The sequence below is a fragment of the Lactuca saligna genome, chromosome 3 (genome assembly GCF_052625555.1).
Source record: "Lactuca saligna cultivar CGN05327 chromosome 3, ASM5262555v1, whole genome shotgun sequence".
NCBI classification, from domain to species: Eukaryota; Viridiplantae; Streptophyta; class Magnoliopsida; order Asterales; family Asteraceae; genus Lactuca; species Lactuca saligna.
Genome location: NC_136419.1, coordinates 3,057,971 through 3,130,059, shown reverse-complemented (window position 1 = coordinate 3,130,059; position 72,089 = coordinate 3,057,971). Strand labels below are relative to the sequence as shown.

The window sequence follows — 72,089 nt, the reverse complement described above, 5'->3', positions numbered from 1 at the left end:
TACAATGCAACATCTATTGAAAACTATGTAAAAGGAAATTTTCTAACAACTCTATCATAACTATCTAAGCTCAAACTCCAATCTTTAAGTCCATGCGATCAAGATCCATCTCTTGTGATTAAATTCATCTTGCTCTCTTATCAAGCTTCCTTTCTTTTCACCAATCCTTCAAAACATTCAAATGCAATCTTATCACATCATGTATTAAGAATCAATGAATAGGAACTTAACGGAGTTAGATAGTGGATTTTACCTGAAGTGTAGTCATACTTTTGACTCTCCCATCTCTTAGATCTCTTAGGTAAATAGGGCAACTTCGTCTCCAACGCCCCTTCTCTTGGCAATAAAAGCAAATTGACTCTTTTGGAACAACACATGGAACTACTTCAGACATCTCCTTTCTCTTATGATCAAAATTTTCGATCATTGCATGTCTTTCATTGCCATTGTCTATATCCATAGAGGTCCTGAAGGCAGATTCACCAATCAACTTTGCTTTTCTATTGCGCCAAACCATTGTTGATTCAGCAGCAATAAGCATATAGGTGAGATCTATAAGGGTCACGTCGTGGTTTATCATACAATACTCTCTTGCGAACTCACTATATGAGTTAGGAAGTGACTGAAGAACCCAATCAACAGCCATTTCCTCACAGACAACGAATCCCAACATTCTTAACCTATCAATGTGTGACTTCATCCCTAGGACGTGTGCACACACCGACTTTCCTTCTTTATGTTCACTTGCCAAAAGGGCTTGAGTGATCTTGAACTTTTCAAGCCTTTGAACTTGTGGGTTAGGGAGAATAATTGGAGGAGGAGGAGGAAGTGAAGCATGATTTCTTGTTCCTCGATCGAATCGTGGAATATCATCTTCATGTGGAATGCTTGTTCCACGGGATTTGGGAAGACCATAGTTGTCGAACTTGACATCTACAAAACGGGAGTAAAACGAATTCAAGTTAGTTGATAGATTGAGTCCTTAGTAAATCACCCAAATGAAATACTAAGGCTAGGACCCAAAACAATATTCTACAACTCGGGAGAGGGATGCCGTAACCCTAATTGCAGAATATTTGAAGGTAAGTGAATGACGATTCACTAATTTCCACCATGAAAAACGAAAAAGAAATTTAAGTTTTAAATCTATGAAAACTCCTAGATCCTTTGAGATTCATTGAACTTTCAATGGCATGTTTAAATCTCGATATGCCCCTCTTGTTTGTGACTGGGATGCCGAGGATCACAAAGCGGGTGTGAATAACCATGCAAACTTACATGGTGCCCTCACATGTTACAATCACCCATTCGATGTGCCGGTAAACCACACACGCTCCACCGAACTATGACAAACATTGAGTCACCCTTTGCAACCTTTTCTTAGAACCATTTAGTGTGCCGGTAAACCATACACGCTCCACTAACGTCTTCGCAAGGGCACAAAGTGTAATTTCATGGAATTGCATCAATTCACTTTTGCCTAAGTAACTAAGATTGGGAATTAGAAAAACATTTAGTTACTTTGTATTTCATTATACTTATAATGGAAGGTTTCGTCCTATCCTACCCGTTCGGCTAACGACCCTCCACTAGTCAAGAGTGCGGTGGGTAAGAGTGGATACCCATTCAATCGCCATATTATAGACAATTTCCTTAAACACCCCTTATAGACCAGCTTCGTGAATGAGGCCTACTAACGGTAAGACTGACTTTTACTCATACATATATATAATGTTAGACTTTTAATGTTATATATATAGTATAGGGTGCATTTTACACTTTTAAAATACTATGTGGTCAAATTTAATAATTATACCTTTAATTCAATTAAATTGTAAACCAAAACTTTTATGGATTTATTAAATCTATTTTAATTATACACCTTAATTAATTAATAAAACCATAAGGGTGTGATTTGAACTTTTCAAAACAATACTAGGGTTTTAGAATTTAACATTATATCACAATTAAACAATTAATCAAAATTTAAATTCCAAAACTTGAGGGCAAGTTTTGAAACATTTCAAAACAATTTAGTTTTAATCTATCTTAAAATTTCGAATTTATGACATTTAAATTTAAAATTTTAAATATTAAAACTCTTGATTTAATAATTATCTTGAATTAGACTATTAATTTAATTATTAAATCATAAGGGATTATCTAAATAATGAGGATAATTACCATTTATACATTTAAGTTATCCTAATCTCTTAAATTATCTATATAGATTTCGAAAATATTGGATGGATAATGCAAGATCTTGAATTACCATATATAACAATTAGAGGATAATTACAAGATATGGGATAATCTAAATCCCTAAAAATTAGGATCTTATCTTGGGGAGGAGGCAAATTTCGAAAATCAAGGGATTATAACAAACCCTAAATTTCGAAATTTAAGGGTTTAAGGAAAGGATTTGAAGATCTTATTCAAACTCTTGCAAATTAGGGTTTGCAAACCCTAATCTCAAAAAAACCTAGCCTCCTAGGGTTTATTGGCAATAAACCCTAATATGTCAAGTTCATACAATTGAAACCAAACCAATGGCTCTGATACCACTGATGGGTTTTGGTCATAAGACATCCTATGTGCTCATACAGACCCTAATGCTTGGATTTAGGTTTCTCTATTGTACATGCTTTGAATCTAAGACTATAAACCCTAATTCTAGTATATGAAATCGATATTAACATATGAATGGGTTCAAGAACATACCTTAATTGTTATATAGCAATAACAATCCTAATTCCACCTTGAATTGACTTTGGAATGCTTAGAGTCACAAGTGTCACTCCTCTAATGGCTTACAAACACCAAGAGCAAATGGAGAAGGTGTAAAGAGAGAGGAGAGAGGTTAGAATTCGTCCTTAGGACTCCTTGGGAACAAGTACACGAATTCTAAGGCCTTAGGGTCTTTATATAGGTGTAGAGATAGGGTTGCAGTCATTATCCTTATCTAGTTGCTTATCTACAAAGCAACCATAAGATAAGCCTTGAAAACCCTTATCCTTTATCCTTTGGATGATTTCAAGGATCCTTATCTCCTTGAATTCGTTCAACCCATATTTAGGATAACCATTACCATATTTTGTAACTATCACATAATTACAATTCAGCCCATCTAGTTTAATTAATTACACTTGATCACAAAATTAATTCCTAATTAATTATTGACCAATATTAATTAAGCAAATATGATTTCTCATTTAATATATTATTCTTATAAGATATTAATAAATCATAATAACCTTTCTCTCTTTATTTATTTCTCCAATCAAGTTGCTTTGGTGAAGGCAACCCAAAAGGACCATGCACCATCGGGTCAAGTACATACCAAAATAGTTATGGACTTCGATACTAATCCAACAATAATCACATGTGATTAAATGTATTTAATCACATATGATAAAAATGGACAAAAAACAATTATTGGATCGAGAACGCGAAAATAAGTATTCTCCACATAAAAATCATATGAGATTAGATAAATAAGCACATGCGATTATATGTATCTAGTCATATATGATTTATATATATATATATATATATATATATATATATATATATATATAAAGTTCATATGTGATTAGATACGTATAATCACATGTGATTATATATGAAACTAATCACATATGATTTGTGTATGCTTAAATCATATGTGAGTAGATACATATAATCACATGTAAGTATATGTATGTAGTTACATTAGAGCAATTATTAAATCAAAAAATGCTAATATTATTATTGTCCACATAAATTATATGGGGATAATATTCATTTTTGCATTTTTGATTCAATAGTTAGTTTTTTGTATTTAATCACATGTGATGATAATCACATATGATTTATGTGTAAATTATTTGTTTTCACGTTGTTGATTTAATATATGTTCCGATGTATATAATCACATATGATTATATATATATATATATATATATATATATATATATATATATATATATATATATATATATATATATCAATCACATATGATTTATATAAACAATATTTGTTTTCATATTTTCTTTTCTATAAATTTTATCAGTATTTAATCACATATAATTATATATATCAAAACACATATGATTAATGTGGATAATGATTAATTCAATATTTGTTATCGTGTATACAATCACATGTAATTATATGTATTTAATCACATATTATTATATATTTAATCACATATGATTTATATCGATGATATTTGTTCACGTTCCGGTTCAATTGTTTTTTTTCCCGATTATATATATATATTTTTCCAAATGTATTTACATAAAACTATGTAGTAAATATTTAGAGAAAAATTAAAGCAATTAACCCATTTTGGTATATAATTATTAAATTAATTTTTTATCCCTTTTTCTCTTTTGCAAAAAATTTAAAGATCTAGTGTAACTAAATAAATAATATCAACAAATAAAGGAATAGTGAATGAGTAGTTGGTCCATTTTAAAATTTAAATAACAATAAATTCAAGAGTTATGGGTTTACTTTTCCATTATATAAATACTTTTAATGCAAATACTCAAACTATATATATATATATATATATATATATATATATATATATATCCATATTTTTATTCTCTTATATAGTTCAATGTTTCTTAACATCATTTTACATATGAATATATGGAACTATAATAGAGTTAAGCTATTAATATATTAAAATAGAAAAATTTTGCTTAAAAAAATACACAAAGGATTTGGCAGGATTTTACACTATTTTACACTTGCACCAATACTTATGATGTTTTAGCTTTTTATATAAATATAGATAGACTAGCACAGACTAATTGTGTTTTACTTTTCAATAAAGTAAACCCCTACTTTGAAATCATTCGAGTTTATTGTTATTTAATTTGAGAATGAATGTAATGTATTATTAGAGCAATTGCCAAAAAGGAATAAACTAGAAAGTAGAAGGGAGGTCACCATTTTTTGTATATCTAATCCGAAAGAGACAGAAAGTGAGGCTTCTCTTGTTTGTTCTTATTTTTGGAGATGTTGTTCATGACGGTAACCTGAGCAGAAGAGTCGACGATTGATGATTAACAGTGAATATGTTCGAAATTGTCACTGTACACTGATATTGTTTGCTCAAAAACCAGACTTGGAAGCCTTGATCGGGGTGGTGGTTGGAGATGTCCTTCGAATTGTCACCGTCCAATGTTTTTATTTTGCTCGAGAACTAGATTTGGTGGCTTATATTGTAGATCCAGACCCGGTGACACCAGTTTTGGTGGCCGAATAAAGCGAGATCGAAGATGATACAAGAAGGAGATGTTTCTGAAAAGGTGGATTCTTATGAGATGCTTGTCCGACTGATTCATTAGAGGTGGTTCCGGGAGGCGGTTCAGGAAGAGGAGAGGCCGAGGGAGTTGGTGGCCGGTGACAGCAAGATCGACTGATACGCTCGTCGACCGAGACACAAAACCCTTGTAAGATCGATTGAACAGCCCGACAATTGTTTTTAGCTCTGAAAATAGAAATGAGTCGGTCAAGTTTCCCCAATGTTACCTCCGGTGTGACAGTATCTAGTTCCGGTGGAGATTTCTCCCGATTCGTGATCTGTTTTTTTTGGAGATCAAGAACAAAATACGGTGAAACCAGATATGGTAGGTGGTTTAAAGAGAAGAGGATGGGAATCAGATTTGTAGAAAGCGGAAAAACAACATTATTGTGGTGGTTTGGCGGACCGACGATAGTATGGCATCTGACGGCCGACGGCGGTCCTGGTGGAGCTATTTGAAGTGGTGTTTGATAAATTAATGTAGTAGGTGGGGAGGGGTGGTGGGTTATTTCTTTTTTTTGTAAATAATAATATAATAAATAAAAAATAAAGTATCAAATTAAGCAGTCACGCAGTGAACACAAAGCGAACGATTCCTTTGCTTTTTTTAAAATGAGTGACTGAGAACTGTTCTCGAATGTTCTCAAAATAAGAAATGTTCTCATTTGAACATGCTTATATATATATATATATATATATATATATATATATATATATATATATATATATATATATATATATATATAGAAAAGTGAATATACCCTTAACGATATATAAGCTTAGGTATCCAAACCCACCATAATATATTATTTTGTTTGACATATTCATTAGTGAATATACCCTTAACGGTATATAAGCTTAGGTATCCAAACCCACCATAATATATTATTTTGTTTGACATATTCATTATAATGTTAAATTTCAACCCCTAACTTGATTTAATTTCAAGATTTTCGAAATTTCACTATTATATTCCTCTTACGTCACATTTTTTCCGAACACCTACTAGATTATATATTATACTTGAAAAAGAAATTTATGTAGGAGAAAGATAAATGTGAAATTTATAAAATCTTGAAAGTGATTCAAGTTAGAAGTTGAATTGTAAGAATATTGGACAATTACAATGTATATATGATACAAAACGACGTAGTATGGTGAGTTTGAGTACCGAAGCTTATATACCCTTAAAAGTATATTCACTTTTCCCATATATATATATATATATATATATATATATATGTATATATATATATATATATATATATATATGTGTGTGTGTGTGTGTGTGTGTGTGTGTGGAAAAGTTCAATAGAGAACCATAATTATTGGTTCTCCAAGAAACCAATTTTTTTTTCAAGTTTTAGAGCTTATTCTATATCGAAAAAAAACTAAAAATATCTAAATTAATAACATAACTTTATCAATCTTAAATATATTTTTCAGATTTACGTGTGAATTTAGATTCACATTGTGAATTTGACGATTTTTTTTTCCCGAATTTGATATCAATGAAAAAGGATAAAAAGTTATGAATTTCTGTATTTTTAGTTTTTATTTTTGATAAAAAATAAGTTGAAAAAAAAGATTCGTTCCTTGGTTCCTTGGTTAATTATGGTTCTCTATTGAACCTCACCCTATATATATATATATATATATATATATATATATATATATATATATATATATATATATATATATATATATATATATATATATATAAAAGAAGTCTCACATTATGAACACTAAACTTGTTTGGGTTTTAGCATAATTGGCACGCTATTTTTTTTTCTCTTTGATAAATGTCGTATGTTTTCTGTATTTTTTTCCATGGGTCCTTTTAGGCCATTTTGAAATACAAACTATTGCTACCCAATGGATTGGTGTCCCCTTCTTCCAAACCGATTCCAGTTTCCGATATCTTCCCGATTGTTTTAATTTTTTTAACCTGCTTTCTTCTGCTTCATCTCCTGTCCTTTCTCACTCTTCGCTCAATCGATCATCAGGTGTTCAGAAGTCACAGAAGGTTCCCATCGATCTCCTGCCACCGGTTCTCATCTTTGCCTTGCTTCTCTACATGCTCCGTTCATGAGTTCGTCGACGTCTACATGCCTGCCCTCAAGAGGACGCGATGGAAAACTGGTGTACAGGTAGACATCTCTACTTCTCATTGTCAATGATTCTCACGAAATCAGTCCCTTCTTCGCGTTCGATGTTCTTCCTTCTAACTGACGATGCTTCACAAATGATCTTCTTCTACTACTATCGATGGTGTCCAAGACAGGCATGAAATCGATCTACAAGTAGAATTGTAAAGGTTTGTTTATCTGAAGGATGAAGGAATCAAAATTTTAGGGAAATCGAATAAATGATTCAACATCAAAAAATAGAGAGAACTAAGAATTTGTCTTCAATTGCCTTGTACGTAACTAATCTCCATTTTTTTGGATGTACAGAGTAATTGCCGATTATTTTAAATTTAATGTTGTGTAAGTTCTTAATTTTCCTGTGTATCAATCAGATCCGTTTGATGGTGCGGAATCCCAATCAAACGGATGATGTTAGATCAAATAGAAGAGAAGGAGAAGAAGAATAATATGAATCTTTGTATGTATTGATATGAATGAAGATCCGAATACAAAAGATTCACACACACATAAAAGCTCCTGTTTCTCTCTGGCTATAAACTCTCTAGAGTTCATCAATCAATTCCTCACACCCTAATACCTATATTTATACTAGGGGAACATGGGCCGGAAACAAATGGGACGTAAATGAGTTTACGGCCGTAAGGTGTTTACGGCCGTAAACTCAGCCGTAAACATGACCATAAACTTATAAATATTACAGAAAAATACAATTACCCAGAAAAGTAAAGAATAAACCATATTTTGACCCAACAATCTCCCCCTTGGTTTATAGCTTTCTTTTCTTAATGACCCAACAAGCTCTCCCTAAAAGGTAGCTAGCTCTTCTTGTCAATCTTCAATGGGAGCTTGGTTTCAGCTTTAACCTTCGATTTCTTCACAGCATCAGGATGAACATATTAATCTTCAGTGAATGACTTCATCTTGAGCACTTGAGTTTTTTTTTTCTTCAGAATTTGGCATTGAACGCACATTGGGTGAAGAGGCTTGACGTACTGATTCTTGAACGATAGTGCTTTCAGCTTGAGAATCTTCAGAGAGAACATCAGAGAAAACAAATCTTCTAGATCACTTAAGCAGGTACAACAATAGCAGCAGACTGATTGAGAAGGCTTCAATGCAATCCGTCACATAATCTTCAATTTCTGCTTCACCTTGCTTCTGGGGTTGAAGGATTGAATGTTGAAAGAATAATCTTCATTTCTTGCTCCTTCGAATGCGAATTCTTCGATGCTCACGGACGAGGCTTTGGCTCAGAAATCTTCAACACAAACTCCATGAGTCTTATCTATACCTGAAATCACTTTTCAAGATAAAACAAAACTAAAAGAAAACTTGGCACACAAATTAAAATAGAAAAAAAAATATTTTCGATTTTTGATTTTTCTGAACAAGAAATAAAACAAAAATAACACTATTTTTGGATTTTTAATTTTTCTGATTTTTTGAATTTTTCTGATTTTTGATTTTGATTTTTTTATATTTTCATTATTTTTAATTTTTATTTAAATTCGAAGAAACTATGATAAATTTAACAAAAATAAAAATGATATCTAACTTTAAGAGTGATTTGGGATCAAAGTTTTTAGACAGCCTTTATCCATTTGTCGGTACCTTTTATCTTCACGTCTTTGTCTGGTCGATCGCCGATATTGTTGTCCACTTAAATTGAGCAGCGAGATCCATAGACAATCTGTATGTGTTCAATTTTAAGTGTACTAGATCATGACTTCCAGAGTACTCCTTACACTGGTGAGCAGACAACCATTCAGAGAGAAGATAGATGGAGAATTTAATAACTTATCACTTTAAAGGGGTTGAGAAGTAGAAAGTTGCATATGCTGTGTACCAGGTCGGATTTGAGGTCACGCAAAGGAGACAACGTATGGCTAACAGATAACAAGTATTTCACATATATAACTTGCAGAGAAATAGAGTTGCATATGTTGTGTACCAGGTCGGAATGGAAGTCACGCAAAGGAGATAACATATGACTAACAAACAGAAAGAAAGAAAATGATATTCTACAGACCTAATTTATCAGAATTTACCAGTCGCCCCACCAACCGGAATTAAGGACAGAATCCGCACATCGAGGAAAAGTTAAACCACGGTTCCAAGTACAAGTTCATTTAATGTGACGAGTAGATTCCCATATATATCTCCCTGCTCAACCTATCCGAGCGTCGTATTGTCAGACTGAACGGATCTAACTAGGTCAAAATTTGTCAAGTCTATAAATTTCCTTAGTTTAACTCTGCCTAGTCAAGTCCATTTAGAATTTTTCGTGCCTACCGACGCATCAAGTCAGAGCATAGACCCTTCAACATTGGGTACGTTACGCAGACTCAGGTCGCCTGTTATCACTTGATAATATCACTTCCCAAAACATCTCCCTCAAGCACATTTCATAACCAACATATTTTTTCTAATTTTCTGATTTTCTAATGTTTTTGGATTTTTGAAAATTTTCTAATTTTTTTTTGTTTTTATTTCTCCCGCTAAATTTGTGCATAGGAGAGAAATGAAAGTAAATGCGCAAATTTAAACTATCCATAAACAAAAATTTGTCTTTAAAGCGAATCAACTTAAGAAAAACTTAGGAGTATAGAGAAGAAAAACTCAAACCGTAAGTCACCGATTGAATTTGCATCTAGAAGGTCTGAGAATAGCACGCGTAATCTCAGAATAGATCCAAAAATTCTTGACATCGTTAAGTACTACCCCCATGAGTGATCCCTTCCTTTCTTCCCTTCCCGCAAAGGACACATACTCTCAAATAATGTTCTGAGTGTTGTACAACTGAGAGATGTCCCCAATCATATGCCAGGAGCAGCCACTACCAACAAACCGAAGTCTGATGATATGCCTCCATAGCTGCTCCGATACAAAGCGGGATCAGTTGGTCTTTGGAACCCAGTCCATTTTGAAATTGGGTCGACCTTTGTCATCAGTGAAAGGTACTCTCTCCCATGACATATCATGTTTATCACAAATAGAAGACGATGAAATATTATAGTCATTAGAAGATCTGGGAGTTTTCACCTTTGGTACCCATGTATATTCAGGTTTAACCCATTTCTTGTTCGATCCGATGGGTGTCTCGGCACTTGATTTGGAACTTGAAGCCGGCTGCCGAGATGACTTTGACCTAACTGGTCTTGGCTTCACTGGAGCATCTCTTGAACTAGACCCCTGGGCCGACATTCCCTTCTTGTTCTTGGGAGTTGGATGCTTGACCTTATGCGCATTCTAGTCATCATGGTCTGAACGTGACCTTGAGGGGTTTCTTTTGGAGTATCTCCCTCTTGGTGCGTTCTGCCAGCCTTGTGCATAGTAAGGAACGTATGCGCGAATTGGACAGTTTCTGGCAATGTGTCCAGGTGTTCCACAGTGAAAACAAGTCCTTTTCTTCACTGGGAAATTGTTTCTTCCTGCCCCTGGTGGCGTATCTTTGCCTTGTTTCTTATTGTTCCCACATGCAGACTTGCGACAGGTACTCTGTTGCGTTAGAATTGGAGGCCTGTATTTCTCAACGGCAAGTTTATCAGAAGAAGCTGAATTCGAAGCAACAGACTCAGAGCTCAAAGAGACATTTGTTTGTTCAGTAGTGCTCTCCTTGTTCTCAACTTCTGCTACTTTACCTGCACATGAAGTAGCAACATTAGTATCTTTAACATTAATAACTCCTCCTAACACAAATCCAGCTCGTTTACCATATTGAAGATGTGGCTCCCTGTCAGTTTTGTCATGTGTCATAGGGATGGATATGTAGTTATGATTATAAGGAGGAGGTACACTATCATACCCTAGACCCTTGTTTTGATTTTCTTTGAATTTTAATTGGGTTTCATATAAGGACTCGATTGTCTGACTTGACGCAGTATAATTTTTGAAACTGACATCTGTTTTTCCACACTTAATTTTTACAGCGTCAAGGTCTTCAGTTACAGCAACAAGTTGTCTCTTAACATAATCATAATTTTCACACTTGTTGCTATACTCTTCTTGAAGTTTCCTAAAGTCCTTGGTTTTTGCTTCTAATTCAGCCTTCAGGGGTTTCTGTCCTTTCCTGAGTTGACATCCTTCATATCTCAGGTCCTCAACTTCTCTTTTAAATAAATCAATTTGTTCTCGAAGAAATTTAATCGTGGCTTCACAAGCTGGAGTACATGTAACTTCAGTGACCGTAATGTTTTCAAAACTCATTGTTTCTCTACACTTCAAAGCATCAAGTTCTTGAATTATATCAGCAAGACTAAGGGCTTATTTGTTTACCTCTTAATTAGAAAATTAAGAGGCAATATCTGAAAATTTTAGATTCAGATCGTTTGTTTGCGTCTTACTTTTTACCTCTTAAAATAAAAAAGACCTCTTAATTTATCAGATAAGGAACAAAGTCTGAAAAAAAATAAATAAATAAAAGGAACGGGTGTTTTGTGTTTCGCTAATCTACACGATCGAACCGTCTCTTCCTATCGTCTTTCTTCACGTTTTCTTCCTGCTGATTCTTCCCCCCTTGGCGCCTATATCTGTTCACCTGTAACCCTTCGCCGCCGACGCCGGAGACGACGCCGACCACCGACGCCGACCACCCATCTCGTATTCTTCCTGCTGTAACGTAAAACAGGTGCATTTTTTTTAATTTATTCAATTGTAATCTATATGATTTCTATTGATCTTCTTATGGTTCTTCCTTCTTTCAACCCTAATGCTAAAATACATAATAAAAATCAAGTTTTTATGTTATAGTAATCAGGCGGTTCATGTATAAATTGTTAAATTTAAATTCGTGTTATGTATAAATTAGGCGGTTCATGTTTAGGCTGTTATCTTGCCTCAAAAATTTTCGTTTTCATGTTGACATGTGCTTGGGCTAGCTGAACATGGCCATACTAAAGTAATCGAAACTATTCTCAACTTTTGTGCACTATTTTTTCTTTGAATCATTTATTGCCACCTGTTGTAACAACATCGTTTCATCTATAGTGTTCAACACTATTCTTTTAGTTCTTGAATGAAATTATCACAGAAACCTAACCTAGCTCCTAGGACAAGAAGATGCTTTATGTATGAGCATGGATTTATTAGAGATGTGAAATCATACATATTGGAATTGTAGCCTTCTTGATATACCAATCATTTTTTTGTATCTTCTTGTCCCCTTCTTTCTCATGAAGGTACAAATTCATTCAATTTATTTATTTATTTTTGCATGCTAGGGCTTTCATTTTGAAGTTTTTAATTTTATTAAAGCGTTTGATTTATGTATTGCTTTATAAACGACAACCTACAACAATTATTTGTACTAAATAGATTAGTATTGGGTTGCTTTGTTTTTCATTTTAATTACGTTTCACAATCTCATATTTCAATTAAATTTATTTAAAATTTTTGTTTCCTTGGGTATACTAATTTTGATCAAAATGTGCATTTGTTTGCGTAAATTGTTGTTGAAAATGTGTATTTCTAATGTTTAACTTTTTGATCAAAATGTGCCTTTTTTTGTTGAATTGATCAAAGAAATGGGAGAAAAGAAGGATAGGATTAGTTGGAAGGTTGAAGGTGTAGAGAAAACGTTTCTAGAAGCTTGTTTACGTGAAGTTACAATCAATGGACGTGAAGGGAGTAGTTTGAAAGCACTATCTTGGAGGAATGTAGCTGAAACATTAAAAATTGAACATAATTTTGTTGCTGACCAAAAACAAATGAAGAATCGCTATGACTACCTAAAGTCAAAGTTTGGTGCCTTTTTGAAGTTAAAAAACAAAACCGGTAACGTGTATAATCCAACAACCAACACCTTCAATCTTTCCAAAGAAGAATGGGAACTAGAATCGAAGGTAATTTGTTTAGTTATAAAAAATATATTATCATGTTTAAATAATAAAATATTTTTTCCAAACAATCAAACAAACATGTGGATTCTTTGAGACGCACGCCATTACCGTACCCCGAACTTTGCACACAGTTGTTTGAAGGTGCGACTGCAACAGGCATTCATAGTTGGGGGCCAACTTCTACCATTCCCCGTCCTACTCAAGATTCAAGTCAGTATAGTTTGCATGACTTTGACGACATTGACTGCACTCAACAAGAAACTGTAAGTCTCAGTGAAGAGTCCTCCGCGCCATCAAAAAAACAAAAGACTACAGATTCGGCAAAGAGTCAAAATAAAAGTAAAGATAAGGGTAAAGATGCAGCGAATTCAAGATTGCTTGAAATTGGGGAAGATATTGCAACAGTTGCTAAGATATTTGTGGAAAAACAAACTTCTTCAAATTTGGGAGCGTGTATGGAAAAGTTGGAGAAGTTAGGATGGGGAATATTTGACCCGAGATACACTACTGTTGTTGCTCTTTTTGGTGAAGGTGCGGATAAGAGGCATGTGTGGTTAACCATTGATCCAACTATTTGTGAGAATTGGGTCAAGACTGTTGGAGCACATTATGGAATGTTTCGTTAAGTTTTGATTGAGTCGATGGTTTTTTGTTTTTTTTATAAGTAGATGTTTTGAATGACTACATGATTTGAATGGTTTGATGGTTTTTTTGGATAACTAGATGTTTTGACTTGATGTTTTGTATTACTTGATCTTTGGTTTGAACTAGATTTTTATATGACATGAATGACTTGATGTTTTTGGATGAATTTTTATGTTATATGTTAACATAATTGTTATGTATTTTCAAAATAACAGATTGCTTATGGATTCAGATGAAGAAATTGCATTTTTCATTTTACTATGTTGCTATTGGTTGAATCTAGCGTCCAATAGAATTGGAAGGTCAATTGATAACGATTCGGAAATGAGCGGTCATCAACATACCCAAGAATTGTTACATGGAACTTCTACACAATGTCATGACCTGATGCGTCTTTCACGTGAAGCGTATGTACTTTTATGCAATCATTTTAGACGAAATAATTGGTTGCAAAGTAGTAGACATATAAGCGTTGAAGAAAAGATGGCTATGTTCTTGACAACTATAGCACATAATAAACGATTCAGGATTATCAAACGAAGGTTTCAACACTCTACAGAAACTGTTCATAGATGCTTTCATGAGGTGCTAAATGCAATGATGATTTTTGCAAAAGAAGTTATAATGCCAACGAATTCAAATGCGACCGTCAATTCCTCAGAGAGACATCGTAGGCTAAAAGAAATATTTCCTGGAGCAATAGGTGCGTTAGATGGAACTCTTGTACATGCAGTCGTGCCTGCTGATCAACAAACTCGCTACAGGGGAAGAGGAAAAGGTGAATGCTTTCAAAATGTGTTAGGAATTTGTGATTTTGATATGATATTCACATTCGTATGGGCCGGGTGGGAGGGCATAACACATGATTCACGAGTTTTGAAAGAAGTTGCATTTAACCCGACGTCAGGCTTTCCATTCCCTCCTCCAGGTTTGTTCAATTCTTTTCAAATTTATTATAAAATAGGATTTTAAATTTCTATACATAATACTTCATTCACTCATGCTTATAGATAAATATTACCTTTGCGATGCTGCATACACCAACACTCGTGGATTTATGGCTCCTTACCGCAACACGAGATATTGGTTATCCGATTATCGACGACGACGTCCGTTAACTAAGGAAGAAAAATTCAATTATGCACATGCGCAACTCAGAAATGTTATTGAACGTGGATACGGTGTTTTGAAGGCGAGATTCCCAACCCTAAAGCGAATGGCTCCTTTTCCATTTTCAGTGCAAAGAGATATAGTCGTCGATTGTTTTGCAGTCCATAATTTCATAAGGAAATGCGATATTCATGATGAGTTATTTATGGCGTTCGAGGAGAACAATGGTCACACACAAGGGGGGGAGAATGATGGCCAAAATATACACGATATGGAATGGGGTTCACAAGACAATGAATACATGGATAGTTTGCGTGATCAGATTGCGAATCAATTGGGCTAAATTTAAATTTATAGGATCTTATTTGGATTTTAGTATGATTGGGTGGATTTAAAACTATTTATGTTTGATTTGGATTTGTGTTTAATTTTAAATTTATGTTAAATTTGGATTTTATATGGTGTTTATATTTTTTTGATACCTATTTAAGAAATTTATTAGGTTATTTTCTAAACAAACACTTGAATTCAATAAAAAATAAAACAGAATGGTAAAATGGTCATTTTAATAATTCAGCACAGCAATTCAGAGGTCCCAACCAAACAGCATGTTAAACGTTCAGCTCTTAAAATTTCAGACCCTCTTAGAAATTCAGACCTCTTAAAAATTCAGATCTTAAAAATTCAGATCCTGCCAAACAGCCCCTAAGCTGATTGAGATCTTTTGTCTTCTTGATGATAGCCACTTTCATATCCCACGATTTTGGAAGTGAATTCAGTAGCTTTTTGTTTATCTCAAACTTAGACAAAAAGATCCCAGCTATATTCATCTCAGTAGTAAGTGTAGTAAATCGTTGCAACTAAGTTTCGAGGGTTTCTCCAGGGACATAATCGAAAATGTTGAAATTTTGTCTTAACATATCCTGACGAATCTCTTTCATGTTTTCAACTCCCTCGTAGACCTTAAAATCAATTAAAAAGCACAACTAGAAGCTAAGATAAAAATTAAACATCAAATTTAAAATGCCTTTTTTTTTTTAAAATCAACCTTAAAAGTCAAACTTAAAAGTCAAACCGAAAAGTTAAATTTGAAATTTTAAAAGTTAAACGAAAAATTCAAAGTTTAAAATCAAAGGTCAAACCTGAAAGTCAAAATCAAAATTTGAAATAAAAAGTCAAAAATAAAAGAAAAAATAAAAACAATTTATTATTATTATTATTATTATTATTATTATTATTATTATTATTATTATTATTTTATTCTTATTATTTTATTTTTGGATGAAAAAAGGAATTTAAAGTTAAAAGAAATTGAGTTTTTGGGTTAAAAGTGTCAAAATTTCGAAAGTAGGTGTGAAAGTGAGTTTTTATCAATTAAAATCGTGAGTAATGAAACAAGATTCAGGTTGGTTCAACTAGTAAGGCGCTGAGAAATGAAGAATGGGAGATCCAGTTTCGAATCTTAGCACCCCCCCTTTTTCCGATTTTTTATGAAGGCGCTGATGCGAGCTGCTGTTTAGCCGAGCCGCCGCAAATTCCGAGCCGTATACTCCCACCCGAGCCGCAAACTCCGGAAACTGCCGCCGTAAGCTATTTCCGGACGAGAACTCTGATCGACCTTAAAATCCGGTGAACCCTAGCCGTAAACGCAAAAGCCGCCGCCAGCCGTAAACTCCGGCCGTGAACTGTTTCCAGCAGAAAGCTCCGGCAGAAAACCCTTCAACGATTACGTGAAAAACAACGTTTTTTCGACTTTGAAGCTCCAAAACTCGAACAAAAACCCTTTTTTTTTTTATGAAAAATATGAAGAACAAACCCCCCTTATTTTTGCGAGATCTATCCAAAAACGCAAAAATATTTCGAAAATAAGATCAAATAATGCCCCAAATCTGACAAAATTGACTGATACAACTTGGCTCTATACCAATTGTAAGTCCCTAATTTGCCTGTGTATCAATCAGATCCGTTTGATGGTGCGGAATCCCAATGAAACAGATGATGTCAGATCAAATAGAAGAGAGGGAGAAGAAGAATAATATGAATCTTTGTATGTATTGATATGAATGAAGATCCGAATACTTCACACACACATAAAAGCTCCTGTTTCTTTATGGCCGTAAACTCTCTAGAGTTTATCAATCAATTCCTCACACCCTAATACCTATATTTATACTAGGGTAACATGGGCTGGAAACAAATGGGACGTAAATGAGTTTACGGCCGTAAGGTGTTTACGGCCGTAAACTCAGCCGTAAACATGACCATAAACTTATAAATATTACAGCAAAATACAATTACCCAGAAAAGTAAAGTATAAATTATATTTTGACCCAACATGTTGATTTTTATTGGATTCGTAGGAAACTAAAAACATCTGTCAAGCCTACATGCGATGAAGAACAAGCTTAGACAATGCACATAATTTTTTTCTCACTCTTTCTTTCTTTTTTAGATTTTGCTTATTATTGAATACTAACTGTTTGATTTTTTCCCTCATAGAACAAACACAATGAAACTTTTCATCATAGTACTGGTGTTACATGATTCATGGCTTTTGATCATGTTCTCAATTCTCAAAGAAATTAAATCTTAGTTGGCCAAGGCAAAGTTTAAACAATTCCCCTTTTTTGGACAAAAATAAATTGGTTTTATTTTACAATGACGTTGAATTTATAAATTATCAAGAAATTGGTTACAAAATGTGGACCATGTCTAACTCTAAACTTATTACAAGACCAACTTGCATCAGAATCTGAAATCCTCTAAGATATTCAGGAGGTATCAAAGACTCATCAAGTAAACAAGTAGTTCTTAAATTTCATTAAAGCTTATTTTCAAAAGCATGAGCCAATGTAAATCTTCATGTTTCTCTTGATATACTTTTATTATTTTCTTTTGCTTATTTGAATACATAATATCTATGTTAGAAAAAAAATTATATTACTTTTGGTCTATAATGGTTGTTACTTTCTTATTTTATTTTGGTTGTTTAAATAGTGGTTGATAACATTATCTTCCATTCTTACTATACTTTCTTACTTTCTTTTGGTTTATAGTGACAGTGTACTTACTAGGAGTTTGGTTTACAAATGTGTGTAGGTTGATGAAGGAGATGACGACGACAAGCAAGTTAAGTGGAAGAGTTTTACGTGCAACATGGGGCAGTATTTATTTTGTACCTTAAACAGGTGGTGAATATGTAACTCCGAAACCACAAGCAAGTTAAGGTCTATACCACTATTGAAACTTGTACTTTTTTTTTTTGGCATTAATTACAAATTTATCATTCTATTTTTTAGTGACAGATTCAATGGGCTTTGACAGTTCATTTTCAGGTTGGGTTACCCCTGGAATAGAAGAGAAACTGTTCGACTGCTCAGCTTTTGAAAGCACATTGAAGTAAGATGCTTCAAGTAAAAAAAGCACATTGTTATTTCTTGCATTTAATCCAACATAACCCTGATTACTCATCTTCCCTTGAAGTTTTATCTTTTTTTTCCTTGTTTTTAGGATCAAGAGTTCTTAGATAATGATGCGTTTTTTGCATGTATATTTGTAAACAAGCGACCACTACGTCAAACACTTCTATCATTATCATGTCTTGTTTTGACTCTTGCAATCTGCTTATACTCTACTCATGTGCGGGGCTACTACTCCTTATATGTGCCTTCTTTTGGTTAAGCATATCATTCTTGATAGCTAATGAGGGTTATTTTCGTCTTTGTGTGACAAAATTTAGATGCTACCTCCTATTTGATTTTTTTGATCATATAAAAAATTCCAAAGTATTATGAAAAAAATAGAAATTCAATTTTATAAGTTCGTAAAATGTTCCAATTGCTACATAGTGCACATATTTTAGAATATGGTATTCAAATGCATGAACTATTGCATTTTAATGTTATCTATTTTGTCTCGGTTTACAATCAATGCAATAACTAAAAACACAATGAATGATATTTTTATGTAATCTAATACCCACATTGCATAATAGTTGGACCAATTTTCCCCTGTTCAAAATGAACACAAGATCCGAACAGATTGGATTTTTTTTTACAACTTCATTTATCCCTGATGTTTTGACATATAATGGAAGCGGTTCACTCTTTTAGAATTCCTAGAATGTTGTCTACTTTTAGTTGTAGTTGTCAATATTTGCATGTTGTCTTTTGGGTTTACTATCCTACCTCCCAATGTATCATCAAAGGAATAAAAGCCCAAATATTTCGGTTTTTTCCAAACCGGTTTCATGCAATCCAGTTTGATCCGATAAATAGGATTGGGTTTTGGGTATTAACTGGTAATGTTATTAAGTTTCTATGTTTAAAATGTGAAGGATGAAGTGTTATAACAATTAAGTAATTAAGAGGGTCTCGATTATTGAAATTAGTTGCGCTTATTAATTTATCAATATTATTTTGACTTTTAGGTGTATATGGTGATTTATAAGATTGGGGATATATTATGTTGACGGTTCAATTGACATGAGGAGATTTCAACTGAGATAAGCGGATCTTAAGACTTGATGTCAGGAGAAATTGTTTATATTTCTCTCTCTAAATCATTTACGATTTAAAAAAGCTATAAAAAAATTAACAATTTTTTTTTTTTTATAAATTACAACATCTTTGCAAAATATGCACCAAAAAAACCATTTTGTGAAAAGAGTGATATAACTTTTTTAATTCAAGATATAGATGGCGTTTTGTAGATGTTTTGAGTTTGCAAAAGCGGTTACCTTAATGACTGACCATTTATTGTAGAAAATAACCGTTTAGATTCCGATGGAATTGGAATTTCAGATTCCATTCCACTGTGTGTTTTGCAATTCAATTCCATAAGAATCCGTCGAGTCCGTGTTTGATAAGTTGAATATTCGCAGGGGAGGGCGAAGGGAAGTAAATTCTATTTGTTTTTTTTTATTTCGTTAGAACGCTAAAATACCTTTATTATATTGGATTTTGACTTGAGCTATGAACCCGTGTTGAACTCCTCATAAAAAGCCTAACTTCCATTATCAATTGCATTGCAGTTAAGGTTATATGTGATGACAAGAGTTAGAAATAAAAAGGGTATGAATTTGTACATTTTCATTCTTAGGAGTCTACCAACAAAACCCTAGCACAAATGGATGGTCAGGTAAAAAAACATTACAATCATGCCTAACTAAAATTAGGTTGACCATTTCAAAGACAAAAGATGAGAAATGATCATGAAAAATCGCATGTATTTTTTTTGTCTTTTTTATTAATGTATTTTAATTTTAAAAAATGTGCATCATGAAGTTGTTGAATGAATCATAGGGTACTTAGAGTTTACATAGAACTGTTGAAAATAGGAAGTGCTAATTTTGATAGTAATGACAATCCCTTTATGTAAAATGGCACTTTTGGTAATTTGTTGGATCGTTGTCACAAAAACTTGGTATTATGAATTTTATAGTTTTTACTTTTTAGACTCATTAATTATTAGAAATTAGGTCATGTTATCAATGTCCTTGGCCTATGTATATTGTAATAACTTTTAATATGATATAAGCAACAACCAACTTCTACATGTGACTTTCTTGTAATTTTGAACACTACAAAATAACGAAACTGTTAACCCACACTACAAAAATACTAACTATTAGCGGCGACAAAAGTCATCGCAATTGATCATCTCTGTCGTCGCTAATAATATTAGCGACACCACGTCGTCGCTAATGCGTCGCCGCAATTAGCTCGTAGCTAATAGCCACGTGTCGTCTCTAATACTGTCGTCCCTAATACACCACTGTCGTCTCAAATAGTGTCGTCCCTATTAATATTCCGGCAACCGGTAGGATTTTTCCGGCAATACTAGCCGGAGGTCCACGTCGTGACAATTGACAGTAGTTGTCTCTAAAGGCGTCGCTACTAATGGTTTTATTTATTTATTTTTTGAGAAAAACTTATTTTTTATAATATTAATTTATATATATTATAAAATGTTGTTTTGATAAAAATACATATATAAATACATACCACATTATATAAAAACATCAAAAATACCATATTCCATAAATTATTTTCCAAACAAACATCAAAAATACCATATCTAATAAATCTCAAACAAACGTTTAATATATATCATACATAAACTATTTTCCAAATAAAAAATAACATCATCCATATCATAAAACAAGAAATATTAGTTGTCTTCGTCTTCCCCACCGTCCTCCCCATCGTTGTTTTCCTCATTGACTTGGTTTTTAAACGAGCGAATAATGTCTCCAATGGCTGTCACAAATGCTGGGTTTTGAAGAAAAGCATTCACATCAACATCCTACAATTAAGTCACAAACAAAAAAGTTATGAACAATTCAACAAACTATCAAACCATCAAAGCACCAAATCAATTAAGTCTATAACAATTTAAGAAACTACCGAGCTACCAAAAATTACTACAAATACATTAAGTTCTTAACAATATAACAAAGCAACCAAATTTTTTAAGAATTTAACAAGTACTTGTGTTGGTTGCGATGCTTGTGACTGTGACTGCCATTGGGATGAAGCACTTGTACCCGTAGATGAAGAAGCTTTAGGCCCAATGCCTCTCACATACCCCCTTCGAGTACCAAACACCTTCTCAAATATTGCGATCCAATCAATGGTGTCTGGATTACCACCAGAGTCGGCTATGTGATGAGTCTGTAGAGCAACCTCAGCAACTAAGGCATTTTGTATTTCACAAAGATTGTTAATATACGTTAAAACTAACAAAAAAAATCAACAATCTACTTCATTTTTAAGTAATAATAACTTACATATTGCTCTTCAACCAATGGATCAACAAATTCCCCTATTTTATTTACATGCGCACGATGAAATACTTCAAGTCTATTCAAATTCTGTTTAACATTGCAAAATATGTTATATTTGAATAAACATTAAAAAATATGTTATAACTGAATAAACATTATTGTAACTTACTTTCTTGAAACAAGCACTACCGTAGCTGCACGTCCCTCAAAGATTCTTCACTACTTGCTTCTTCCGGCATTCTTTGTTTCCAGCGTATCGTTTTTGATGTTTTTCTGTTAAGAAATGGTCAATAGCAGCATTCCAACGCTGCTGATCCATACCCCTAAGGGCTTGAGCCCTTGCTGCCTCCACATTCCCTACAAAATCATCAAAACGGTTTTTTGCAATATTTTTGCGGCCTCTATACCGCGCACATATCCGATTGTTCAGTGATGCCCAATAAGTTGAAGCCATGAAATGATTTGTAATCGCGTCAAATTCAAACCATCTCTACAAAAAAATAGAGAAATTAAAAATAAATCAAAATTAAAAATAAATCAAAATTAAAAATATTAAATATATAACTTAATAAATAATTTACCGAAAGATACTGCAACATTCCAACCCTTTCGGCTTCAGAAACCTCTGTCTATGTGTCTTTATCCAAAACGATGTCCCGCCACATATAGCTCCCAACCTCCTGAATAAAACATTCGTATACCTCCCCAATTGGAAATACAATGAATTAGAATAAATTTTAATTACCATCGTTTTGGTGATCACCAAAACCCCCCACCGAACGGATGTGGTGGCTCGTCACCACCGTCGCCTCCATGATCCATCATAACAGCCATGAGATGGAGCAATGCAATCCAAAAAATGACATCCTGAAAAATTATAACACAATATGAATATATATATATATATATATATATATATATATATATATATATATATATATATATATATATATATATATATAATGACTACAACAAATACAAACCTTATTTTACTAATTAAATGTAAAAAGATTCTTTTTAATCATTCTCGCCCCCAGACACTTCAGTTTCTGCCGATACATCACTATCATAATCAGAATCTTCCTCATCATAATCAGTCTCGCAATCAGACACATTATTGATGATACTCGTCGGTGGGTCAACTTCAATATCATCTTCAACCGATTGAGAATTTTGAAAGTACTGGCTAAAGTCAATTGAGAGAGTGAAATTAGAAGAAGCATTACTAAGAACGACATCGGTTGAATCATTGTCGACATTTTCAATGGGATCATGATCAACATCATTCATCGGTAGATCCCAAATTCTTCTACGATTAACATTTTCAACAACCCACCGTTGGGTGTCATTTTCGTCACTTGGAGAAGGTTCTTGGATGTAAAATACTTGCTTGGCCTGCGTAGCAAATATGAGTTGATCTTCGCTGCTCAATTCGCATTGTGGGACGATACTGGTGAAATTATTATCAGATTAAACTCCTGCAGTATCGAACCACTTGCAACGAAAAAGTACGGTGGAATATTTATGCGGATAATGCAACTCGATAATCTCTTCTAGCTGACCATAATATTTCTGCTTATGCTCTCCCTCAGTTAGAAACCCCGAGTTTTGAGTTGATCGTTGGGCGTCACGTATAAGTACAATATACCTAACACCATTCACTATGCAAGCGGTGTAAGTAAAGACATGCGCATGCACACCGATTGAAAGAGCCAATAACTCCTTATTAAACTCTGGAGATTTTTGTTTTTGCATATCATAGACCTTATGAAGGAACTATTTAGGAAATTCGATTTTTTCATCACTTTCAGGATGTAATGATTTGAATTCACTACATTGATGAATATATATATATATATATATATATATATATATATATATATATATATATATATATATATATAGTAAAATGTGAAATTAAAAAAAGACAATGAATTAAAAGATAAGAACACTTACGCAATATACTTTCTGACTTCCTCACAATTATCAAGCACAAACCAATGTAGACGTTTTCTCTCCTCTAGACTGAGATTTTTCATTTTCCTTCCGCTAGTTGGTCGACACTTAGACTGAAACACCCATAACTTTGTTTCTTCTATGATAACATCCTCGTTTCTTTCAAGGCGATTGAATCGAGTCTCAACATCTTTAAGGTACATCGAACAAAATGATAATGCATCTTCAGCGACATAACCCTCAACTATAGAACCTTTCGGCCTCGCCTTGTTTCTGACATAGTTTTTTAGTTTTTTCATATACCTTTCAAAGGGATACATCCATCTCATACATACTGGGCCTCTAGAAATTGCTTCATCAGGTAAATGCAAAACTAAATGAACCATAATGTCAAAAAGCGCAGGAGGATAGATCACTTCTAATTTGCACAATATTTTAATAATGGCTGGTTTCGCTTCTTTCATATCCGTCACCGACAATGTTCTTAAGCAAAGTTGCTTACAAAACATACAAAGCTCTATTATTGGTGTATAAACACCTTTCCCCAAAAGACCTTTAACTCCAATGGGTAACAAACGTTGCATAAGAATGTGATAATCATGAGATTTCAACCCAATAATGTTAGTATTGGTTTCATTGACTTTCTTACCGATGTTATATCCAAACCCATCTGGCAGTTTCACATTTCTTATAAACTTACAAAAACGAATGCGTTCAGGTTTCGTGAACGAGTAAGGTGGATGGGGTTTATGGAACTTGTTTCCATTCTTTTTCAACCATAGATTTTTCTGAATGTTCAGTTTTGTCAAGTTCGCCCGAGCATTTGATGTGTCTTTAGACTTATCATTCATCAGAGAAGTACCCACAAGACTCTCACCCACATTTTTTTCAACATGCATAAGATCGAAGTTATGCTTCAGCTCTAGAGAAGACCAATACTCAAGTTCAAAGAATATGCTCTTTTTGGACCAATTCAACTCGAAATCCTCACGATCTCTCTTAATACCAGCTCGTTGAGCAACTACTTTACCTGGTGGACGGAACAATAGACGAGCGTGTTGCGCTTGTATTTCTTCCTCTCTAAACTTTCTTGGAGGACCTCTTGTCTCATGTTTGCCATTATAGTCCAAACTTTTTCTCCATGGACGGTCAGCATCTAAGAACTGGCGATGACCTATATATACGACTTTATTTGATACTCGGTATGACGGGGTGTCTTCGTTGCAAGTCGGACAAGCTTTGTACCCTTGTCCGCTCCAACCAGATAAACTACTATGAGCGGGAAAGTTGTTTATTGTCCATAACAACATCGCTTTCATATTGAAGAATGTATTTGTCGCTGCATATTTAGTACGTACTCCAAAACTCCATAGCTGCTTCAAGTCATCCACCAACGGCCTAAGGAACACATCCAAGTCCTTCCCGGGTGCTTTGGGGCCGGGAATCAACAAGGTCAACATGAAAGATGACTCTTTCATGCATAGCCATGGTGGAAGTTTGTAAGTGGTAAGTATAACAGGCCACGTGCTGTGAGGATTACACATGTTACCAAACAGATTAAAACCATCAGCAACAAGCCCTAAGCGTACGTTTCAGGGTTCCCTCGAGAAGTCAGGATACGTCTTATCCAACTTTTTCCATGAAGTACCATCAACGGGATGAATCATCGTACCATCTTTGGATTGTCCGGTACTATGCCAAATCATATCTTTAGCTGTGTGTCTTGAACAGTACAAACGTTGTAGTCTGGTGGTCACGGGAAAGTATCGTAAAACCTTATGATCCACATTCTTACCCTTTGTATTTTCATCAACCCACTGACTCTCATTTCAAACTGGACATTTTTGCAACAACTCGTGTTCTTTCCAGAAAAGAAATCAGTCATTTTTACATACGTGTATTGACTCATAACCTAAGCTGATCTTTTTAAGTGTCTTTTTTGATTCGTAATGTGACGGGGGGACCCTGTTTCCTTCAGGAAATGCAGTTTGCAACAACTCAAGAAGTTGATCGAATGAACTATCAGTCCATTTGTTGATCACCTTGATATGCATCAACTTTGCTAAAAAGTCAAGGGACGAAAACGAACATCCAGGATATAATTTGAATTGGACTTCCTCTAACAACTTTTGAAATCCAACATCAACACCTCTACTGTCTGCATCTAGGTTCCTTCGTTGCATTTGGTATCATTTTCAATCACACCTCCCATAACATCATCAATAACATCGGCCATCTCGTTACTACGCGGTATGTCTTCGACAACCGGGTGAGTTGTATTTTCGTCGTGATACTTCCATATAATATAATGTGGAAGTATATGGAATTTCATTATGGCCAGTAGTATAAATTTATTGACATTGCATTTGTTACACATACATCTAATTTGACCTTTGTTATCGACATGTGGTTTGGACCTCTCGAGAAAAGATTCAAGTCCTTGTTGGAACAAGGTAGAGTTACGGTTTTCAATAGTAATCCACGTTTTATCAATAGACAAGTTGCAACTGAAACATAAGTTAGGTTTTAGTGTTTACTCTACAAGAAGTAGAACTTGGATTGAATATTTATAAGGATAGAGTAACCGCTCAATCAGATGGAATAGAAAACCAGACAACAGGAGAGTATTCACAAGGGTATGCTTCTTAAACAATCAATCATGTAATACACATATATCGAGAAGCAAAGAGAAAATAACAACCAAATATTTCTTAAATTTTTTATTATTATAGCATGATACTTTAAACGATAGTAGATTTCGAGTAGCATTTTAATTTTTAATTTTTTTATTATTAAATTTTACTTTAAACAATATTATATATTTGTTATTTATTTAATTAGTTTATTATGATTTATTATTATTTTTCTTCTTTTTCTTTTTTAAACCTTTTTGATCAATTTTGATTTATCAATTTATTTTTGTTTTTATTTTTCTATTTTGATTAATTATAACTTAGTAGATTTAACGTAGCGTTTTAATTTTTAATTTTTTTATTATTAAATTTTACTTTAAACGATATTATACATTTGTTATTTATTTAATTAGTTTATTATGGTTTATTATTATTATTCTTTTTTTTCTTTTTAAAACCTTTTTGACCAATTTTGATTTATCAATTTATTTTTGTTTTTATTTTTCTATTTTGATTAATTATAACTTAGTAGATTTTGCGTAACGTTTTAATTTTTATTTTTTTTTTATTATTAAATTTTACTTTAAACGATATTATATATTTGTTATTTATTTAATTAGTTTATTATGGTTTATTATTATTCTTCTTCTTTTTCTTTTTAAAACCTTTATGACCAATTTGGATTTATCAATTTATTTTTCTTTTTATTTTTCTATTTTGAATAATTATAACTTAGTAGATTTAACATTTTAATTTTTAATTTATTTTATTACAAAATTTTACTTTAAATGATATTATATATTTGTTATTTATTTAATTGGTTTACTATGCTTTATTTCTTTTTCTTTTAAAAACCTTTTTGACCAATGTTTCTTCATTAGCTTATAGAAATTTTTTTATCTATTATGATGTATTTATTTTACATACATATCCGCACATATACATTTTTACATATATATATACAAACATATACACACATTTTTACATACATATCCACACATATACATACATATTTATATAAATATACACATAGACATATACATTTCACATACAAATACACACATTTCATATACATACATACATACATTTTAACATAGAGATTTTCATATATCTACACCCATATACATACATTTTTCACATATACATACATTTCACATACAAATACTCTTATACATATATTTTTTCATACATACACATACATTTCATATACAAATACACATACATATATATTTCACATGCGAATACTCATATACACACATTTTTCATACATAGTCATACATTCCATATCCAAATACACATATACATATACATATACATTTCACATATAAAGCCCAACATTTCTTATACCTACATTTAAAAACAGAAAAAAAAAACATACCTGGAAATTGAAAATCGATTAGGTGGTGGTGCGGTGGTCAAGATCGCCGGAGTAGATGTGGTATCACCGGAGAAGAGGTGGTGTCACCCGAGATGTTGCTGTGAAACCACCAAAATCACACCAAAATCCAAAATTAACACACAAATTCGTTATAGAAAAGAAATTGAAAGAGAAAGGAGGGAAGGGAGCACCTACTGCTGCTGTAAATGCCGGAAAATCGGAGTGTTGTCGCCGGAAAATGTATCACTGCAGCCTGGGCCAAATGTGTGTGTGTGTGTGTGGGGGGGGGGGGGGGGAGTGAAGAGGAAAGGAGAAAGGAGAAGCTTTGTGGTGGTGGTCGCCTAAGAAATCGAGAGGATCGGAGTATTTCACTGGAAAATCGTCGGAAGGTAAACACGATGGAGCCTTTAGTGTTGTTGTCGCCTGTTCTGAAACACGATGGGAAGGTAAACACGATGGAGCCTTTAGCGGCGACAAGACGGCAATTGGGGCGACAAGTTGGAGGGAAGATATCCCGCTTTTTTTTTGGTGACTAGTAGCGACGACGGTGTCGTCTCTATTAACGTCGTCGCTATTACCTTGGTATGGAGAAACCCTATCCGTTGGATCAGATCAAAAACGAACGACCACGATTCACTCTGGAGAAGTCACACGGATCGCCAACGTGGACTATTAGAGGCGACCCTTTAGCGGCGACTCCAATCTTTTAGCGACGACACGAAGGCGCCTGGTCGCATGTCGTCCCTAATACTCCCCGTCGTCTCTAATAGCGTCGCCCCTAATACCTATATTTCTTGTTGTGCCATGCAAAGCATGAGTATAAATAAAAATATTTACACTCATGAGTAATATTACTAAAAAAAATACTTGATCACCAATAAAATATGTTCATACAATGAAAATATTGTCTCTCAAATTTACTTATAAGCCATTTAACAAATGCTTATGGATAATGATAAGATTTTAAGTTTAAATAATTAACCCACCTAGATGAGGTTATATTAAAAACTCGTGCAAGTGATGAAGAAAATAACCGTCTTAAAAGTGTTAACTTCATAGTTGTAGGTGATCATGTTTTTCACAATTACATGAACATAAAATACTTAGAAGATTTTGATTTCAAACAAATTGACTATAATTCTGAAAAGTCCAACGATCAAGACTAAAATCTCCTCCTACTTATAAAATCTTATATGATGGTGATAGTAGTGATGATAATGCTATTCTGCTATCATTAATGCATTGTGTTATAGCTAACATGTGTCTCCACATGACATATTGACATGGTCCATGGGGGCCTACTTGGACTTTAAGCTTCATAGCATTTACGAGGGTTTGGCCACGATTGCTTTAACTTTATATATAGTGTCCTTTAATTGTTGGAAAATGACTTCATAATCAGTAGCAGGTACGTATTGGTTGCCCCCGGCATTTAATTAATGAATTTGTTAAAGATATTTTTTTTTTACTTATAATTACCGTGTGTTTGGACTCGAAAGTCCAACGAAGACTTTATAGATTTAAGCTCTTTTAGGTATGCAACATAAATATGTGTCTGTTTATTAATTACACTCTTTCATCTTTTTGAGATGGATTGTTTTGTTTTAAGTTCAGACCTTTTCAGAAGGAAATGATCATATGGAATATGAGAATGGATGAAGCCTTACGTAGTAAGCTGGATTCAAGCCTTTATTATCATCTCATGTGATATGCCATACATAAAAAAGTAATAGAAAATACAAAACGATTGCATGCTTATTTAATTTTAACTATAGATTTGGTTATTGCATAAGTTTTGCTCCGACAGGCTTTAACAGATATAGGTTTCAAGGCCACCTTCCTCCGCTTCCGCTTCCGCTTCCGTCTCCTTTTCCAGACTCTCCACCGGCTCCTGCACCATAACCATATCCACCACCTTTTCCTCCACCACCTCCAAAGCCTCCACCACCTCCACCCCCACCTCCTACTCCTCCACCAAATCCCCCTCCATAACCACCACCTACACTACCGTTACCTTTGCCAAAGCCGCTGCCTTCTCCACCACCACCACCAATTCCACCTCCATATCCACTTCCTATCCCACCACTACCACCTTTCCCAATGCCACCACCTTTTCCACCTCCACCTCCATAACCACCTCCTATTCCACCACCAACACCTTTCCCGATGCCACCACCCTTTCCACCACCTTCACCTTTCCCGTTGCCACCACCAATTCCACCACTAGAACCACCTCCTATTCCACTACCACCACCTTTTCCAATGCCACCTCCATATCCACCTCCTATTACACCACCATCTCCACCTTTCCCGATGCCACCACCTTTTCCACCTCCATAACCACCTCCTATTCCACCACCTCCACCTTTCCCGATGCCACCACCAATTCCACTTCTAGAACCACCTCCGGTTCCACTACCACTACCTTTTCCAATGCCATCACCTTCTCCACTGCCATTACCCTTACCGATAGCACCACTTTCTCCACCTCTACCTTTCCCGATGCCACCACCGGAACCACCTCCTATTCCAGTACCACCACCTTTTCCAATGCCACCTTCTCCGGTACTTCCACCTCCTACTCCACCACCACCACCACCACCACCTTTACCAATACCACCTCCTAGTCCACCGCCACCACCCTTACCAATGCCACCACCTTCTCCACTACCACCACCCTTACCAATGCCACCTCCTTCTCCACTACCACCCCCCTTACCAATGCCACCTCCTTCTCCACCTCCTCCACCAATTCCACCTCCTGCTCCACTGCCACTACCCTTACCAATACCACCACCTTCTCCACTGCCACCACCCTTACCAATGCCACCTCCTCCACCAAATCCACCTCCTGCTCCACTGCCACTACCCTTACCAGTACCACCACCTTCTCCACCTCCACCTCCACCTCCTACTCCACCACCACTACCAATGCCACCTCCATCACTACCTCCACCACCAATTCCACCTCCAGAACCACTTCCTATTCCACCACCAATGCCTTTACCAATTCCACCTCCACCTCCACCTCCAAACCCTGCTCCACCACCACCACCCTTACCAATGCTGCCCCCAACACCACCTCCAAATCCTGCTCCACCACCTAGGCCTCCACCGTGTCCAATTGACGTTTTTGTTTCTTCTTCTGAGAGCTTTCTGCCACCAACAATTTCAAGTGTGCAAATTAAAAAGCCAAGAAATGCGAAAAGTAAAAGCTTAGAAACCATCATATATCCTTGCTTAGTGATCTAGTACTGATGACTTGCAAGGAAGTGTGTGAAGAAGCACAGCAAAAACACAAGTATATATAAGGTTTCAGAGGACGTTAATTCAACGAAGCGGTTGAGATGTAACCAAAATTGATCAATCTTTTGGACAAAATGTATTAACAAGTAATTAATGTTTTATGCTCTCCAACCTGTATGCTTTGACGAAATCATCCAATTAATAACCTTTTGTATCACGCCATTTTGTTAATATAATAAAAATATCAAATTCACCTAAAGTGGTAGTAATGTACACTTTTAACTATCCTGTACATTCATTGTTGGTATATATATATATATATATATATATATATATATATATATATATATATATATATATATATATATATATATATATATATATATATATATATATATATATATATATATATATATATATATATATATATATATATATATATATATATATATATATATATATATATATATATAATCAACTCAATAAAATGTTGGATGTATTATGTATAAGTTATATTAATTAATCAGGTTTAAGTCAAAACGTACCTTTTAGATTATATTTAGTATTATTTTCGATCTGTCTTACTCGATCCATCTAGCTACGTTTTGTGTAATGCTTAGCAAAATTTACAGAATGCAAATATAATTATTAATTATCAACTTTACGTGTATTTTCATTTATATCGCTATCACCCGAGGTGTTGAGTTTGACACCGTATGCCGCCAGATAAATGCTTGTACCCTCTGACTAAATCTTGATTTACATAAAGTGATAAAAGTCCTTATGTACACACGATAACCCAATTTAATTTGTCTCATCAAATAGTCTCGGATTTGTTAATTAGAATAAACCATATATGATGAAAGTTCTCCTCACTAGCTAGCTAGATATGGTATATATCAATCATAAATCCTTGAAAACTGTGAAATTAACCTAACTCTCTTACTACATAACTCGTTGGTCACATCTCACATGCACTTGGGAGTTGGGACCAAAAATGCGAAGTTATGAACCCTGCAGCTGGTCTCGCTTTCATGTGCATAGCCACATTCATAATTAAGTGCAAAGTTGGTGGAGGATTTGTGCCACCTTTGATGCATATATGTCTTTTTTTTTTTTATGTATTTTTATTTTTGTAATTGTAGGTACTTCTCAAACAACTACATCTATTGCATTGGTTAATCTTCATTTGTGTTTCGAGTTTCATGTGCTAGCAGGGTTCGTAATCGTATCTGATGATACCAGGAATTGTTGTGAGATCATTCATATCATAGAAAGAAGGATCAGCTGGATATATATCTAGCTCCTGATGATGAGATATGGAGCACCTACCTAGCTGAGGGATAAGCAGGAGAGTGTCGACAAAAATGTTGGAAAGAAACCCAGTCATATCTTTTGATCCATTCAGTCCCATTTAATTTATATGGAGGAGAAGCTCTCAACGGGCCAAACAGCCCCCAAAATTTTAGTTTATTTCCAAATTTTAGATATTCCGTTTTAGATGTAAAACCACATGACATTTTTCCCCATTTCAGAAATTCACATGATAAGATAGCTATATCCTCTTTAATAAATAAATGTTTTTTTTGCCACATGTCATCTTCTCATTCATTTTGATACTTGTCATTTTGTGAGAATTTTAGAAGTTATTTTCCACTTGTTATTTTTTAGGGATTTCCATTTTCTTAAAAAAAATTCCATAAAATTGTGATGAGTTCTATAAGGAAATAAAATCATCCTTTTAAATTGGTAATAAATTCTCATAAATACTTCAAACAATTTAATTTCTTTTACAAATTTTCAGAAAATTATATTTTGTTATGTAAAGTATTACATTATAAAATATTTCAGATTTATATATTGATATTAAAATTTTATTTTTAATAAACCCGTGTAATACACGGGTCTCACATCTAATATCTAATTTATGTAAACTGTTGGCGGTTTTATGTATTTAAAATTTGTTCATAATCATACCTACCAAATTTAGTTAGAATGATGTATTAAATTATTTTTTTAAAGAACATCGCTAACTTTGTAGGGAATTTCTAATGTGTCTATCAGAAACATTAATTATAACTAATATTATTATAATTAAATGTAAAATAAGTTAATTATAAAGATTGTTACCATATATAAATGTAAATTAATGCATTAATGATCTAGATAATAAATATATTTTATATATAATTATGGTTATATTTGTTATAATTAATGATTTTTATTTACATATTAAAAAATCCTAACTTTCTAAGAGTCTTTTTCAAACATGAAGAACCTTTGAAATTCCAAAAACTATTGGAGGAAATTTCTAAAACAAAGTTTTTCATTTTTTAAAAAGCTTGTAAACTAACAAGTTCTTACAAGGAGCTTTTTAATAATGGTAGTATGGTACCAAATCTCATATCGTTTCATCCAATTGTAAACAGACAACTGTAAAAATAAAATTAGTGGTCCCATAGAAAAAAAAAACAAATTGAAGAAGCTTGAAATTTAGTAAAGTTTTTTTTATTTTTTATTTTTTATTTTTATTATGAACTCTCAAATTGTGAATGCTTAAGCCTTTAATGGCATCTTTGAATTAAATAAAATTATTCTTTTTTCTTGAACATTTCACTATTCTGTCTTCTCCTCCTCTTCATCGGAACATTCAACTATGTGGATCAATCGCTTGTAACCATAAGTCGATAACCTCCTCAAATGTCAACTCAGTTACATTTTTACATGGTTGAAATTCCCACCTTTATGATTTTAATGGCAATTTCGACCACTACCAACATAGAATGGAAGGTGCTGTTTGATTTTCTGAAGCAAAAGTTTATGAAGTCTGCGGACCACCTCTGCAACCCTCTGCAGTAGAAGAGGTGGACCAAACGGCTGTAGACTGTAATAAGAAGCGTGTTTGTTTTTTTAACATCTGCATACTGCTGCAGATATTAAAAAATTAAAATAAACTAATTTTATAAATCAAAAATAGTTTTTAATACAAAAAAATTAATAATGTATAACATTTCGGTAAGAATTAATGATATTTCAATAAAAAATAATGATATTTCAAAAAAAAAGATATTTAGCAAAAAATAATGATATTTCATCAAGAATCTATCATTATTCAATATAAAAAAACAAAAAAAATCAATAAGAATAAACAAAAAAAAATTGAAATAAAATTTCAACATCATATAATAAAATTTTCAGCAACAAAAAAAAAAGAAGAAGAGGAGGTTGGAAGAGGCAGTACAAGTGCTGCGCCAAATATAGCACACGCAGAGGTTTTTGACTCTGAAGACTTCTAAAAAATAAACAGCTGCGAAATGAAAAGTGCCGCGCGTGTGCCGCGCAACAAGAAGAGGTTTGAAGAATTTTTTTTCCCAAAAAACAAACAGCACCGAAGTAATGATAGTGGAATGTTAAGGTTAATCCAAAAATGGATAATTTTATCAATTCAAATGTGTTATTATAAAAGTCTTACAAAGAACCCTAATATATGGTGAAGCTAAATTCACTAGAAATGCTTAAATTTTAGACAATAAAAAATTGATACTAATTTACTAAAATTGTATAGTATCATTCTATACTTGTTATATTGAGTTATATATTGACAACTCATTGTTTTTAACTTAAATGATAAAGGGCATCATTCTATACTTGTTATATTGAGTTATATATTGACAACTCATTGTTTTTAACTTATTAGCCTAGATTAAAGACCCAAACTAATATCAGACCCCAAATAGGGAGTAGGAGCAAGATTTCCTAACGTGAGGCGTGCAATGATATTTTTTCGATTTCTAACGCCTATCAATGATTTCCATGGAAAATCCAAGACACAAGAGTTCTTTTTCACTAGACTCCAGCCAATGTTTACTTAAGTTCTTCTTTTCTTATGCGATTTCTCATTCTTCTTTTATGATTTCTAAATCCCATTATCCTACAATTTCTCTCTTCCTTTGATCGATTTTCCCTTGAGGCCTTAACCTTTGTACGAATTCAACAAATTTTTTATTTCTAAACTGACATCCCACATGATAATCGAAGACGTAAATCTATTTCTTAGTCAATTCGTATTTCTAAAGTACCATTCTGAGTTCTATTTTTTTCTAAAAGACTGAATTGAAACTCTAAAGTTCGAGAATCTGAGAGTTTAGAGATACAAATCAAAAAATTTCTTTATGAATCAAATTATGTCCTAACAACATTTTGAATTTTAAATTTTGATTTTTTTTCTTACACTACAATACAAATTTCGATTTCTTCGAGTATGAAATTTGATTTTTTTTTATATGATGATGCCATTCGTTGATTCTAATTTATGCTATATTTTGATTTCTTATTTTTACACAATTACACTATCATTTTGAATTTCAGATTTCTATTGATTGATGTTGTATTTTGTGTAACGTCATGATTTTCACTCTGAAAATTTTATTTTATTTTTAAAACACTTTTAACATAATACATTAGCGAAAGACTTATTTAGTAATTATTTCAAAAACATCATCAACGTTACTTAACCTTCAAAAACAACATTCAAAATAGTTTAAGTTTGTCAAAACCAAATGTAAATGAATCATTAATCAAAACATGTCCAATGTGGTATTGACCACAAAAGGAAATACCAAAACGTAATTACCCGAAGTAACCCAGTCTCACCGGTAGACTCTTAAAGCATGTGAACCAATGCAAGATAAACGCAACAAACATATAATAAGTGTCGATATGTGCTAAGTGAACCAACCATAAGTATAATGTTAATAAAAACATGCATATCCCAAAACGGGTCGATCAATCATCACATTACATGTAATCAACTTCACATATTGCATAACATAAAATACGTCATACAATCAACGATATAATATGTTCACAATAACCTTCATATTAATCATCGTTATAATTAGCAATCACCATTCATCTTTGTAGTTATTCGTCATTGCTCTTCACTATAATATTTCAAGTATTAATCTTCATTATCATTACTTAACATCATTATAATATATTTAATATTATTCTTCGATATCGTCTTTGTAATTACTTATTTGTATTCCTATTTGTAATTAATATTAATAATAATTCATAGTTATAATTACCATTAATGCATAAAATTCTTAAAAACAATATATAATTTAGTGAGCTGTTTTGCTAATGTTACTTTTTTACGTTAAATTTTCCTCATTCTTTTGATTTTCTTGTATTGTAGATTAATTTACAATACACATGTTTTCCTCTGATAATTAGTGGCTTAAAAACGATTCGTTGCTATCCTTCCATTATTCCTTATCATCACGCCGCCTCCCCCATCCAATTACACCCGTTTCTATGCTGATCGATTAAACATTTTTCTAGAGTTTTTGATTATAATAGGGCGATTGAAGAAAATATTTACTATTAATCTTAGGTTTTAATTAAGATATTAATTAGTTAAATAAAATATTAATTTATCCTCTATAATTATGGATAGTTACCTAATTTTTCTGTATAACCCCATTTATATTTCTTCGATCTTCTCTTCCTTTATAACGTCCATCCACCATCACCATCTACTAACCCTACTGCTGAAAAATTAAACGTTGGCTGCACCATCATCTCCGTTCTCACTATCGTCCACCACCATGTCGACGTTCAACCTTTTACCCAGTTTAATTACCCTATAAACCCCAATACATGAACGTTTTTCTTTTCGTCAATTCTTAATTATTTTGACTGTTGAATTTTTTAAAGCATGAAACTAACATGTAAGTTATTTGATTCTTTATTTACATTATATGTGTTTTATTGTTTCATTGGAGTTAGCACATCCACCCATTAATTCCAAAATCGCAATGTGTATCGGTTGTCTTTATACAGAAACTATCCAACCTCATTTTCAAATTGATATGCAATGCATATCTACTTAATGTATATTCATTCAAAAACCAATTTAATTAATTTATATAAAACAAATTGTTAGTCTTTGACCCATTTCTTTTAATCCGCATAGGTATAATGTAGATTACTCCATCGTATGTTTGTTCTTGAAACATTGAAATTGTTTTTTTTTTTTTGTGTATTAATGTATAATGATTTACTTGGTTTTTACCACATGGATTATAATTAAGTTTACATTATTTAATTTAAAATCCAATTATCAAAAAGAATGCCAATGATTTTTTTCCAATTTGTATTTTATTTATATTATTTGGACTGGTAATAATGAAGCTGAATTAAATAATGTTAAGAGTTTCTTGAAGTCTCATTTTTTAGTAAGGACTTAGGTGATCTCAAATATTTCTTAGGTATTGAGGTATTAAAAGCTGAAAATGAGATTTATCTTAGTCAAAGAAAGTATTGTATGGAATTACTTTATGAATTTGGGATGCTTGCTTGTAAACCTGTTAAAACACCACTTGAACCTAATTTGGTCATTAAAAGAGAATGAATTGGAAAAATCTGATTATTTGGTCAATATAACTGAATATCAGAAACTTATTGAGAAATTGATCTATCTTACTGTGACTAGACTTGATATTTCTTATGTTGTTCAACTATTGAGTCAATATATGCATAAGCCATATAAATCTCATGTTAATATTGCTTTCAGACTGCTGACGTATTTGAAAATTAGTCCAGGTATGGGAATACATTTAACAAAGTCTAGTTATTTTAATTTGGTTGGTTTTGTTGATGTAGACTGGGCTAAATATCTTATTAGTCGAAGGTCTGTATCTGGTTATTTGGTGTACTTAGGTGGGTCTCTTGTTTCATGGAAGAGTAAGAAACAGAGTACTGTTTCTCGCTCTTCTATTGAATCTGAATACATGGCTTTAGGAAGTATAACTTGTGAGATAATTTGGATTTTAAAATTGCTTTATGATTTGAATATAAAATCAAGTTTACCCGTGGATTTTTTTGTGAGAGTGAGTCTGCAACTAAATTAGCATTAAATCCTATTTTTCAAGAAAAAACAAAGCATTTTGAAGTTGATCTTCATTTTGTTAGGGAAAAAAATTGAAAATGAAATACTAAAAGTGAATAAAATTTTATCTTCAAATCAAAATGCAGATATACTTACAAAGTCACTTGGTAGTGTTCAACATGAGTATATTGTGAATCGGCTTAATATGATTGATGTGTTTAAAAAAATTGGTTAAGTTCATGTCTTCTCAAATTAATGTTTAGTTTGAGGGGGGATGTTGAGAAATGTTGTTTTTTATAATTGTTACAAACTTAAACATTAATTACAGATTGTTGGGTAAGTTTTGCATATTTGTATATTTGTGGAGGTGTGTTGTGTATGTTTTGTGCAGGTATCGAGTTTACATGCGGGTTGCTGGTTATACCTGATTATATTTGATCCGAAGTATATATTGCTTAGTCTCTATGTCAGTTGTAAGAGCTTAGATATTTTTAGTGTGTGAGAATCTTCATTCTTTCTACATTTCGATTAGTATATGTAGTAAGGTTTCCGTTCTAATCGATTTGATGTATAAACCATCTGTTTCATAGTGAATGAAATGGAAGTTGGGAAATCTTTGAGTTGTTTAGTTTCTTTACACATAGATAGAAAGTAACTCATAGGAACATCAACATAGCTTCTGAGAATTCATGAAAATCTCTAGGAATGAGTTGAGAAGAAGCAACCACCCAAGAACTACCCAAAGGATGCTTTAAAAGCTTTAAGAACACCTCCTCGTTTGCTTAAGTAGTCACAAAAACCCTAAGATGACACACACACACAAGTTGATGGCTACACAGGTAAAATCTCGAATTTTAGGGTTAATATTCCTTAAATACTTCATAAGTTACAATCTAGTCCCTCAAATTATGAGAAAATTAGCCCTTAACCCTTGTACATGATTAACAATCATTTTTCTTTCACTTTGGCCCCCATAACTTATGTTAAATCAAGAGAAAGGTTAGTTTAAGATTAAAACTTAATTGAACACTAACTCCAATGGTGGTTACTGATGGGTTTTGAGCAAAAGAACATTCCTATGTGAAATAGAACATTCCTATGTGCACATGTAAAACCCTAAAGCTTTGGATCTAGGTTTCTCTATTGTACATGGAAATAATCCAAAGCTTGCAAACCCTAGTCTAACATACTACAAAATTTGAAATCTACAAATAAAACAAGTTTATATGATTATCTTTTGATAGGAGCAAGAATCTTCAACTTCAAGAGCTTAGTATCACAAGTGTAATACCTCTAATGGCTTACAAACACCAAGGAAAGAAGATGATCTTTGAAGAGAGGGAATGGAGGCACAAAATCGGCTCTAAGGAGTCTTAGGATTTCAAGCAGTTGATTTCTGATGCCCTAATATAGTGGTGTTGTTAGGGTTTTAGCCAAAACCCTAATTGGATGACTCAGACCTTAAGCAGTCCAAAGAACCTTATGGAATAAGGCCATGGATGAAATCTAAGTGAGCTTCCACTCTAAATTTCACACCCCCTATATCCATAAGGATCTATAGCCTAAATCCATTTATCTTATAATTGGCAATACCAGTGCCCTTAGTTCAATTAATCTCTTTTGATCACAAAATCAAGTTCTTAATTAATTCTTGATCAATATTAATTAACTATATGATTTCTCTTTTAATATGTTATTCATATAATATATTAATAAACCATAATATCCTCTCTCTCCATAAATCATCATGTCAAGTTGCTTTGGTGAAGGCAACCCAAAAGGACCATGCTAGAACCGGGTCAAGTACATACCAAAAATAGTTATGGACTTAGACACTAAACCAATCGTCTCCCACTTGGATAAATCTAATAACTAAATTTGCAAGTATGACTTCAGGATCCGATTAGCAATCATAGCTCTCAAAAGCCATTGTCAAACTCTGATCTGATCAATAACCTATCCTTTAGATAAGGGATTGTATTGTCCTCCGTTCTCAAGATATCGTGCAAACAATTACATGGAACATAGTCATACTTATTGTCTAGCAGTTTGTTTCTTGATCTCTGATTTGTCTGACATAAAACTTAATTGAACACATCAATTCAGTCCTGACTAGGCCCATCATATAAGTCAAACCAAATCATCGAGGGGCCCATATATCGCTTTTACCCTCTTAGGATAAAAGGAATAGATAAACTTCGACTTATGTGCATTTACTATTCACTCATCAAATCATGCACAACAATGTGTTTTATAACATCAAGTTACTGATATGTTTACGCATTATCAATGCACAAGCAATTTGCAAACAATAAATCGTATATCTAGGTTTAAAGACTATATGATATTATCGTCTTACGATCACTCGCGATAAATTCCATGAAACGATGCCAGCAAGCAAGGGTTTAATCCAATGCTCAAATCTTATTTCATAAGCGCTCATGAACGTTGCACCAAACTTTTGCTATGTCTAATACACTTTTAGATAGTCTACATACCTATTCATGAAAGTCTTCATTCATACCTACTTTCAACATATGAATGACTGTAGACTGTTCGAATAATCTTATTATTCAGGAAGTCAAAATATGCAAAGTGAAACAATAGGTAAATAACTAACACAAGACAATAACTTTAGTCATAAATAATACTCTTTTATTTAATCATCAAATGACAATTTATCTATTACACGTTTCGAAACTATCTAATCTAAACTAATATCTTTCTTCAGCCCAATGCTCCTAGTGTGTTGCAAGTGCTTAACCCTACTCAGTCCGAAACATCGATGGATGAAGACAGTCAATTCTAATAACTTCTTGCTCAATATAAACATATTAATATATATATATATATATATATATATATATATATATATATATATATATATATATATAAGTTTTATAAATATACTCTTATTTATTTAATAGTTATTCATAATAAAATAATAATTAATTCAAGTTTATTATATATAAACATTTTATTTTGTTATAATTTTATGATAATATAATTTAAAATATTATTGTAATGAAAAACTATAAAATATATATTTGTTATAATCTAATTAGTAGAGTGTGTGTTTGACTATATATATATATATATATATATATATATATATATATATATATATATATATATATATATATATATATATATATATATATATATATATATATATATATACTTTTTGAGGTAAAAAATAGAGTAAGGTTGGAGATGAAACATTATTATAACCTAATTTTTACTCCATTTATGGGGTAAAAAATAGAGATGCGTTGGAGATAGTCTAATTATCTAATTCTAAATCTGGTCAAACCACCCATCACAACTCACAAATTTCAAACCCGGGGTGGGGGGGAGGGGGAGGGTAGTGAGGTTATTTTTCTATTTTTTTATTAATAAAATCATACTTCTTCAAGAATGCTCCATGATGTATGAAAAAACCATTTCACCAACACAACAGTTAGCTACGCTTAACAGCAAACACCTGACGGAAGGACCAAACATTAAAGTTTTGAAACTAAAGAGACTAATGTGGATAACCAAAAAAGTTAACGACTAAACTTGATTTTTTAAAAAACCACAGTGACCATTTTTTAAGATTTGTCTTTTCATGATAATAAACAATAATGTCTGATCGATGATTATTAAGGCTTTTTCACATTTATTATTATTATTAACAGGGCCAGTTTTGAAGATTTAAATGACGAGGACGAGGTGGATAAAGAAGACCCTTAGGCCTTAACGTGTAACGAATTAAATTACATAAACTTTTTTTTTTTATTAAAATGACGATAAACTTTATAGCAATAACCAAAGCAAAATCATAGTATTTTAATGAGTAATTACATATCCTAACAACTAAGCGACGATCCGCGAAGTACTCATAGCATTCTTGATTGCAAATTGGTTGATCAACTCTTCATAGCCTATACTCTCTAAGATTTCGTTCTTGATAGATATCATTGGCAAACGCTAAGTCTTTCTTGTGTTATTGTGGAGCGTAAGTAAGATTTCACAAACATCAATTTCGAAAAACTACTTTCTGTAGATGCAACGGTTACTGGAATAGTTAACAATTCTATATGCAATGCTTGCATTTGGGAAATAATCAACTTCTTTCAAAAACCTCAAAACATCTATAGGGTTGATAAATTCATTGGTTTCCAATGTCTCAAATAATTTCAACTTCGTATAAAATTCATCGGCATCAATATCCGATCTTTCTTCAAACTTGAGTGCCTTTTCAAGACGATGACAATACGACTTAAGATCTTTATCTTCAATTTCCCTCAAATTATTTGGAAATAAAAAACCAAATACTTTGTCATACTCTTTGAATTGTTTAAATTTTATCTTAAGAGAAGAAATAACTTGATCAACAATGAATAAGAAATAATTGACTCTAAAATTCTCTTCAGATGTAAATGAAACTTCTTCGCTAGTTGAACTCTCATCAAACATTTTTTTTTCCTTTCAATCAAACGCTTTTGTGGAAATATTGGATCAATACCCATTTCAATAACAATCTCCTTAGTTTCAACAATCGCTTTTGAAAAACCAATTTCTCTATAATCCTTGAAGTACCCACTTAATTTGTTTATTTTTGTAATAGCATTATCAAGATGCATATCCTTTTATTGTAACTTCTTACTCACAATATTCACATGGTTTAGTACTTCATGCTAAATAACAGTTGATAATAAAATTCAAAGTCACAAAGTTCTTTTTCTGCTAGTGAAGTTGCTTCACTTGCAATTGCAACATCATTATCTTTTTCTCCAACTTGAAGTAAAGTTTCCCGTACATTTGCAAGTTGAAGTTTAATAGCCTTTACACTCTCAACCCGGCTTTCCCAACGTGTTTGACACAATGACTTAAGACTCCAAGCTTTATCATTATCTTTCAAAATTTCCCACCTCTTAGTAGAATTTGCAAAGATAGTATAAATGTGTTGGATGAATCCAAAAATGTTCTTTCCTTTAACATACTTGTTAACCATATCACATAATGTTAGATTAAGAGAATGACAACCACAAGGAGTGTAAAATGCTATAGGATTTATATCTAAAAATCTCTTTTGCACTCCTTGATTTTTTCATTTCATGTTTGCTCCATTATTATAGCCTTGACCACGCATATCATCAATTTCAAGACCAAGAGACTTTAACTCCTCAAGTGTAATATCAAATAGTCCTTTTCCATAGGTATCATCAACATTAAAAAAAACCTTAAAAGGACTCTTCGATAGTAATAGAATTATATGATAACGTTAAATACCTCACTATTAAAGTTATTTTGTTCATGGTGACTTGATTTGGGAGTACAATCAAGTATGATTGAGCAATACTTTGCTTCATTTATCTTCTTGATAAGTTCTTTTTTAATTTCTTGAGCTAGCAAAGATATTAGTTCGTTTTGGATTAAGTGGCCAAGATAATGCACATGAAGCCCATCACTTATGATCCGCCGCACATGTTCTTTGATAATCGGGTCAAACTCTACCAACGTTTCAATGACACCCAAAAAATTTATGTTACCTATTAAATACAATTAACAAATAAGAAGTAAAACCAATCATAATAATTAACAAAAAAATATTTGGTGGAATTAGAACAAAAAAATTACAACTTATACTTACCTTTTTTATACAACTTTTCATTGGATCCATGAAATGCTAAATTGTTTTTACAAAGAAACTTCACTACTGCAATGATTCTCAAAAAGACTTGTTTCCAGTAATCTGTTTCTTTCTTGAATTGCTCGTATTAAACTTTATCAATTGTTTCATTCAAGTTCAATCTTTTATACATATCAAACCACTTATTCTTATTTGTAAGATGTTCCAATGAAATTTTGTGTTCTTTAACCCTAGTGGTAACATGGTGCCAATCTGTATAACCTTCACCATCCAATTTACCTTTTGAAATCCCTTTTTAAACACTTTACAATAGAAACAAAATACACTTTCTAGCTCTTTCAAATATACTAACCATTCTCTATCACACTTCTCTAAATTTGGTAAAGTTCTTATATATAAATCTGCAGAAAACCATCTACCAAATTTATCATAGGGACCATGAATAATACTGTTATCTCTTTTAGGACTTTTTGGATCAAAGTTTAATCTCCTCAGAATTAAGTTTTTCCCATCTTCTTGGATCATATATATCAACAAGCTCTTTAACGGGCTCTTGCTCTTCAACATGCTCTTTAATAGCTTGTCTATGGATAACTTATCTAGAGCTCCAACGTCAGCCTTTCTCTTTTCTTCATCTAGTTTTTTTTTTTTTTTTTTTTTTTTTTTTTTTTTTTTTTTCGTTTTTTACTACCGGCTGTTTGTTTAGATTTTATCTCTACAATTTTACAAACAATAAATATAATTTTGATTCTTTAAACACTATGGTTTCTGAATTCCAAATTTCTGATAAACAATTATACAATAAACATAATCTCATAATTGAATTTCTGTTTCTAATAATTTATTTCAAAATCATTCATTGAGTTCATTCAACATTTTGAATCATTCAATTAGATTTCAATATGATAATATAACATAATGACCATACGGCATAATGATAAACAATTAAACATCCATGAATAACATTCAAGAATCTGAAAAATCAGTTAAATATGAATAGTTAAACAATTATACAATTAAACATATTATGAATCTGAAAAATTGATAATCTATTTATTATATAATTCATCCAAACATTTAACCATTCAAGTATACAATTGAATTGAGAATTATAACTTACATACAAACTCATAATCCTAAATTTCTTATTCCTCATTCCTTAATTTCTCATAATCTATTACATTAGCAGGACCAAAAATCAAGAATGAAGAATCATTGCCATTAATAAAGTGATATAATAAATGGATAATCATCTAATTGTCTAAGACTCTACCCTCACCTAGAATCTGCTATTTCGATATTCAATGGAGGATGGATGATGATTCGATGAATGATGCATTGTTGATTGCTGCACGTTGTCGTTTGATCGTTTCCCTACCTTGATTCGACTGATTTGTATTTGTTGATTGCTGCAATTGACTTTTTTTTTTAACGAAAACGAACACGATGAATCGATGATGTATTGAATGAATGATTGATCGTTGCTGTCTTTCGCTTTGACGCTGATTTCCAAATCGGAAATGTCGATGATGTTGTATTGCCTGGGCTGAACCGATACACCATATAAAAAAAAAAATTAAAAAATTAGGCCCCTTAAAGTTTTGGGCCATCTTCCATTGCCCATATTACATTTGTCCTTAACCGGGCCCAATTATTAAATACAAATCCATTATTTTACAGGAAAAAATGACGAATGATCCTTGGCTAACAAAAAATACTTAGCATCCAATAATATATGCAAAAAGGAAAAATATCATTAAGAATGGTAAGCTTACCGATATTAACGATTTTTGTATACTTTTAATCAGAATTTATGTTTTCATAAGTATCTATTTAAAAATAATAAGTCTGATTTTGATTCATCATCGACAGCAATTTTGATTTATTATCATTAAAAATAATTATAAACGATCAATCATTAACCCAATCTTTTTATTTGATTATATATATCAAATCAAATAATAAATATTTTTTACACAAATAAAGTAATACATATAGAGGTCACGTCTGTACCATTACCAATTATGAAATAAGAAACTATGTATATTTTATTTCTCTCTTTCTTAGGAACTTGAACATGACACCCGTATTATGTAATATAAATGCACGTCTCGAATACGACTATCACCACAAAAATTATATGATCATCAACAACCTTACACCACCCTAAAAATGTTCATATTGCGTTGGTGCACCCATTACCTATCAAAATTTGGATTCAGGTTTCTTGATCATACACCTTTTATTGAGCCGTTTGATCCTAACTCAGAACCTGTAGAATGCGCTGTGTGTTTATCGACAATCAAAGAAGACGATGAAACAAGAGTGCTGAGATGTAAACATCTTTTTCACAAAAAATGCTTGGATCGTTGTGTGGAATACAGGCACACAACATGTCCCTTGTGTCGGGGGTGTTTAGCTGGCCCTCATTTAGTCTCCGAACTTGGCTGGGAATTGCTCTATCTTGGTTTCTCTTTTGTTAAGACTTCAACTGACGACGATTACTGTAAATGGTGGCTACGTTGATTCATCATCATGTATTCAATTTTCATGGAATATTATTAATATCAATATATTTGTTAATAACGTTTATAATTAATAAATCACCATGAATTCTATTCGTATTTACTTGTAATCAAATAAATATATACATTGCACAACTCACAAGCAACTATATATAGCTCCTAATTACTAGAAAATAGGGGGCATTAATATATTTCCAACGTAGGCAATCTGTCCCAAGTGCCCCGATGGAAAAATGCGTGCTTGTGATCATAGTTTACTAACAAGATTAATATCAGTTAGTGAGTAGCGACATACTATACTAACATTGGTAAATTTTTTTATGGATTCGCTTTGAAACAAACTACGATTGGATACATGCATTTTGAGATACTATTTGTGTTGGATTGCTAACGGAATGGTTTTGACAAGATTACCAACGAAATCTTTTGTGACTGTCTTTGTGAAATCTGGGATGGATTTCCACCTGAAATAATTCAATTACGTCGACACTCGACAGTGACAGTTAAAACCCAATCACCCAAATCATGTGTTACAATTTCTGCCACAAATATTTCATAAACATAACAAACACGTGTCTTAAAATAATACGAGCATATTTAAATAACAACATAATGAATGAAAACAAAGATGCATTAAATTTTTTCCTTTAAAAATCTAGTGAAGTTGGCACTAGTTTTGTCTGTTGCAACAGTGGAGAAATGTTTTTGTTTTTTTGTTTTTGTTTTTTTATAACATTAATTGCTGTTTAAAAAAAAAAACCAAAGTTACGAATAAAATGTTGGGAATCATTCCTTTTAGAAAACAATTATAAAACTCATATTTAGTTCAAAACTTCAATGTTATACTACTTTCTATTATTTTTTTAGCTATTATATAGTGATCCGTATTAACTTTTAAACGATATTGATTTTGTATATATAAAGCTACAATTTTCTAGCATCCTAGTGGCAATTTTTTTAAGTAGCAAACCAACTTACTCCTAAGTAGGGCAATAAACAAATTGAACGAACACGGAAGGTGTTTGTTCAAGTTCATTCGTTTAAGTTAAGCGAACACGAACGGTTAAACGACCGAGTTTTCTTGTTCATATTCATTCGTTTAACAAATTATATTGTTCATATGCGTTCATTTATGTTCGTGAACATGCTAAACGAAAATAAACAAACGAACCTAAACGAACAAAGATAAACCAACATATATGAACATAAAATGAACATATAATATAGTAATGTAATCAAACACAATTAAAGATATATGAACATAAAAGGAACTTATATGAACAAACATAAACGAGCGTAAATGAACAATATAAACGAACATTCACAAACATAATTGAACGAACGAGACCAATTTAACTAAATAAACGAGAATTTAGATTCATGTTCGTTCATTTATTATATAAACGAATATAAATAAACTTCCTATCGAATGGTTCACGAACAGTTAGTTGAACATTCAGTTCATTTACAGCCCTACTCCTAAGTATCATATATGTCTCCTAAAGATACTTGAATCCATAATCTCTCATTTGAGAAAGTCATATCTTGCTGCTAATACAAACACTCTTTGGTAAGTAGCGACAACTAGTAACTATAGTTTTAACTTCCAGCCAGTTTTATTAATAAATAAATGACCAGTAAAATAGCTCATTTGACTTATGTTGACATTATGATAATGTGGATGATTGATTGAGTCGGTTATTTATTTGTACATATAGTATTCATCGGTTCATCTTTCAATATCTTTCTATATCTCTTCTTTCTAAATTATTTGGGGTTTTGTATAGTTTTGGTAATCATCTTGGTTGTAGGTCATATCATCTATTGATTAAGAACAAATTGAACCATTTAAAGAAGCTTCTTTCGTATTGGTAAAATAAATTGTTTGGAAATGAATGAGTTTGAATTAAACTAGATTTTAAACCACTTACATGAATGCTTCTTTAAAAATAGAAAACATCCTTGTTACCACGTAACATTTTCTTGGCTTTTAGTGAAGAATGAAAATGGAACAATTGATGGTTTCGTGAACAGTAATAAAAAAGCATTCGGATTTATATCCATCTCTCGTTTTGTAATTCATCAAGATTAACATTAGCTTCACAAAATGATATCCGATAGCCGGTGGTCATGGTGGTTGGAAGTTACCAACAAGAAAGACGAGTTCACTTTCCAAGTCCTCACCATTTCAGTCATTTCGTTAATGGCTATTTTATGGTACAGATCACGGAAGACATTATCCACGTTGCCTCCCGGACCTCGTGGTTTTCCGGTGGTCGGGTACCTTCCATTTCTTGGCGCCAACATCCACCATGAGTTCACCAAATTGGCCCAACGTTATGGCCCCATTTTCAAAATCCATCTCGGAAGTAAGACCTACATCGTTCTCAGCTCCTCAGACTTAGCTAAAGCTGTGCTCCATGAGCAAGACGATATCTTTGCTAACCGCGATCCTCCGGTGGCTGGGCTGCTCGTCTCCTATGGTGGCAAAGATATAGTCTGGTCTAACAACAACTCATACTGGCGTAAGCTGCGTAAAGTGTTTGTGTACGAAGTCCTGAGCAACAAGAACCTGGAAGAAACTCAATCTTTCCGGCGAGGTGGAGTGAGAAAAACCATCAAGAAGGTGTATGAAACAATGGGGAGGGAAGTGGACATTGGTGGGATCGTGTTCTCCACATCCCTCAGCGTCATAACCAACATGATATGGGGGAAAAGTTTGGTTGAAGATGAAAAGAACAGTGATGTCGGGGTTGGATTGCGAAAAGTGATTTCAAAGATAGTCGAACTTCTGGGTGCACCGAATGTGTCGGACTTTTTTCCGGTGTTGACGAAATTCGATTTACAGGGGGTGCAGCGAGAAATAAAACGTCAATGGAAGACGATGGATGGGATTTTGGAGAGGATAATCGAGGAGCGACTCGCCATTAAAAAGGATGAAGCTGGAAGAAAGGATTTCTTGCAGATTTTACTAGAGCTTAAACAACAAAACACTGCATCGGGTTTCAGTATGACAGAAATCAAAGCTCTTCTCATGGTATCTTTATCATATACTACTTGTTTGTTTTGATATCCAAAAACTGTTTTAACTTGTTTTTTTATGCACCATCTTTTTCTCAAACAGGACATTGTAGTTGGAGGAACAGACACAACATCAACAATGGCAGAATGGACGATGGCAGAGCTTCTGCAAAATCCGGATGAAATGAAAAAGGTACAAGAAGAATTAGAACAAGTTATAGGGAAAAACAACATTGTGGAAGAATCTCATCTTCCAAAATTACGTTATTTAGATGCAGTGATTAAAGAAACATTCCGTTTACACCCTCCACTTCCTCTCTTGATTATGCGAAGTCCAAAATTACATTACATATATTCAGCAATTAAGGTAGGTGGATACACAATTCCCAAGGGTTCCAATGTCTATTTGAATGTCTGGGCAATACATAGGGATCCTCAGTATTGGGAAAATCCTGTAGAATTCGATCCTAATAGATTTTTAATGGCTGATGGAAGAAACAAATATGATTATAGCGGATACAATACCAACTTTCTCCCATTTGGATCTGGTAGAAGAGGGTGTCCTGGAGTTCCCTTGGGTGAGAAGATGTTGCTTTACCTTTTGGCTTCATTGTTGCACTCATTCAATTGGATCTTACCAAATAATAAACAACATGAGTTGTCTGATAAATTTGGGCTTGTTGTCAAGAAGAGAAACCCACTCATGGCTATCCCTTCTCAGAGGTTACCAGATGAAAATCTCTACACGTAGTAGAGACTAAAGGCCATCATTTGCATTCCTAATAATTTCTTAAGGAGCTTCTTGAGAAAAGCAACCAATGTACTTAATTTTGTCAGCTCTTGTTCAAATTTTAGTAAAAACCACTTGATGAATTTGTTGTGGTTAATAAATTAAACATGTTTACTTGTTTAGTTTAGACTGTCCTTTTACATACTTTGACTTATAAAGAAACATCAATATATAATTACATAATGAATCAAATATATTGAAGGATATGTTGCGGCTTAAGCATTTTTACAAATAACATAACAATATCAAGCAGAATAATAATGCAACCGAAAAGAAGAGCTTAATACTTAACGTCATATGATTACAATGAGCGGTTATGTTTACGGAAAACACCAGAAAGAGATTTTATTGACTACTAGCTATTCGTACCAAATGACTTACAAATGATTTAGGTTTCAAAGAATTCAATGAATATATATATATATATATATATATATAGAGAGAGAGAGAGAGAGAGAGAGAGAGAGAGAGAGAGAGAGAGAGAGAGAGAGAGAGAGAGAGAGCGCTAGGTTCACGTATTTAAAGTAATTATTGTGTTGTATGCACTAATCAGATTTTAGATAAATCAAATCATTTAATAAATAATATAAGAGTATTATAGTAATCTTATTATTAGTTAATTATGGTAAAATAGATATATAACTGGATATTAGCTGTATTCCTAGTAAATCGCAAGAAGCACAGATATATTTATAACATTCAATCGGCATCAAGATTCAAAACCCTAAATTGAAGCCAGTATCATTTTTTCCTTCTTCACTTCTCAAATCCAATCGACACCTCCCATAATCGCACCTTGTCTTCTTCGCGTCTCCTCCCTCCGGTCGACAGAAGCCAACTAATTGCAGCTCCCTTCTCTCTTCTCCAATCAATCGATGAAATTAACAACTCCTTAATCTTGCTGATTGATCGGACGTATAGGTGGATGGGATAACAGATTTCTGGCGAGTCCCTTTTGGGTCCACTCCTCGTCGGACTTGGTGTGTTCTGTGATGAGGCGATTGGCGATTGAGGAAGGTGGCTCTTTAGGTGCTTGGTTGGATCGAAGAGGAAAAAGGAATGGAAGCATCGGGGGTAGGGTTGTTGCTCTGATCGTATTAGGTCAGGAGATTAGAGGCCTGCTTCAACAGCTCCCCTGTTCTTCTTCTTCTTCTTCTTTATTTTTTTTATTACTCTTGACCGAAAATGATGAATGGAACGGATGTTAGTATTATTATGGCACTTGTAAATTACCCCATCCGTCCCAAAAATATTATCCACGGACAAAAAACACACAGATTAATAAAACATTAATTACCACTAACTTTATACAATAAAATGAAAGTTTTGTCCTTTGCATTTAATGTTCCGTTAAATGTTTAGTTGGTTAACTAATAATAACATGATGTTTTGGTAAAAATGTTATTTATTTTTAGAAGTGGACTATTATTTTGGGACAAACCAAAAATGAAAGATGGACTATAATTTTGGGACGGAGGGAGTATGTTTTTTCTATCTATGTAATTTGTAAGTAATATTAGGGCAATAATAATATTTTTCATTATACACTTCAAATCAATTACAACATAATTAATTGCAATTACATTGGCAATAAAACTGGAATCAAATGGGGCTGGTATTTTCCATTATAATGGAGGGGGAAGAGGTGCACGGTTTGTGTTTGGTAGGCAGTCTGAAACACATCAGTCCGCTAATATATCTGAACCATATTAGGTAATCCATGGATGTTCGAATGACGTGATGCATCAATAGCATAACTGTAAACTATACCCAAACTTCGTCATTTCCCGCATGAACATGTATGTCAGTTCAGATCAACAACATAAGTTTTTTTAAATAAAAAACTTGATAAATGTCGGATGGGAGTAGAGACGGGATTTTTGTAGGTTGCCACCGAACAGACTTTTGTATCTTTTTATGAATAACTCTTTTGTCATATATATATATATATATATATATATATATATATATATATATATATATATATATATATATATATATATATATATATATATAGAGAGAGAGAGAGAGAAATTAAATATTCTTCTACTTTTTGTTCCTACCAATCCTCTTACCCATTTAAATGATGACATGTGTCATATTAGCATCATAAAATATCATTTAATTTCATTAAATGGGCATTAAATATTACACATGTCACCATTTAATTAGGTAGAAAGATATGTAAGAATAAAAATTAGGATGATATATATATATATATATATATATATATATATATATATATATATATATATATATATATATATATATATATATATAGTCAAGATCAAATAAGAAGGAAAATTTTGGTAGAAAGGTAAGAAATTTTTTATATACATATTTTCTTAGGAAAAAAATGAAATGAATCATTGGATGATTCAAAAGTAAGATGATTCACAAGAAAAAAAATCCGGAAAAAACACTTTTATGATTCTTTTTTAGGTAAATCAAGAAAAAAAAATTCACTTTTGTGACAATTTTAGTGAATATAACAAAATCATTGTAAAAATGAATCATTGAAATGTTTTTTTGGGATTTTTTTTTTTGTGAATCATGTTATTATTGATTCATCTAATGATTCATTTATTTTGTTCACCAAAAAAATAAGGTGAAATTTTATTTTTACCTTCCTACCAAAAAAAATTTCTTATCGGATATATATATATATATATATATATATATATATATATATATATATATATATATATATATATTATATGTGTGCCCACGCAAAACAGCGACGATAACTAGCTCTTTTGATAAATAGTTTTTTTATGAGTAAATAATTATTAGATTTTATTATTAATTATTATGTAATAAAAAATTATCACTTTTAAATAAAATAATTATATTTAGAACTTATATATCCATTAACATTTTATATATTTGATTTAAATTAATTGGTATCGGTGTCTAGTTTAAGAAATATAAATTAATTAATATAAATGAATTTAGTATTTTATAATTCTTATTTTGCTCCAAATTAAACTTCTTAATAACCTTTCTTAATTTAAGTCTTTAATCTTTTAACAACTTTAATAATTTATTTATGTATAATTGATTTGTATAAAAAACTTTGTATCCTATATCTCTTAAATTTCAAGATATAATTAATATGTTTTATAATGAAGTATAAGATATACATAAGAGACAAAAAATAGACCGTGGTTATAATTTATTTTGGAATAGGTACTCCGGAACGGAGACTATTGCTCCGGAATACTATGTTCCGAAGTAAGTGGCCATTTTACCAAAATAATAATGGTGGTTTTTTTTTTTTTTGAATTATTGTTTATAAGAGTTAGATTACTCAATTCTTCAATAGAAAGTGCATATAAGTCTTTTACGTGGGTTAGGGACTCTTTGTTAAAAATCTTAAAACCATAGTGATAATTTATATAGTTTTTTAAATTTAAGGAATAAACTTCAGATTTTTAGATACCCAGTGATTATTTATAAAATTTTCACTTAATGTTATGTTGTGGTGTAACTTTCGTCCACATCATATAAACATTATGTAATGGTGGAAGTTTCGAGCATTTTGTATAAATAGTAATGCCTTAAATAGCAATGCCTTTCGAAGCAGACATCTCGCGTAAGCATGTAGAATGGCATGTGATGTGGAGAGATTTCAAACGGTTTTGATTTTTTGTTTTTTTTTAACAACAAATCTAACATATTTTGTATTTGTATTTGAGTATTTTAATAGTTATTAAATATTATGTTCAACTTATTGTGTTTAATATCATTAAATCTATAATTTTATTTTCATCAAAAAAAATATTTATTGAAGTATCTCGTATTTTTGTAAGTTTTTCAATCTGAATTATGCTCATAACAATTGTTAAATGAATCGAGTTGAACAAAAATTAAAATAATTTAATTTCTCTTAAAATAATCATTTATATAACAATTATTCATACAATATTTTATACTAACAAACATTATTTATTTTCTACAAGATGGTTTTTAAAATTAGATATTTAGTATAAAGTTTTTACATCAAGGTCGTAAACAAACTTTTCTTTGATAACGAAATTAACTTTTTTAAACATAATATCCATAGATTTTGAAGGTAATAACATTACTATACATCCCAAAGTATAAAAACAAACGATATAAACAAAATTTGATTTTTGAATGCTAATTAGAAATGGGAACCCCCACAAGCCACAATATCCTAGATGTGTGTAGAAATACCAACCACGAAATTTAATTCTGTATGTCTTAATTTCTGAAATACAACCATATTTTATTTTATTTGTTTATATATATATATATATATATATATATATATATATATATATATATATATATATATATATATATATATATATATATATATATATATATATATGTCTTTGTATTTCATCACATCAATCTACACAAAATGATATCATATACCCGGTGGTCATGGTGGTCGGAACTAATCACCAGCAAGAAGGACGACCTCACTTCCCAATTACTCATCTTTTCAGTCATCTCATTACTTATTTTATGGTACATATTCAGGAAGGCCACATTCCGGTTGCCGCCGGGACCTCGTGGCTTGCCGGTGCTGGGATACCTTCCATTTCTCAGCCCCGACTTGCACCATGAATTCACCAAATTGGGTCAACGTTATGGCCCCATCTTTAAACTTCAGCTCGGACGTAAGACCTACATCATCGTCAGCTCCTCCGATCTGGCTAAAGAAGTGGTGCGTGTGCAGGACGATGTTTTCTCTAACCGAGACCCTCCGGTGGCAGGGATTGTCGTCACATACGGTGGCATAGATATCGTCTGGTCCGATAACAACTCATACTGGCGTAACCTGCGTAAAGTGTTCGTCTCCGAAGTCCTGAGCAACAAAAACCTTGAAGCTTCTCGCTCTTTCCGGCGAACTGGAGTAAGAAAAATTATTAAGCACGTGTACGAAGCGATGGGGAATGAGGTCGACGTCGGCGGGATCGCGTTCACGTCATCACTTAGTGTCGTAACCAGCATGATCTGGGGGAAAAGTTTGGATGAAAAGGAAGAAAGCAGTAATCTTGGGGTTGGCTTCCGGGAAGTTATTACTAAGATTGTGGAGCTTATCGGAGCACCGAACGTGTCAGACTTTTTTCCGGTACTCTCGAGATTCGATTTACAGGGTGTGGAACGAAAAATGAAGCAACAATGGCACAAGGTTGATGAGATATTTCAGAGGATAATCGACGATAGAATGAGCGTTAAACCTGAAGAATCAGTAGAACAAGAGGGAAGAAAGGATTTATTGCAGATTTTACTAGAGCATAAACAAAAAGACAATACATCAACTTTCAGTATTACCCAAATTAAAGCCCTTTTCATGGTATAACTACCAAGCCCTTTTATTATATATCTGTTTGTTTTATCATTTACATAATCCTTTGTCTACTTTCTACATCCCTTCGACACAAAATAACTAAGTTTTTCTGAAACAGGACATTGTAACCGGAGGTACAGACACAACATCAACAATGGCGGAATGGACAATGGCGGAGCTTTTGAAACATCCAGAGATAATGAAGAAGATACAAGACGAATTAGAGGAAGTCGTCGGCCTAAACAACATTGTGGAAGAATCTCATCTTTCCAAATTACATTACTTAGATGCAGCTATTAAGGAAACATTCCGTTTACACCCACCACTTCCTCTGTTGATAGGGCGATGTCCAAATATGTGTTGCAATGTCGGTGGATACACAGTCCCGAAGGGTTCCAACGTGTTTATAAACGTTTGGGCAATACACAGGGATCCAAAATACTGGGAAAATCCTACGGAATTTGATCCCAATAGATTTCTAAACCCCGATGGAACAACCAAATACGATTATTCTGGAAACAATACCAACTTTCTTGCATTTGGATCTGGTAGGAGAAGGTGTCCAGGAGTTCCTTTGGGTGAGAAGATGTTGGTGTATCTTTTGGCTTCATTATTGCACTCGTTTGATTGGACTTTGCCAAAAGATAAAGAACATGAACTGTCTGATAAATTTGGGATCGTCTTAAAGAAGAGAAACCCACTCATGGCAATCCCCTCTCAGAGGTTACCAGACAAAATTCTCTACGATTATTGAAGTTGATTCTGGTTCATATAATCTATCTTTTTTAGCTTATTGACTGCTATTTGTCAATCTTTGACTTACAATAAAATGTCACTATTTAAGTAATTATACGTTAACTCAATGGTTTTGTTTATAAATGAAAATATTACTTTTGAGAACATCTATTTATGAAACAAGTGTTAGGTTTTATACAAACAATCCTATGTGTGCATGCAACCCTAGTTTGGATCTATGTTTTCACCATAAGACATACAACTTTATGAACACAAAATAAACCCTAGCATGCTTCTATAATTTTCGAAATTTACATAGAAGTGTAGAAAACATACCTTTGTTGTTATATAGCAATAACAACTAGTTTCCTTGATATCTTGAACTCTCTAGAACTCTTGAAAGCAAGCACCACAATTGTAGTGCCTCTAATGGCTCACAAACACCTTGAAGCAAGAAGGCAACTAAGAGAGAGAAGGGAATGATGCTAATTTCGGCCCTAGGGTTCCCTTGGAATCAAGTGGCCTTAAATTGAAGCATAGGGTATGTATTTATACTATAGGGTGCTAGGGTTTCAGTCAAAACCCTAATGGACAGCTTAGCCACCAAGCAGCCCAAGAAACCTTATGGAATGAGGCCTTGGACGAAAATATGATGATCCTTCATCATAATTTCGTTCCCCCTTAGTCCATTAGGTTTCTTAGCCCAAAACTCAACTATCACACAATTGACAGTTTATACCCCTTTATTTAATTTGTCTCTTTTAGTCACCAAATTAATTCCTAATTAATTTATGACTAATACTAATCAAATAAATATGATTTCTCCTTTAATATATTATTCTTATAATATATTAATAAATCATAATATCTCCTCTCTCATATCAAATTACCTTGTCAAGTTGCTTTGGTGAAGACAACCCAAAAGGACCATGCACATTCGGGTCAAGTATATACCAAATATGGTTACTGACTTAGACATTAATCCAACAGTCTCCCACTTGGATAAGTCTAGTAACTATATCTCACGTATTACTTCCGTACCCGATAGCAATCGTAGCTTTCAATAGCCGCTGTCATCTCTGACCAATAACTTGTCCTTTAGATAAGGGATCGTATAATCCTCTGTTCTAGATATCATGCTAACAATACTTATTGTCTAGCATTTTTATTTCTTGATCTCTGATTTGTTCGACATAGAACTCAGTTGAACACATCAACTTCATCTTGACCGGGCCCGGCACATAAGTCAAACAAAATCATCAAGTGGCCGAGATATCGCTTTTATCCTCCTAGAATAAAAGGAACAGAAAAACGTCGACTAATATGCCTTTATCATTTACCAGTTAAACCATACACAATAATGCGTTTTATGACATCAAGTTACTGATGCGTTTTCGCATTATCAATGTATAATCAACTACCAAACAATAACCATATCTCTAGGTTTAAAGATTATATGATATTATCATCTTGCGATCACTTGTGATGACATTCATGAAGTAATACCAGCAAGTGTGGGTCTGTTCCAATGCTCAATACTAATTTCATAAGCATTCATAAACTTTGCAGCAAACCTTTGCTATGTCTAAAACTTTTTAGACAATCTACAAACAAATTTATGACAATCTTTCTTCATATCTACTTCCAACATATGAGCGATTGTGGACTGTTCGAATAATCTCATTATTCAGGAAGTCAAAACATGCAAAAATCGGAAAAATAGATAAATAATCAACACATGATAGAAACTTTCTTATAAATAACACACTTTTATTTAATCATCAATTGTTGAGTATGACATTATCTATTACAAGTTTCCTACTTATCTAATCTGAACTAATATCGTCCTTCAGCCCTACGCTCCTAGCGTGCTGAAAATGCTTGACCCTACTCAGTCCCTTCGTAAGGGGATCTGCTGGGTTATCTTCTGACGATACCCTCTTCACAACGAGGAGTCCCTCTTCTACCCGATGTCTAATAAAATGGTATTTCCTGTCGATATGTCGAGATCTGCCATGATCCCTTGGTTCCTTGGTTAAGGCAACCGCTCCTTCATTATCATAGAAAATTTCCATGGGCTCCTTTATGGATGGCACAACTCTAAGGTCTCCAATGAAGTTCTTCAACCATATAGCCTCCTTTGACGCTTCGCTCACCGCAATATATTCTGATTCGCACGTTGAATCAGCTACGGTCTCTTGTTTGGAACTTTTCCAAGTCACTGCTCCTCCATTTAGGGTAAAGACCCAGCCCGACTGCGATCGGAAGTTATCCCGATCCGTCTGAAAACTAGCATCACTGTACCCTCGTACCCTTAAGTCATCACTCCCACCGAGGACTAGAAACCATTCCTTGGTCCTCCGAAGGTACTTAAGAATATTCTTAACTGCAATCCAATGTGCTCTACCAGGATTCCCCTGATATCTGCTGACCATGCTTAAAGCGAAGGCCACATCAGGGCGTGTACAAGTCATAGCGTACATGATAGAGCCTACTGCGGAAGCGTAAGGTACTCGGCTCATATCAGCTATCTCTGTCTCTGTACTCGGGCTCTGAGTCTTACTCAGCTTGGTATTGCTTTGGATTGGCAACTCCCCTTTCTTGGAATTTTCCATACTAAAACGCTTTAGCACCTTTTCCAAGTATGTATCCTGACTGAGTCCTATCAGTCTCTCTTCCCTGTTTCTTACTATTCTTATTCCCAGAATATAAGCAGCTTCTCCGAGGTCCTTCATAGCGAAACATTTCCCAAGCCAGGACTTGACCTCCTGCAAGGTTGGGACATCGTTTCCTATGAGTAGTATGTCGTCGACATACAATACGAGAAAGCTTATTATACTCCCACTGGCTTTGACATACACACAAGATTCATCTTCGCTTCGCAGAAAGCCAAACTCTTTAACCTTCTCATCAAAACAAAGATTCCATCTGCGAGATGCTTGTTTCAATCCATAAATAGATCTCTCAAGCTTGCATACCCTATTCGGATGCTTCACATCGACAAAACCCTCTGGCTGATTCATGTAGACATCCTCAGCCAACTTTCCGTTAAGGAAAGCGGTCTTTACGTCCATCTGCCATATTTCATAATCATGAAACGCAGCTATGGCAAGCATCACCCTAATAGACTTTATCTTCGCAACTGGTGAGAAGGTCTCATCATAGTCAACTCCGGGAGTTTGAGTAAAGCCCTTCGCAACCAATCGCGCTTTATAAGTATGCACTTTCCCATCCGTGTCCGTCTTCTTCTTGAAGATCCACTTGCACCCGACTGTCTTACGACCTGGTACATTATCAACCAAATTCCAAACTTGGTTGTCGTACATGGACTGAATCTCGCTGTCCATAGCCTCTTTCCATTTTGCAGACTCTGGGCCTGCCATGGCTTCCTTATAGTTGCTAGGTTCATCCAAATTTACTAGTGTACTATCACTAATAAACGTATCCCCTTCAGTAGTAATATGAAAACCATAAAACTGGGGTGGAACACTAGCCCTAGAAGAACGTCGAAGAGGTAAGGACACGTCAACAGGTTCAACAGGAGTTTCCTCCTCAAGTTGAGTGCCAGTGTCAGAGGTTCCTTCATCGCTTTGATCTTGAATTTCTTCAAGTTCAATTTGCCTCCCACTGTCTTCTTGGCCTATCAATTCCTTTTCTCGGAAAACTCCTCTTCTAGCAACGAAGACAACATTGTCACTCGGTCTATAGAAAAGGTAGCCAAAAGACTTCTGTGGGTAGCCGATGAAATAACACTTCTCACTACGAGGTTCAAGTTTGTCGTGAGTCTCTCGTCTTACGAAAGCCTCACAACCCAAAACCTTAATATGTGCCAACGAGGGAGCCTTCCCTGTCCACATCTCGTGAGGAGTCTTGGAAACCTTCTTAGTGGGAACTAAGTTAAGTATACGGGCGGCAGTCTCTAAGGCATACCCCCAGAAAGCTATTGGTAACGAAGTCCGACTCATCATAGAACGAACCATGTCCAACAAGGTCCGATTACGTCTCTCAGCCACACCGTTCAATTGTGGCGTTCTTGGAGGCGTCAATTGCGAAACGATTCCACATTCTTTTAGATAGTCGTGAAACTCAAGACTTAGGTACTCTCCTCCTCGGTCTGACCGAAGCATCTTGATTTTCCTGCCCAGCTGATTCTCCACTTCACTCTTAAACTCTTTGAACTTTTCAAAGGTTTCCGACTTTTGCTTGATCAAGTAGATATATCCATATCTGCTATAATCATCTGTAAAAGTCACGTAGAAGCGGCAAGCATCCCTTGTGGTGGATCTAAAGGGCCCACACACATCAGTGTGTATGAGATCCAATAAACCCTCACCCCTTTCACAAGTGCCAGTAAAGGGTGACTTGGTCATCTTCCCAAGTAAACAAGATTCACACGTATCATCGTCCCTAAGGTCGAATGACTCCAACACTCCATCCTTTTGGAGTTGGGCTATGCGTTTCTTGTTGACATGGCCAAGACGACAGTGCCACAAGCATGCTTTGTCTAGACTAGTAGACGAATCAATATTCAAAACATTATTTCCGAAATTATCAACAATCATCACAGATTCATAAATCCCATTACAAGGTAATGTATTGAAATAAAAGACACCATTCAAATAAACATTAATAGAACCATTACTATTATCAAAAGAATATCTGAAACCTTGTCTAAACAACCCGTGAAAAGAAATAATGTTTCTTGCCATATCTGGCGAATAACAGCAATTCTCTAAATCTATTCCTAACCCATTTCTCAACACTAAAGAATAAACACCGACTTTGGTCACAGGCGATGATCTTCTGTTTCCCATAATCAGGTTCATCTTCCCATGCTCCATTTCCCTACTTCTTTTTAGGCCCTGCAAATCAGAACAAATGTGGTAACCACATCCTGTATCAAGAACCCATGAAGTAGCAAATGATGAGTTATTAGATTTAATAGAATACATACCTGCAAATGTGGGCTTGATCTTCCCATCTTTTATGTCCTGCAGATATTGTGGGCAGCTTCGCTTCCAGTGGCCCTTTTGGTGGCAATAGAAGCACTCTGCTTCTTTAGGATCGGAAGAGGGTCTAGCGGGGCCTACTTTGGTCCCACTTGAGGACGAACCATCACGGGGTTTCCCCTTATGGTGGCTCTTACATAGAGCCTTCCTCTTTTTACCCTTTCCTTGACCTATCGCCATCACAGGAGCGGCCACAGCAGGGGACGGTGCAACGGATTTGTCTTTGAGGTTGCTCTCAGCAGTCCTCAAGAGTCCTTGGAGCTTGCTCAAGGAGACCTCCTCTTTATTCATATGGTAGGTCATCCTAAACTGATTGTAGCAGGAGGGCAAGGAGTGAAGGATTATGTCGATAGCCAAATCCTCATCAAACTTAACATTAAGTTTGAGAAGACGATCAACATACCTCTGCATTTTCTGCAAATGAGAGGTTAGGGATTCTCCACTCCCCATCTTAGCGGTGATCATGTTAGTAATGATCTCATAGCGCTCTTGCCTCGCGCTCTGGTGATACCTTTCCAGCAAATCCTGATGCATTTCATATGGATACATGTCCTCATAGGACTTTTGGAGTTCGGGATTCATGGTGGCCAGCATGATGCAGTGAACTTTCGTGGCATCACGCTCGTGGGCCTCAAAGGCGGCCAATTCCTCAGGAGTAGCAACATCTGGGATGATCTTCTCAAGCTTTTCATCGAGGACATATTCTTTGTCCTCGTAGCGTGTGATCATGCGGATATACCTCATCCACTCGGTGAAGTTTGAACCATCAAATGTCACTTTCTGACACAAGTTCATCAACGAGAATGACCCAGAAGCGTTGTTGTTGTTGTTTGTTGACATCTGAAAAGGAAAAAAGTTTGATTAGAAATGAATCCCTAATTAAACACCCAAATGAGTAATTAGGGCTAGGATCCAACACCATTATTTACAACTTAGAAAGGGATGCCGTACTCTAAAAGTAAATAATTTGAAGGTAAGTGAATGACGATTCACTAATTCTCACCATGAAAAACAAAAAAGCAATTTAGGTTTTAAATGTATTGAAAACTCCTAGATTTTTGAGATTCATTGAACTTTTCAATGGCATGTTTAAATCTCGATATGCATTTCAAATTTGCGACTGGGATGCCGAGGATCGCAAACAAATTTGTGAATAACCATGCGAATCAACGCGGTGCACTCAATGTCTTTATCACCTAATCAATGTGCCGGTGAACCACACACGCTCCATTGATCTATGACAAACATCGAGTCACCCTTCGCTACCAATGTCATCCCCAAATTGATGTGCCGGTTAACCACACGCGCTCCATCAACGTTTGACAAGGGTACGAAGTGTAATTCCATGGATTAGCATCATTTTCACATTTTTACCCTAAAGTAACTAAGAGTGGGAATTTGTAAAACAATGTAGTTACTTTAATATTTCCATTATACTTTTAATGAGGAATTAAACGCCCTATCCTATCCGTTCGGCTAACGACCCTCCACCAGTCAAGCAAGCGGTAGATGTGAGTGTACATCCATTAAGCGCCATTTTATAGGCAGCAACCTTATACCCACCTTATAGACCGGCTTCGTGAATGAGGCCTACTAGCGATAAGACTAGCTTATTCTTATACATATATAATAATTAATCTTATAATATCATAATTGTATAAGGGTGTATTTTAAAACATTTCAAAAATACTAGTATCTTAATGTGTATTTAAAATTTTCGGAATTAAGGCTACTTAATTTAAAATTTTAAACACCAAAAATCTTTGATTTAATAATTATCAAAATCAAACAATTAATTTGAAATATTAAATCTTTAGGGATTATCATAAAATTAAACTATTAATTTATTTAATCCTTTTATTTTTAAATATATGGAAAGGATAATACAAGATCTTCAATTATCTAGTTTAAACAATTAAATTGATAATCATAAAGATAGTATTATCCATATCCCTAAAATCTTGGGACCTTATCATGGGGACAAGGGATTTTCGAAATCCCTAGGGTTTCATAACCCTAATTTCGAAATTTGGAGGCTAGGCAAAAAGGTTTCAAGAACCCTATCAAAAAATCGCCAACTAGGGTTTGGCAACCCTAATTTGCGAAAATCACCAAGCCTTAGGGTTTACTTGCCATAAACCCTAATTTGTCAAGTTCATAATATGCATCAAATCCAATTGAAAACAAAAAACCAATGGCTCTGATACCACTGTTAGGTTTTATACAAACAATCCTATGTGTGCATGCAACCCTAGTTTGGATCTATGTTTTCACCATAAGACATACAACTTTATGAACACAAAATAAACCCTAGCATGCTTCTATAATTTTCAAAATTTACATAGAAGTGTAGAAAACATACCTTTGTTGTTATATAGCAATAACAACTAGTTTCCTTGATATCTTGAACTCTCTAGAACTCTTGAAAGCAAGCACCACAATTGTAGTGCCTCTAATGGCTCACAAACACCTTGAAGCAAGAAGGCAACTAAGAGAGAGAAGGGAATGATGCTAATTTCGGCCCTAGGGTTCCCTTGGAATCAAGTGGCCTTAAATTGAAGCATAGGGTATGTATTTATACTATAGGGTGCTAGGGTTTCAGTCAAAACCCTAATGGACAGCTTAGCCACCAAGCAGCCCAAGAAACCTTATGGAATGAGGCCTTGGACGAAAATATGATGATCCTTCATCATAATTTCGTTCCCCCTTAGTCCATTAGGTTTCCTAGCCCAAAACTCAACTATCACACAATTGACAGTTTATACCCCTTTATTTAATTTGTCTCTTTTAGTCACCAAATTAATTCCTAATTAATTTATGACTAATACTAATCAAATAAATATGATTTCTCCTTTAATATATTATTCTTATAATATATTAATAAATCATAATATCTCCTCTCTCATATCAAATTACCTTGTCAAGTTGCTTTGGTGAAGGCAACCCAAAAGGACCATGCACATTCGGGTCAAGTATATACCAAATATGGTTACTGACTTAGACATTAATCCAACAACAAGCTCATATTCTTATATCACCAATCATTTTAAATTATAATAATGAGTAAAATACGCGAATCTTCATCGTATAGATCTCAAAAAACACATTCAATCCATATTTTTTTTTAAATTAATCAAGGTTGTCCACCAAACGATTTCTAGTCCAATGATATGTATCGGGTGGTATCGTCCATTTTTGAAATCGATGGTTCAAATCCCAATACATATATATATATATATATATATATATATATATATATATATATATATATATTCAAACTCTCTCTTATATCGTAAAAAAGTGCATCTTTCATCCATTGTTAGTTTAAATTTGTACGTTTCATCATTTGAGAGATTTGAAATGAGCACTTTTAATTTTTTTTTTTTTTTTTTTTTTTACATTTTTGATTATTTTTAAGTATTAAAAAAAATATTTTAATTAAAATTTTAGGTCCACCGAACATTTTTAAAACTTTAAACCTAATATCTATCTATCCAGCCAAAAAGGTCTAACCATCATCTATCATTGAAAATCAGCACCACTATCGGAACCACCATCGGAAAATAGTTCCACCACCGGAAACCTGGATCTTCCTTCAACACTTCCATTTTGATGCGAAATCATACACTAAAAAGCGTATACCTTTACCTTTCGAACAACAAAACCCTCGAAGCCTAGCAAGATTTTCGTGTTTCAAAGAGGTTAACAACCTTAACGCTTTTGTAAACTCGATTTCATCAGCCTTACAGCTTGTCACAATTACACACTTCACTACCACAACCAATTTTTCCTTCAAAACCTGTTTGTAAGAAAATTTGCTCCTCCCCAGCAAATTCTCATCAGAAAAGTACCCAGTCACGAACTGGATTTCTTCCAAGTTGAAGCTCTGTAACGAGTTTGATTTGACACAAAACCCTCTGGTAATACTTCAAACGGAGCGTAACTTAGATCTAGGGTTTCAAAATGAGATAGAAGTGTAACCAGGGTTTCAAATGAAGATTGAGGTGGAAAATATCAAATTTGTTCTTCCTTTTATGTTCGGTGAAGGTGAGGCCACAGAAGAAGGGTGTTCGTCGGGGTGTAAATGAAGAGTGGTGAGCAGATGAAGGGCGGTGATGACATTGGTTACTTCGATAATGGCATTGATCCTATGGTGGTTGTGGTAGGGTTCATGTGTTACAAAGAAAGAAAGATATGAGATGTGTGGTCATCGGCATGGTTGCAGAAGAGAGGAGAAGGTGGCTGAGCAAATATCATCGACGGTGGTTTCATGGTTGTCGGAAACTCCATGGTTGTAGTTGGTTGATGTGAATTGTCAGACGGGAAAAGGGTGATATAGTCATTTGAAAAGGGTGATACAGTCATTTTATGTTGTTAAAGACAAAATCCATCGCTATATAAGGCGCATCTGCCAAGCTTATCCTTTAAGCGCCTCTGCCCGGATTACAACATACACTATTAGGCGCATCTGCTGACATTATGACATTCTATTTTATGTACATTTGTCGACATTATCCTTTAAGTACATCTGCCAAGATTACGACATTCACTATTAGGCGCATCTACCGACATTATTCTTAAGCGCATCTGCTAATATTATGACATTCTCTATTTGGTGCATCTGCCAAAATTATTCCTAAGCGCATCTGCTAGTATTATTACATTCACTATTGGTGCATCTATCAATATTATTCTTAATCATCTTTCGCACTTCATCATTTATCTACCCATGTTTTCCCAACATAATAGTAGATATAAAACACATATAAAATTTAACTTATTTAAAACCTCTACCAAATATTGCATTCAATACCAATCTCAAATAAACAAACAACTTATTAACACATATCACGTATTTTATAGTCAATACTTCGTTATCAACACTCATCTCAGATAAACAAACAACTTTTTAACACATAATACGTATTTCATAGCAAATACTTAATATTTATGTGTTAGAAGAAAGTAACTATACACTCACACAAAACGTATACTTAATACATTCAAACAATACTTGTATTAAAATCGTGTTATGAAAGGGACTATACACTCACTTGATCAGGAGATGATTGGACAGCACTACGGCTCTTCAAATAGTATTCTTCGGTGAAACCGAGATCACTTCACACACCGGACTTCTCGCAGGCAGAGCTTCGGCTCAGAAACTTTTTTCTTCTTGGGATCTTCGAGGCTTTGGGACTTGCTTCGGGTCTCGAGATGATACCGGGGCTTCAGGGGTACTTCTCATTTTCCACATCGTGGGCTTGAACATCATTGCATGGTGTGACATCCCCATTTTCACATCCAGAAAAAACCGATTTTGTTTATGCTTTATAAAAATTAGAGTACCTATTTTAATAAAAATGTTGTGGAATTTGTTCCCAGTAAAACATGATAAATATATTATGAAAGCATTTTCGAAGAAAAATATTTTTATTCATTTTAAAATATTTGGAATGTCATCGTCAATACAGAAACGTAAGCATAAACAGAACTTAAATTCATTATCACTAGTGATTTATATCTCCTTAATCTTTCAGTGTAATGTGACTTCATATCAACACTTGTGATATAAATAAACTGAGTGAGTCAGGTTGAGAAACCTGGTAAATACATAGGGTTTTCAACCCATAATAATATAATTATTATGTTTAATCATCAAACAGTTAACCCAATTACCCATCCCCATTATCTTTTTACTCTTAAGGATCTACCCTAAGAATCAGTTATTTCTCATTCATTCATTCCTAAGTATTATCCTAAGGAATAGGTACGCAATCCATCGTTATCAATGACACAGCTGTCAAGCACAACTGCTAGTTCTATCATTTACGCGCAGCTGCCAGAATTGTGACATTCTATATAAGGCGCAGCTGCCAGTATTTTCCTTCGAGCACAGCTGATCGGGTTATCACGTTTATTGACAGTATCGTTTTAAAGAGTCCACACGCAATACATGTCAATGGGTTTTTAGAGTACACAGTTGAACACATCGTTGACAACACCTACAAGTTGCAAGCCTGCTAGTGTTCCACTGGAGTGTCTAGAATAGTCTGTGGTTGTCATCCATACTCTGCTAGATGATAGGGCCAACATTTGGGAATAAGGATTCTTACATCATCCACCTCTCACCCTTACCTCATGGTCTATATCACCTTTCAACTCATCATCCAACTCATATTTCATCTACCCATGTTTTACCCAAGAAATTATGTAGATATAAATACATATACAGTTTAAATCATATAAAACTTATATAAAATCGTTCATCCATCATATATAGAAAGTATACAGAAAATATGCACACAAAGCACGTAGTTTATATAAAATACTTCATATCTATGTGTAAGATGAAACGGACCATGCATTCACCTGGTAAGGTGGTGACTCGTCACTCGGACAGCACTGCGTTACTCTTAAAACAATTTCCTCAACAAAACCTAGTATCAATATCACTAGGGTTTAGTCTGACGTTAAATGCGACTAATTAATAGTCTAGCTATTATTATTATTATTATTATTATATAAGCGTTAACACAATACTTTTCACCCACTATATATAGACGAGGCCAGACACGGAACACCGAGGCAGGATCATTTCGGCATAAAAACACTTCTGAATCCAGCAACCCAAGCGGCTTCCAAACTGGAACCCCCGTACCGCGAGTGGTTAAAAATACATTATAATGACACTTATATAACTCATAATAATAGTCTAAATACTTATTATAAGTTCCTAATAACTTTACTATATTGAAACATAAGTTATACTAAAGATAGGGTATGTATAGCTCACTTACAGTTGGTTTCCTTGGAAACCGGGCTCTGTCGGGGCAGAGTTTCTGAGCCGGAGGCTCTTTTCTTCGGAGACTTCAAGTGCTTCGGGAGCCTCGGGGCTTCCTTCGGGTGCTAGGGGGTTTACCTAGACTTTAGGGGGCTTAAGGGAGGCGAGAGAGAGAAAGTGAAGTTGGATGATGTGGAGAATGAAGGGAACCCGACACCTCTATTTATAGGTGGTCTGGTAGCTCAACTCGTCGAGTTGGCCTCTAACTCATCGAGTTCATGGCCAGATGTCAACATTCTGGTGGTGACACGTGTGTGGCTCACATTGCACTACGTCACCCCTTTTGCAGCAGCACCCTACTGACTTCTAAACCCCGTACGTTTCGCATACGAGCTCTGTTTTTGATGTTCTTTTTTTCCACGCGTAGGTAAAAACAAGATCTACAACTTTCATTTATACTCCATCTGCTAATTCTCGACCGATCTTAAATTTAACAGTAGAAGGAGATTAGGCTGTTAAATGACTGTGAAGAATTTGTAACTCCTTCATACGGACTCCGTTTTCGTCTGTCTTTATACCATTGAGTTCCTATTAATTATATCTTCAATTCTCATTTAGGCCGCATAGGCCAAAAACCGCTCGATCTAAAATTCAAGTTTCGGATCGTGTACTACTATGCCAAATCCTAGAAAATTCATAACTTCCTCATACGAAATCAGATTTGGGCGTTCTTCTTTTTGTATGTTCTCGGTTTAACGTATACTACAAATTTTTTTTAGATCACTAAGGCTAAAAATTCATCCATCGTAAATTCACTATTTACGTCTCCCGGTGTCGTGCCGGTTTTGCCAAAAAACTTCGACGAGCCATAACTTCTTCGTTATAACTCGGATTTCGGCGTTCTTTATATGTACAGAACCATTGAGACATATTCTAAAACTTGGTTAAGATTATTTATTCTAAATAATATTTTGTCAAAAAGTCGTTTTCGACCCCTATTATCTCTAAATTGACTAGCTCTGATCTACGGGCGTTACACATGCGTCATCGTCCACTTGCTTTGTCATGCTCTAGAAGGCATCAGAAGTCATGCCATGTCATGGGCATTATTTCCACGTCGTGGCCACTGACACGGTTTTGGGGTTCGCGCCCCGAACTTCAGAAAGTCATAACTTTTGCATACGAACTCCGTTTTTGACGTTCTTTATATCGACGCGTAGGTAAAAACAAGATCTACAACTCTAGTTTAGACTTCGTTGGCTAATTTTGACTTTATTTTTAATATATTATAAATATATTACTTTTATATTATTTTTAGTAGGCCAGGAGAGGTAAACTCCATTAGAAATTCATAACTTCTTCATCCGACGTCCATTTTCATCTATCTTTCTTCCGTTGGACTACTATCGACGAGATATTCAATTCTCGTTTAGATTGTTTCATCTAAATATTGCTCGATCTCATATTCGAACTTTGGGTTGTACACTGCTAAGCCGAAACTTCGAAAAATCATAACTTCCTCATACGAAGTCAGATTTGGGCGTTCTTTTTATTCACATTCTTGGTTTAATGATCTCTACAATGTTCTTTTAGATCACTAAGGATAAATATCGCTCTATCATAAATTCACTTTTTACGTCACACAACGTTGTGCCGGTTCTATCGCAAAACTTTGACATGTCATAACTTCTTCGTTATAACTCAGATTTCAACGTTCTTTATATGTACAAAATCGTTGTAACATATACTACAACTTAGTTAAGACTAATCCTCCTAAATAATATGTTATAAAAAAGTCATTTTCGACACTAATTGTCTGTTAATTGACTAGCCCGGATCTACAGGCATTACATTAGACAAAAATATAAGGTTACATTAGTTCGATAAAAAAACATTTGATTTAATAATTGACATTTAAATTATATATATGTTACCTTTTTTCTTTGAAAGGGTTCTGACATAATTCACAAAAATCATCTAAAAGAATAGATATCTTCATAGTTTGGCCTTGTACTTTAAGGCCCTTTAATGGCTCGTCAACATTAGTAATTGGTGGTGAATTGGAACAACAACCAAAGCAAATTACTCGTTCAAACTGGTTATGAATTGCAGCAGCTCTGCTTCGTCGACTTGATTGAGAACGAACTGTTTCACATTCAGTCCTACATTCTTCTTCTTGATTTTCCTGTTTAAAATCAAGAAATGACAAATTAAAATAACATGACTTTTGTGTCCATATTGTTCCAGTTTTACTTCCTAAATGAACCCAAACAATTCAAAACACCTAATAACTGAATTTAACAATAAAATTTAGCCTCTATATCTTATAAGTGGTGATATAAAAGATTAAAGGATGTATTATAGAACTCAATAAGCTTAGTTGAAAGTCATCAAACAATTTAATTCAACTTTGTATCTTTTCTAAAGTTTGAATAATCTTCTTCTTGGGGGATAGCAGATTTGTAGCAGCATAGGTACACAACAACAACATACTTAAAGAAAGGCAAAAAAAAAAAAAAAAAAAAAAACCAAAAAGCAATTAAAAAACTTGAACCTTTCCCCCACTAAATGTTTGCAAGATGTACCTTTTGGATTTTGTTGTGGACCAACACTTTTTTTTTATTGTGTAGACCAATACACATAGATATGGTTGAACATAAGCTTGCATTTATCTCAGTCCAGCTGCAACTTTTTCACTTCTAATACAAAGATAATGAGCCTTATATGTCTCCCTTATATCCCTGAATACCAGATTCTCCATCTAAAAAAAATCAAAAAAGTTATTGATATATAAGACATAGAGGAAATCAACATGCCTACTTTTTTTTATTAATTTTTGTCAAGTAATATCAGAAGATCTCACCTGGGCATATTTCTGTAAATGATTTTCTAGAGCAATGAGAAGAATCTAGGATTAAATAAAAATCAATATTGCTCGTTGAACTAAATGATGATAGTCTCTTCCCCGGATTTGTAGTCGACAAAGGTGAATTACCAAATGTCGGTCGTCCCACCATGGAAGACAATGATGAGAAGCCATGAAATCTCGGCAGTTGAAGATGAAGACCAGCCTCCATTGCAGCATATTTCTTGGTAGAATCATCTACGTATAACAGATCATCAACCCTCGCCATTTAATTAAAAGCTAAACTTTCAATCACCCGTGAATAGCTTTCCACAACCGCTTGCCCTACATCCTGCAAATTAAAAAAAAAAAAAAACTAGAACCCTAATTATAACCCTGTTTATTTAGATTAAGCAAAAAAAGTGAAAAAAATTACCTTGTTGGAATGAATCTTACGCGATTGTTTTTAAATCAAACTAAGTATACTTCAAGGAAATAGTATTTAAAAAATTCCTGAATTCTTGATAGGCATTATTAGCCCTAAAATAGTATGATGTCGAAATTAACAAATTCAAATTATTATTCTCGAGGTAGAACAATAGATAGATAGATAGATAGAAACATGAGGAGGAGCATTGACGTAATAAAGAGGAGTCATCGGGATAAAGAGGTTTTCTTTTGCTGGCATGGGTGTTGAATGTAAATCTGTAGAATCTGAATTGCTAGTGCAGGTGCAGTATAAAGCAACTCCTGATCTTTTTGAAGAATATGAAGAAGAAGGTGAGAACTATTTTGAACGGAATTTGATTTGGGTTTTGTTGATGGAATTTGAAAAAGATGAGGATGAGGAGGAGAAGAAGAAGGCGGTGATGTTGTGTCTCTGAAATTGAAGGGAGTGTTGCACCCTTGTCGCCATGATGTTTACTCTCTGAAGCCGATGAGTTTAGAGAGGGATGGAGGGTTAAGCCGGTGGGAAGCATCTAGAGAAAGTGGGTAAGAAGAGGCAGTGTTATGGGCGGTGGGCGGTGGATTGTTTAAGTCGATAACACGTGCAAACCACTAACGGAAAAGGAAATCGGTAAAGGAAAAGGATAAAGAACACGTATCTACCAACAATAATATATTTAAAAAAAGACCAAAAATAGAGGGACTGAATCTGCTAAAGCCAAAAAGTATTGTGGCAAAATTGGAAGGTAAAAGAAAATAGACAGAATTGCAACATCACCCATAATCAGGGGACTAGTTTTGCCCAAAGTCTAGAAAGATTACTGTAGCTAAGGCAAAGGCAGGATAATTTTAATATATATATATATATATATATATATATATATATATATATATATTGTGAAAAACCGAAATTTCCATTCTGAATAAACCATATCAAGCCAATAGATGTAGATCAGTTATAGTGAAAATTCAGACTTAGAATATAAGTTTGGCAGTTTCAGGGTTTTACACCAAAAAAGGGTATTAGGAGAGT

General features: G+C 33.7%; 4 protein-coding genes across 4 annotated transcripts; 2 read left to right on the top strand and 2 right to left on the bottom strand.

Annotated features, from left to right (window-relative positions):
- Positions 1 to 29,458: 29,458 nt before the first annotated feature.
- On the bottom strand, positions 29,459 to 31,200 carry LOC145034256 (uncharacterized). Its single transcript, XM_078982630.1, has one exon. The coding sequence runs from the start codon at positions 31,023 to 31,025 to the stop codon at positions 29,622 to 29,624; it is 1,404 nt and encodes a 467-aa protein (XP_078838756.1). The 5' UTR covers positions 31,026 to 31,200; the 3' UTR covers positions 29,459 to 29,621.
- A 10,771-nt stretch (positions 31,201 to 41,971) lies between these two features.
- Positions 41,972 to 44,141, bottom strand: LOC145033892 (uncharacterized). The gene is made up of 6 exons (XM_078982380.1): positions 43,854 to 44,141; positions 43,575 to 43,686; positions 43,214 to 43,473; positions 42,628 to 42,923; positions 42,396 to 42,523; positions 41,972 to 42,306 (listed from the first exon to the last, which is right to left on the bottom strand). The coding sequence occupies exons 1-6, from the start codon at positions 44,139 to 44,141 to the stop codon at positions 41,972 to 41,974; spliced, it is 1,419 nt and encodes a 472-aa protein (XP_078838506.1).
- A 3,957-nt stretch (positions 44,142 to 48,098) lies between these two features.
- Positions 48,099 to 49,985, top strand: LOC145034255 (geraniol 8-hydroxylase-like). The gene is made up of 2 exons (XM_078982629.1): positions 48,099 to 49,136; positions 49,224 to 49,985. The coding sequence occupies exons 1-2, from the start codon at positions 48,207 to 48,209 to the stop codon at positions 49,869 to 49,871; spliced, it is 1,578 nt and encodes a 525-aa protein (XP_078838755.1). The 5' UTR covers positions 48,099 to 48,206; the 3' UTR covers positions 49,872 to 49,985.
- Positions 49,986 to 54,300: 4,315 nt separating this feature from the next.
- On the top strand, positions 54,301 to 56,005 carry LOC145034254 (7-ethoxycoumarin O-deethylase-like). Its single transcript, XM_078982627.1, has 2 exons — positions 54,301 to 55,242; positions 55,355 to 56,005. The coding sequence occupies exons 1-2, from the start codon at positions 54,301 to 54,303 to the stop codon at positions 55,988 to 55,990; spliced, it is 1,578 nt and encodes a 525-aa protein (XP_078838753.1). The 3' UTR covers positions 55,991 to 56,005.
- The last annotated feature ends 16,084 nt before the right edge of the window (positions 56,006 to 72,089 follow it).

What these genes read in the sequence shown, in the direction of transcription:
- LOC145034256 (XM_078982630.1), bottom strand. Translation starts at nt 31,025, where the DNA reads ATGATGGTTTCTAAGCTTTTACTTTTCGCATTTCTTGGCTTTTTAATT.
- LOC145033892 (XM_078982380.1), bottom strand. Translation starts at nt 44,141, where the DNA reads ATGTTGAAGAGCAAGAGCCCGTTAAAGAGCTTGTTGATATATATGATC. An exon ending in TGAAAAGTTGTATAAAAAAG is followed by an intron (nt 43,474 to 43,574) that starts GTAAGTATAAGT and finishes TGTATTTAATAG; the next exon opens with GTAACATAAATTTTTTGGGT. An exon ending in TTTGAATTTTATTATCAACT is followed by an intron (nt 42,524 to 42,627) that starts GTTATTTAGCAT and finishes AAACAAATTAAG; the next exon opens with TGGGTACTTCAAGGATTATA.
- LOC145034255 (XM_078982629.1), top strand. Translation starts at nt 48,207, where the DNA reads ATGATATCCGATAGCCGGTGGTCATGGTGGTTGGAAGTTACCAACAAG. An exon ending in AAATCAAAGCTCTTCTCATG is followed by an intron (nt 49,137 to 49,223) that starts GTATCTTTATCA and finishes TTTCTCAAACAG; the next exon opens with GACATTGTAGTTGGAGGAAC.
- LOC145034254 (XM_078982627.1), top strand. Translation starts at nt 54,301, where the DNA reads ATGATATCATATACCCGGTGGTCATGGTGGTCGGAACTAATCACCAGC. An exon ending in AAATTAAAGCCCTTTTCATG is followed by an intron (nt 55,243 to 55,354) that starts GTATAACTACCA and finishes TTTCTGAAACAG; the next exon opens with GACATTGTAACCGGAGGTAC.